The 72,089-nt window shown below is 36.9% G+C and overlaps 2 protein-coding genes and 4 long non-coding RNA genes across 10 annotated transcripts; 3 read left to right on the forward strand and 3 right to left on the reverse strand.

Annotated features, from left to right (window-relative positions):
• Positions 1 to 5,352: 5,352 nt before the first annotated feature.
• Positions 5,353 to 7,121, reverse strand: LOC131682978 (uncharacterized). Its single transcript, XM_058964807.1, has 4 exons — positions 6,942 to 7,121; positions 6,593 to 6,756; positions 6,261 to 6,537; positions 5,353 to 6,070 (listed from the first exon to the last, which is right to left on the reverse strand). Exons 1-4 carry the CDS (start codon positions 7,095 to 7,097, stop codon positions 5,420 to 5,422), a joined length of 1,248 nt encoding a protein of 415 aa, XP_058820790.1. The 5' UTR covers positions 7,098 to 7,121; the 3' UTR covers positions 5,353 to 5,419.
• Positions 7,122 to 8,723: 1,602 nt separating this feature from the next.
• On the reverse strand, positions 8,724 to 23,361 carry LOC131682982 (uncharacterized). 4 transcript variants are annotated; one of them, XR_009304296.1, is made up of 5 exons: positions 23,260 to 23,361; positions 22,777 to 22,856; positions 22,525 to 22,709; positions 9,503 to 10,357; positions 8,724 to 9,447 (listed from the first exon to the last, which is right to left on the reverse strand). It is a non-coding gene; the product is annotated as an uncharacterized LOC131682982 (long non-coding RNA). The 4 variants fall into 4 exon arrangements; XR_009304295.1 differs by having other exon boundaries at positions 8,725 to 9,447; positions 22,525 to 22,694; XR_009304294.1 differs by lacking the exon at positions 23,260 to 23,361 and having other exon boundaries at positions 8,725 to 9,447; positions 22,777 to 23,126.
• Positions 23,362 to 24,440: 1,079 nt separating this feature from the next.
• Positions 24,441 to 35,975, forward strand: LOC131682987 (uncharacterized). 2 transcript variants are annotated; one of them, XR_009304302.1, is made up of 3 exons: positions 24,441 to 24,659; positions 35,430 to 35,590; positions 35,671 to 35,975. It is a non-coding gene; the product is annotated as an uncharacterized LOC131682987 (long non-coding RNA). The 2 variants fall into 2 exon arrangements; XR_009304303.1 differs by lacking the exon at positions 24,441 to 24,659 and adding an exon at positions 35,244 to 35,378.
• On the reverse strand, positions 33,045 to 34,122 carry LOC131682981 (DEAD-box helicase Dbp80-like). The gene is made up of 3 exons (XM_058964811.1): positions 33,991 to 34,122; positions 33,815 to 33,928; positions 33,045 to 33,755 (listed from the first exon to the last, which is right to left on the reverse strand). The coding sequence occupies exons 1-3, from the start codon at positions 34,118 to 34,120 to the stop codon at positions 33,724 to 33,726; spliced, it is 276 nt and encodes a 91-aa protein (XP_058820794.1). The 5' UTR covers positions 34,121 to 34,122; the 3' UTR covers positions 33,045 to 33,723.
• An 8,765-nt stretch (positions 35,976 to 44,740) lies between the features above and the next one.
• LOC131682985 (uncharacterized) lies at positions 44,741 to 47,889 on the forward strand. Its single transcript, XR_009304300.1, has 4 exons — positions 44,741 to 45,733; positions 46,037 to 46,917; positions 46,980 to 47,090; positions 47,150 to 47,889. It is a non-coding gene; the product is annotated as an uncharacterized LOC131682985 (long non-coding RNA).
• A 2,154-nt stretch (positions 47,890 to 50,043) lies between these two features.
• Positions 50,044 to 51,379, forward strand: LOC131682984 (uncharacterized). Its single transcript, XR_009304299.1, has 2 exons — positions 50,044 to 50,225; positions 50,287 to 51,379. It is a non-coding gene; the product is annotated as an uncharacterized LOC131682984 (long non-coding RNA).
• Positions 51,380 to 72,089: the final 20,710 nt, after the last annotated feature.

A 72,089-nucleotide genomic window follows, 5' to 3' on the forward strand; every position in this document is an offset into this window, starting at 1 on the left:
ACCCTCAAGAAACTTGTTAAATAAATTCAGCAAGCGCCTTTTTGCAGTGTCAGGCAGATTCTTCAGCAAGTTGAATTTGATTGGGGCGTTATTGTTGCATGATAAGAGAGCAAGTGAAAACTCCACCATCGAAAACGGTGTTTCGTTCGCGGTATCGTGAGGAGACGCGGCGCGGTACGTTTTCAGTACCGGGACAGAGTCTTGGCGAAAGCGAATATCCAACGGTTTGAATATTCCACGTTCTCGTTGTTACTGTTTCGGTTACGCATACGTCGAGCCGTACCCCAAAGAGTGCTCATCGCTGTTTCTCTCGTTAACCCGTCGACGAACCGGCGCCAATAACTGCGTTTTTTGGCTTTCATTAAACTCTTCATTCGCCTTTCTAGCGACGCGTACTGCTGATAGCTAGCGGGTAACCCGTCTTCCCGGAAGGCCTTATATGCAGTGGACTTCTCCGCGTACAGCTCTGAGCACTCTTTATCCCACCACAGTGTGGGAGACCGTCCATTTGTATTCGCAATGGGTACTGGTTTAGTCTGAGCTTGATTCGCACTGTCGAGAATCAAGCCAGCCAAAAACCTGTACTCTTCCTCCGGAGGAAGTTATTGAGTGGATTCGATTTTAACGGATATCGCGGTCGCGTAACTCTTCCAATCAATATTCCGTGTGAGGTCATATGAGACATTGATTGTTTCCGATGGTCTTGAACCGTTAGCAATTGAAATCACGATAGGCAAATGATCGCTACCGTGGGGATCAGGGATCACCTTCCACATGCAATCTAACTGTAGCGATGTCGAGCAAAGCGATAAATCCAACGCGCTTGCGCGTGCTGGTGGTGTAGGAATCCGCGTCATTTCTCCCGTGTTTAAGATGGTCATGTTGAAATTGTCGCAAAGATCTTGGATTAATGTTGATCTATTATCATCATGAAGACAACCCCATACCGTACCGTGCGAGTTAAAGTCTCCCAGAACTAGCCGCGGTGCCGGTAAGGATTCCGTGATATTACAAAGCGTTCGGTGCCCTACCGAGGCTCTAGGAGGAATGTAGATGGAAGCAATGCAAAGGTCTTTACCTTTGATTAAAACTTGACAAGCGACAATTTCAATGCCTGGTGTCGAAGGGAGGTTAATTCGGTTGAAAGAATAGCACTTTTTGATCCCCAAAAGTACTCCTCCATAGGGGTTTTCTCGATCCAGACGAATTATATTAAAGTCGTGGAAGTTGAGATTTATATCGGAAGTTAACCAAGTTTCACATAATGCGAAAGCATCACATTTTAAACTATTTAGTAAAAATTTAAAGGAATCGATTTTCGGGAGGATACTTCTGCTGTTCCACTGTAGAACAGTGATCGAATCGGTGACCTCGTTCGATGACTTAGCCATCGAAGGATACGATCGCTGCAAGGAGGGGCCATTTAGCAGTCAACTGCTTCAAAAATGTTTGCACTATAGGGAGAAAACGTATCAGAAGGCTTTTAAGAGGATCAGTAACATTGAAAGCTGTGAAAATTAAGTCCACTATGTCAGAAAATTTCATTAGTCCGCTACTGGACTGAGTATCTGTTTGAAAAAAGGGGACACTTGGGGTTTTTGGTGTCCCTGGAAGTGGTGGGTACTCCTTGTTAGAATTAATATTTCCAAGTCCTGGAGCAAATTGCTTCGGCTGTAGTGCATCACTTCCGTTGGATTTTTTTATTGTAGTTGGCGCACTCTGAGGGGCGACACCTTGGCACCCTTACGAGGCAATTTAGAGGAGGCTAGATTTCTCCTCTTCCTGGATTCCCCTGGGTTAACCAATGATGTTCCCTCTTGTGGGTCGTCAGTTTCTTGCTCAACGCCAGCCAAAATAGCAAAGGAATTTTCGGAAGGGACAGATGGCGAAGCATTCTTTAACATTTCTGCATAAGAATGCCTCGAGCGATCCTTAAGGGAGCGCTTAATTTTATCCCCGCGCTGCTTGTACGCCGGGCATGACTTAAGAGCATGCGGAGGGCCCCTCAGTAAAAACACTTCTCAGTTTTCCACCGCAAGCGTCATCCTCATGCTCTCCCTCGCATTTGCCGCACCGTTTTTTATTGCCACAATAAAACAGTTGCCGCGGTACAAACAGGCGAACGGGTAGGCGAACCTTATCCAGGAGGACATAGTTGGGAAGAGCAGACCCGGAGAAAGTCACCCGAATCGAGTCTGACGGAGAATAAGTTGTCTTATCATTTTCAGTTTTTGCGGAATACAATTGCTTGCATTCCAAAATCTTCACCTTTTGAAGTGAAGGGTCCTTAAAGCAGCCAACCCCGTACTTCAACAGGTCTTCGCACTTTAGACCCGGTTCGGCGACGATTCCATCGATCTCCACTGCCCTACAAGGCACATACACCCTGAATTGCTTCGTAAAACGCTCGCTGCGAGCAATCTGGTTTGCCTGGTCGAGGTCATTTACTATAACGCGTATCTTATTAGCTCGAACACGTGTTATCTGAGCTACGGACGGATAGTTAGCAGTCAGCTCCCGTGATATTTCTAGAATATTGGCGATTTCGTGTTGGGCCGGAAATACACCACCCAGGGTCCGTTTGAACTGGCTGGGTATGTTTTAATACGGGGAGGACTGGGGGAATCAGGGGAGGGAGTAATTTCGGGTTTATCCGGTATATCCATGGGAATATCATTCCCATCCAATGTTCCTTCGCCCTCGGCCATTAAGGCACGAGGATAGCACGTGGTGTAAACGAGAGATGAAACTTGTATTCTGGGGAAAGGGAAAAGTAGAGACCGATCGGGGAAAGGGAAATGAAAGAAAGAAAAATAATACTTAGCTTATATAGCGGCGTGTCCGGCTATTCTGGTATTCACTTCACCAGCCTGGGCACCGGCGAACAAAGACTGCCTCAAACAATGGTTGACCTTCACTGACAATATATATTCTTGATCACTTTATGCACAGCACCAGAAAACGAACTGCTTCGATCGAGAGCTCGGAGAGAGTTGATCCCGAAACCGTTGTTCGCTGCTCATCACGCCATTTCCTCTGTAAGGCAGTCATGATCTGCGTCACCACTCTGTCGACCGCGTTCCATGTGATCATGTCGGTTATTATTTTGTGGGGGACATTATTCCGGGCACCGTGTCATAGCGTCCCAAGAGTGGTGCGTCATAACGTCCGGAACATTAGGACGCATCAGGCTGCGTCATAACATCCGAAAACGGATGTGCGTCATAATGTCCCGGACGTTATGACGCACAATCATTTACGGATCTTATAACGCACCTCTTGTGCGTCATAATGTCCCGGACGTTATGATGCACATTCAATTTCGGATCTAATGTCGCAATCGATAACCTGGACACTGTGACGCACTTATGGATTCGGATATTGTGACGCATAAAAACTGCGTCATAATGTCCAGGCCATATCGTCCCAAAATAATGTGCGTCATAACGTCCGGGACATTGTGTGACAAGGTGTGCGCCATATAACCCGAAAAGAAATGTGCGTTATAAAGTCCGGGAACTTATGACGCACACCCGTTTCCGGATATTATGACGCAGCCTGGTGTGTCATATTGTCCCAGACATTATGACGCGTCCTTCTGTGGGACCTTATGACTTGGGAAGCTATGACATAGTACCTGTGCGTCAAAATATCCGAAACAATGAGTGCGTCATATTATTCCGGACATTATGACGCAATTCCTCTGCGTAATAACATCCCAATATCAGTGTGTCTCATAAGATCCCGGACATTCTGACACAGGACTACTATCGGACGTTGCGATACAAAAATAACTTAGGATGTTATGACGCATTCTTGCTTTCGGATATTATGACACACTCTCGTACGTCATAATGTCCCGGACGTTATGACGCTCACATAACGTCCAGGACGTTATGACCTGGGACATCATGACGCAGCACCTGTGCGTCATAATATCCAACACTATGAGTGCGTTACAGTGTCCAACATGTCCATTGCGACATAAAATCCGAAAATGACAGTGCGTCATAACAACCGGGGCATTATGACGCACAACGGGTACGTCATAACATCCGAAAACGGATATGTGTCATAAGGTCCCTGACTTTATGATGCACACTTATTTTCGGATCCTATGACGCACCCCTTGTTGACCTCCCCTGGTATGAAAGTCGGCCTTGTAAGAACACCAGCTTATCTACATCACTTAGCGCTGGACCCTCCCCAGAGGTAGCCCGAGCTAATAAAGGATCGGTTTACAAACCACGCCCGGATCTTCACAGATGCGTCCAAGCTAGTCGATCGAGTTGGGGAGGGGATCCGGGGGATAGGTACAGACTTCGCCTTCTGCCTCCCTCCAATCTGTTCCGTTTTCTCAGCAGAATCCGTAGCGATTAGCTTTGCGCTAGCCAACAAAACAGATGGCATCCCGACCGTCGGTAATCACCGCCCTGGAAACTGGTACATCCCGCCACCCGTACATACAGGCTATCGGGAGCTACTGCGATTCGCTGACTATTCGGTGGTTTCCTGGTCATTGTGCGATCAGCTGAAATGAAGAAGCCGATGCATTAGCAGCGTGCGGGAGACGTGCCGTCAAACTGCTTACCAAACTGGTACCCTCCTCGGATATAGTCACGCAATTTCGGAGTAAAACAAGAGAACATTTCACATTTTACTGGAGGAACCAACATGGTCACCCCCAGGAGGTTAAAGGGGAGCTGGCATGCTGGATTGACCACTCCAAAAGACTCGAGCAGAAAGCCCTCTCCCGATTGCGAACTGGTCACCAACTGACATCGTCATCATACGCCTTGATCGCACAACAGTGGAAGGGACATTTTTCCAGTTTAGAAGGGAGGCTGCGAGAATCGAATTGACTATAACCTCTGACAAGACAAGGAACATGGTGATCACTGGTAGAGTGAGGCAGTCCGAACGATGTTAACTTCGAAATAAAAAGACGTGTTGCGGTTGCGAATAGGGCTTTCTATAATTTACGAGGTCTACTAAAGTATCGTCGCCCGATTACGATTCTACATCAAAAATTCATTCATGAATACGAGACTCACGGAAACTTAACCAGGAACAATTCAATAATGTTTCATAAGCCGATCAACAATACAAGATAAGCGCCTCAGCACTGCGCAAGATCAATGATTGGGACTGGAACACCCCAATGTGTTATTGAACGAACAAGCGAGTAGAGAAGGCACACACCGTTACAACGTTGCTTACCCCACTTAAGATTATATACAATATTCTTTCTATTGAATGGGATTTGTTCTGTAGTCAAATCTATAACGAAAAAGAATTTTCTGGATTTAACAAAATTTCTTTGAAATTAATTCATTGTGTTTAAGAAATGTATGCAGTATATGATTTATTTATTATTTATATTGACTAAGCTAATACACCCCTTATTGTGCACAATTCCTCAAATGCAATGAGCACGATCGCTTTGGAATGGTAGTACATCGATTTCAGCAAAGAAGTTTGTGAGCATTTTCCGTATGTTGCTTGCTATTTCGTTCGGACGTCCACGTCTTGGTAAATTAATTTGATCCAGTTGATTCAAACGACGCCACTCTCCTTCAATAAAAACTCCGTTCTCAATTCGATCAACGTGATCAAAATGAGATGATTTCAGAAGAAAATTGTGGAGTGCACAACAAGCACCCACAATAACTTTAACTTTGTCCGGATAGCATAGAAATTCGGACCTCAGACAGCCCCACCTCATTGTTAGTAAGCCAAAGGCATTTTCAATCGTTCTGCGAGCTCGAGAAAGTCTGTAGTTGAAAATTTTTTGTTCATTGGAGAACGCACTTCCTGTACCATATGGCTTCATTATCCGAGAAGAAAGTGGGAATGCATCATCTCCAACGAAGAAAAATGGAATTTCTATCCCATTCACACTGGCATCAGGTGGTAATTCCAACAAACCGCAATCCTCCAGAATATCCTGGCCAAATTTAGTTCTTCCAAAAACATTCATATCGCCATCTGCACCAGGAGATCCAACATCTATAAAAGTGAAACGATAATCTGCATCACATGCTGCCAAGAGTATGATGCTGTGGTAACGCTGCAATTAAGACTCGAATAACGTACTAAAACGCTATGAAATCGTGAATTACCGGCACTGTGTCACAACATCTGAAAGAGGTTGCAACACTCAGGACATAATGACGAACAAGACAGCGTTGCAAGTCCTTGACGCACACTCGCATATGTTAAAATCTAGAACTTTGTGACACAGTGCCTAAAATACTTACTTTGTAATTGTAATACAATGACCCTGCGTTTGGGGGACATTTAATGCGGATGTGCTTGCCGTCGATGGCTCCGACGCAATTCGGCATGTTCCATTTACTACGGAAGTTATTTGCCACACCCAACCAGTTCTTTGCTGAGAATTCCATGAATTCAGTTCCTGCTAGTTCCTCGTAAATTGCCTGACAAGTCTCCCGCAAGATTTTCGAACTTTCAGTGGAACTAATGCGATAGTTACTTGCTCCATACTTCTCGAAGAAAGGTCCACCGGCAAGGTATCTACAAATATTAATCATATCATCTCACCGATATTGATTTCTGAAATGAAACATACTCAACGGTATACGCCAGTTTATGTTTTGCGCTAATGCAATCAGCCCGAGTCCATCTTTTTGGTTCAAGTTTATGTCGTATTCGACGATACAGTTCGTCAAATTGCTCTGCGTTCATATGAAAGTTGCTGGTGAACTCGTCTGTCCAATAACGCATATCGTCGAACTGATAATTATAGCAAGGAAATGAAAATATTTATTTAGTAAATTACCCACCTGTTATTTGAAAAAAGCACACGATGAGGGGTGATTTTGAGAAACATCCCTCAGAATACTTAGGATATCCCTAAGAATACATACTGTACCCAACAGGGTATCGTAAGCTAATAAATTTACAATTACAATACTTACATCCTTTGTGAACCTTCCTTTTTCTAGCCGCATTTTGAGGTAAGGATTCACCCAAAATCTTCTGCTCCGCTTGTTCTTGCGGTTTCTGATTTTTGACAATATTCCAATCGACAGAACGGAAAGTCCCATAAACATAACATCAGATTCGGAATCCATAGTTGTTCACTAATCAAATATTGTTTATTAATTCAATAAGAATTCCGAGCTGTAAACCCAGGAGCGGATTTTTTTTTGACAGTTGAGAGCTGTGGAGACTTTTCGGCGGAAAATTTTCCGTGATCAAAATCCCGCACAAAATCCCGTGCCAAAATCCGCGATCAATTTCCCGAGGTGTACAGTAGCCTTTAGAGTGATCTGCCCCTAGGGTTTTACACCAACCGACATAACCGAATGAGCCGGATGAACTTCGTTTAACAATTCTCGGTGATTTGTTTACATGGGAGTTACATGAGTTTCAATGTAACAGATGGGCACCCGTTGTACTCGAACTCACGCAACTGACAAAGTAAATAAACCACCAAGAACTGTCAAACATGAACGTCATTCATCATGAGTTCATTCGTGTGGTCATCCTGTAGAACTCAATTCGGGACAAATAAACCGCAAAGTGTAGATCCCTTCAGAAGATTGAAGAGAAAACTCTCATTAAATATTAAAAATTGTACATAATGAGCAACGCTTCGTCAATATTTCCTGGGAAACTGGGTTTAGACAACTCGGAAACCGGCCTTGATAACTGAATGCTAATATGATTGTTACTCTAGAGGCAGATCACTTGTGATGCATTTTTAAAAATCAGCTAAATTAAATGCATTTCTTTCCATCAAGATATAAATTCGTAATGTATTTTGTGTTACGTGCAATGTATTTTGCGTTGCGTGTAAGACGTCAAAACCCTACAAAAAATTAGCCTTACATTCAACAAAACGTCGAACAAAGTGAATCAGCGTAGGACGTTTGTTAAGGCTAGTTTACAGTTCGGGAAATGGATCACGGGATTTCGCACGGGATTTGCGTCGGGATTTGATCAGGGAAAATTTCCCGCTGAGATCTCTCCAAACTGTCAAACCAAAAACTCTGCTGCTTCTTAAAAATACAAACAGTATCCAACTTGCAGCAAATTGCAAACCTTCTAAAAAATACTATTTTCCCCGTCGGAAACAATTTATGTTGAATTGTTCCCGGCCGGATTTCTGTGTGGAGAGTTTTAAAATCCCGTGATGTTTCCCGCGGTTGGGTTTACACTTCAGGAAAACTGTCATTTTTGTGTAGACTCAATTCCCGTCACGGGATTTGAAATCCCGAGCTCCATTTAAAATACACAAGGACCCAAATCCCGTGACACGTTTTCCGAACTGTAAACTAGCCTTTAAACAAACTTTTCCACGAGGGAGTGCAAAGTTGATGCAAAAATGGAAATTAAATGCATTTTTTCTAATTTGATGCATATTTGTTATACATTTCTAGAGTGATCCGCCCCTACCCAGTAAATTTTGTAGAGCTCAATCGGCCCGATTATCAGGCCGATGATCGGGCCGACTAAGCCCGATAACGGGCCGATCAGAGCAGTATATCGGGTTTATATCCTGCAATTTTGCACCATTTGTATAAACCGCGTCAACCTTCGAATATGCCAACCGCATCGACGTAATCGGACCGACGTGAGCCCGATGTAGAACTATAGAAAATCGGGCGACCGTCGTGCTCATTAATTTCGTTTTCTTCTTCTTATTTTAACGTTTGGTTTTTCTTTTTTCAAATAAAAGCAAAAACAGCAATATTTTTTTGCTTTAAAATTTTTATTAGCGCCAGGACGTTATATTTCTTGTTAAACAACGTTAGCTTTAGTGGCGGATATTCCATCAGAGGCGGTTGAAACTCCGGAACAATTCTCGTAATCTGTGGCAAAGGAGCGGAATCAATTCTACTTAATTTTGCCGGTTTGCTCGATTCAATCATGCTAAATGGAACCGTCGCATTCAATGTTGCCGGTGTCGAGAAAGACATCCACATTTAATCGTGCCGGTCGGGGCGCTACGCGTTCCACTTTCGGAGTGTTCATCACCAGGCTCGAGGCTTTACTACATAATTTCTTCGTCTGCAGCTGCTGATTCGCCGACCCTCGACACGGGGGCGAAGCCGTGTATGTAATTTCCCGAGCTTGCTTTGTACCAGCTTCGCCTGAATCAACCTCCGATAGTTCCTTACATGGTTTCTTAATCCAATCGGCATCCAGTTCTGTCGAAGGCGCAATCACACTATTTTCCGCATCAATCTCATCCTCGTGTCTATGTGTTCGGATCATCTTCAGATGAGGTTCCGCCGGAATGAGCAACGCTCCCTCCCGTTCCACCTTGTGTCAGCCTGAAACACGGACTCCACCACATATGAAATTGACCCGGCTTCGAGTACAGGCTAGTCATCGATTGACTCTTATTTAACGGCGATTGCGTTTTGTCGTGGTACTTTACCAATCGGTTAACCAATCCTCCTCTCCGTGTAAATCCTGCAAAATTAAACGAATTAGAACCTATAAAGGACGTGCAGACTTGCGAACTCACTTAGGATCACTCAATCGATCCACACTGGACCCGGACGTCATTCAGCTGCTTCTAAAATTTGTCCTGCTATTTTGCAACGGAGAGGTAGGCTTCTTTTCCCAACTCCAACCTGTCCTACCGGACTACCGTAAAGATTCCCCCGGATACCGCTGCTGTCCAGCTGTGTCGACTCTGCCATCGGACTACTCAGCTTTCTGCTCAAATTTCCACTGCTCAGTTCCCCTCGGGCACCGCCGCTGCCAGCGATCCCTCCACTAGCAAAGGCGAACGACGTGTATCGGCTGCCGTTGTGGTTCATTTCCTGCAAAGAAAAAAAAAGTTTGGTAATTGGAGGTCCAAGAATCAGAAATGTAAATACACCACACAAACTAAACACGAAATAATTATGCAACCATAAGATTATTAGTGGTTCAATTGGACCTCAAGCTCCGGAGTAACACTTGCATTTTTCGACCACTACCAATCGTCCTATAGCTCGGTGCTGGTCGTATCCTTCCGAGTTTTGTACAATTTCCATAATGCAAGGATATAAAAAGACGACGGTTTGTGCTATTCAAGGAAGTCAGATTGCCAGGTGATACAGACTATTACTATACTGAAAGTTTTTCTATCCGACAAAGTTTATCGTTACCATTAATTTGAAATATTTAGACGATCGCAAAACTTTGAAACTCGGGAAGCATTTGGACTCGAACGAGTTTGCATGACACTGGTTTCTGGGCAGGTTAATGTGTCTGGATTAGTGTCCAGGGTGGACTATCATGGAGATCAGGTGTAAACAATACTATCAAAAAAGTCCTGAATAAGTGTCACGAAAACAAATAAATTACCGAATGCCATGATCAAGTTCAACACCTGAAAAAAAAACGAATCTGTGAATAAATTTGAATAGATTATACGAATAATACGGTGCACTGTTTTGGCTGTTTATCTAAGGGATCAGATTGGATTGACCTAAATTATCGGGGTCTGATGGGGTGGTAGTCTGAGGGGACTGGTGGAGAGGGATCTGAGGGGGTTTAACGAGTTGGGGTTAGGACATGGCGGTGCGATATGTGGGGGAGTAACCCTTCACCACACACTCCAGTTAAAATCCAGAGTACATTTTTCTCGAGAGTACTGGAGCAGCAGAGCTATAGTCTCGACAGGACTCCCAACAATACAATTGAAAACAAGACGGGAAATGTTACCCCCTAAACTGCTTAAGGCCAATTACAGTGGGCCGTGATTCTGAATGTGATATTCATTTTATGGTTCAGATATGTGCGAGCGTAGGGAGTTCGCGATTACGTGTATCATAGTGAAGGGTTTAGGCGTTTGTACATTAACGTTTTCGATCGCGTGTGAGTTTCTATGTCGCGTGTGCTAACGTGTATGTAACTTCGCGTGTATAAATTATATTTTATGACCGTGTGCCTTTCGCATATTCGCATGTGTTCTTGGATGATCGCGGACCGTGAATCAGATACGTAATTTTTGGTGTACGGCTCAGATGCAAGAAGAAAGTGAGTTTCCATATCACCAGAGTTCACTAGTGTCGCCATGGAACGTGTTGTCTAGTGGATATGAACTACCAAAAATAAAAGTCGCAAGGACAGAACATGCTTCGTAAAACCCGCTTCAAATGTATTAGAATGTAAAATTCTGATATAAACTTCAAGCATAAAAATCGAACTGAGGTTCTCCCCTGTAAGAGTCGGATTAAATAACCTTTAGTATAAAAACCGGAAAACTATAACCGATTCTTACAAAGTAGTTTTTTAGCCGACTTTTTATCTTGAACGTCGCGATATACGGATACTCCTGCATACGAATTATTTAATTTTAACCGGTTTTTAAACTGGAGGTTCATCCTTGTCGAGTTTTGCGGTTGACAACTTTTTTGGCGTTTCTTATGCTGAAGGATCTCAGTCCGATTCCTACGCTTGAAGTTTATTTCTGATCTTTACATTCTAATAGCGGGTTTAATGAAACATTTTCTGTCCTTGTGAGTTTTATTTTCCGTTGTTCATATGGGCGTTATTTTTTGCATGTAACTAAATGTGTGAAGTTAAGGGACCCACGTAGACCGAAATTTGAGATTTTTTGAACCTAGCATCCCCCTCCCCCTAGTAGACTCAGTAGACTTTTGCCAACCCCCTCCTCCTCTAAAGGCTATGTAGACTTTTCGATATTTTTATTTGTGGAAAATATGAAAATAGCAAGAAGCACATTATAACGTTCAAATAAAAATTTAAATTAGTAACAATTTAAGGAAATATAAAATCAAAATATTTTTCTCCAAAATACAAGACTTGTATGTCGAATTTTATAAATTTCTTACAGTTTTGAGAAAGGTTTCCGTTTTAGTTTCACTATACTATAAGTTGGACTTATAAGAACACCGTGTAGTATGTAATTTAATACAAGTGTGAATTTAAAAGTGCTTTCAAATATTTGTATAGCGAAATACTTCTTTTCTAAGTAAGTCACACAAGAATGTTTCAAAAGATATATTGCTATAACTAATTAAAGTTTAGCTGAAATGCTACTTTTACCAACAGTGCGTGATTGCTAAGCTAGCAAGTACTTTTTGAGCATTAGTGGAGCGCAAAATGTGATAAACTTTAGATAACAATTTGAAATTGTACTGTCGATGTTAAGTATTATCTAGACTGAAATATTTAACTAAACATGCACGCAAAATTTCAATTTTCGTAGCAAATTTCAATATTTCTAAGAATGGGATAATCTGAATTGTCTTATTCGATTAAGGGGACGAAACTGTCCTAATCTTTCCGAAAATATTTATTTTTCTTATGTAATCAATAGTCATATCACCTAAGTAAGTATTATCGCTAAGTATTAAATCTTAACTCCGAATATTTATATAGTAGAATCGGATTGCACGGATTTGCGCCGGGTCAAAACGTAAAATTTAACGGGTGTTTCAAGATTTTGAAATTAGTGTAAACGATTGCAAAAGAAATTTCAAGCTGATTAACTCGAGTGAACGCTTTGTTGAAATAGTTTAACTACACAGCTTGAGTCACCAAAATTATTAAATTAAAAATTTAAAAAATCAGACCACCTATTGTCAAAAATCGGGCGTTTCTTGTTATCATGGTGGTTTTAATGCTTAACTTTGACCATTTTTGAACTTTGCTGGTTCATACGTTTAATGGTCCATGCGTGTCTGCTAGTGGTGTCTGAGATGATAATTCACGACTGGAGTTTACAGTCAAAACCTTCTACGGAGAGGAATTTTGGGAGATCGTCTTTAGAACTGTAATTTTGTGTTATTCCTAGATTTTTTTCATGAGATTAAAACTATATCTAAATATACGCAAGAAAGGTTGTTGCTTTGTCCAATTACATGGGTTTTGGGTTGAGTGGTTGCCTAAAGAGAAGTTACCTCAATAGTGTACTAGCTTCGAAGTGTCTGCATAAATGCATCTAGCTGAATCGACTAGTATGTTGAACACAATTCGCTTTAAATCCCATTAGTAATACGAAAATCACAAAAAAAATAAAGATCTACGCAGATTTTTGCAAATAGACCCCCCGTCTCCCCTCTCGTAGACAAACGTAGATTTTTGTCCACCCTATGAGTTCACGTTTATGAACGGCCGCTAAGTTGCTAGGACGGAGGATAAAGATTTCCGGACGAGACCGATTCATGCTCGCGCGAACACGGCCGTTTGTGTGTTCGCGTTTGTAACATCATAAATACTAACACGTTCATCTTATTACCGGGATATTCTCAAGTTTGCACGATCGCGAACGTAGATGTGCGTATATTATCGTGAAGGGCGTAAGCGTTCGTATGTTAATGTGTTTGTCGCATGTGCTCGCATGCATAAATTCTTTTTTTTTCGAGAGTTGTCCTATTGGAGCTGTAGAGCTAGACTCTCGTAAGGGCTCCCCGTCAAAATTACATGCTACAATTTGCAGACGAGACAGGCAATGTTACAGTTACAGTTTGTGGCGTGCGATCACATAGCAAATTGTGATTCAAACCGATACTCCGATGAAAGCAAAAAAGGTAAAAATTTCGCTAAAATGTCTCTCAAACAACTTAAATTTGCTGTTCTAGGTCACCGACGGCCAATTAAACTTTCGTTGACTACATTGACCACCATAGACGGTTCCGGAAGTGCCCGGGAAAAGCGGCCATCTTTCAAAATTTACGAACTCACACCAGTTTCCCGGAAATGATTAAGCCGATTTTCACAAACTTAGTCCCAAATGATAGCTATAATATCCCCATAGATGTCTATAACATTTCGTACGGATCGCTTATATGGTTCCGGAAATATAGACTAAATCGTCCGGTCACATATGAAATTCCCATATAAGCCGGAACTCAAATTTTTTTTCAAAGGAATTCGTATTTTTGATGCCAAACATCTTTAAAATGCATGAAATCGACTTTTTGGGACGTTGCCGATTTCGCACCTTTTTTCAGTTCAATATTACCGTGGCTGTTGATGGTAAGTCTAGTTTACACTTGTATAACGATGGAGCTATTCCAACAGGGTTGCTATGATTAGGCAAATATGTGCCAAATCAATCAAGTCCGAAAAATTCTGAAAGTCTAAATTCCAAAGTTCTAACATCCTAATATTCTAGAATTCTAATATTGTACTATTCTTATACAGTGAAACCCGTTTTTATCAGCCCCTTGGTGAAATTTAGACTGGCAAAACGAGGACATTGACATGTGTTTCCAATCTGTATGTTACACATCCTTGATCTCACTTGAGTACTATTGCTCTACATTTTCATTATTTTCTCTACTCAGTAATCTCTAGCTAATTGAATGTTGTTCAAAAGTGAAAAAGGGAAAGGGGGTAAATATTAAACTTATTAAAAAAAGGGAAAAAAAATTCTGAAACCACAAAATTCTAAAATTCTAAAGAAATTAAGAACTAAAAACTAAAGTTCTAAAGTTGTAAAGTTCTAATATTCTGAAATTCTGAAATTCTAAAATTTGAAGATCTAAAAATTTAAAAATTCAAAAATTCTAAAATTTGAAAATTCTAAAATTCCAAATTTCTAAGATTCTAAAATTCTAAAATTCCAAAATTCCAAAATTCTAAGATTCTAAAATTCTAAAATTCTAAAATTCTAAAATTCTAAAATTCTAAAATTCTAAAATTCTAAAATTCTAAAATTCTAAGATTCTAAGATTCTAAAATTCTAAAATTCTAAAATTCTAAAATTCTAAAATTCTAAAATTCTAAAATTCTAAAATTCTAAAATTCTAAAATTCTAAAATTCTAATATTCTAAAATTCTAAAATTCTGAGATTCTAAAATTCAAAAATTCTAAAATTCTAAAACTCTAAAATTCTGAAATTCTGAAATTCTAAAATTCTGCAATTCTACAATTCTACAATTCTAAAATTCTAAAATTCTAAAATTCTAAAATTCTAAAATTCTAAAATTCTAAAATTCTAAAATTCTAAAATTCTAAAATTCTAAAATTCTAAAATTCTAAAATTCTAAAATTCTAAAATTCTAAAATTCTAAAATTCTAAAATTCTAAAATTCTAAAATTCTAAAATTCTAAAATTCCAAAATTCTAAAATTCTAAAATTCTAAAATTCTAAAATTCTAAAATTCTAAAATTCTAAAATTCTAAAATTCTAAAATTCTAAAATTCTAAAATTCTAAAATTCTAAAATTCTAAAATTCTAAAATTCTAAAATTCTAAAATTCTAAAATTCTAAAATTCTAAAATTCTAAAATTCTAAAATTCTAAAATTCTAAAATTCTAAAATTCTAAAATTCTAAAATTCTAAAATTCTAAAATTCTAAAATTCTAAAATTCTAAAATTCTAAAATTCTAAAATTCTAAAATTCTAAAATTCTAAAATTCTAAAATTCTAAAATTCTAAAATTCTAAAATTCTAAAATTCTAAAATTCTAAAATTCTAAAATTCTAAAATTCTAAAATTCTAAAATTCTAAAATTCTAAAATTCTAAAATTCTAAAATTCTAAAATTCTAAAATTCTAAAATTCTAAAATTCTAAAATTCTAAAATTCTAAAATTCTAAAATTCTAAAATTCTAAAATTCTAAAATTCTAAAATTCTAAAATTCTAAAATTCTAAAATTCTAAAATTCTAAAATTCTAAAATTCTAAAATTCTAAAATTCTAAAATTCTAAAATTCTAAAATTCTAAAATTCTAAAATTCTAAAATTCTAAAATTCTAAAATTCTAAAATTCTAAAATTCTAAAATTCTAAAATTCTAAAATTCCAAAATTCTAAAATTCTAAAATTCTAAAATTCTAAAATTCTAAAATTCTAAAATTCTAAAATTCTAAAATTCTAAAATTCTAAAATTCTAAAATTCTAAAATTCTAAAATTCTAAAATTCTAAACTTCTAAACTTCTAAAATTCTAAAATTCTAAAATTCTAAAATTCTAAAATTCTAAAATTCTAAAATTCTAAAATTCTAAAATTCTAAAATTCTAAAATTCTAAAATTCTAAAATTCTAAAATTCTAAAATTCTAAAATTCTAAAATTCTAAAATTCTAAAATTCTAAAATTCTAAAATTCTAAAATTCTAAAATTCTAAAATTCTAAAATTCTAAAATTCTAAAATTCTAAAATTCTAAAATTCTAAAATTCTAAAATTCTAAAATTCTAAAATTCTAAAATTCTAAAATTCTAAAATTCTGAAATTCTAAAATTCTAAAATTCTAAAATTCTAAAATTCTAAAATTCTAAAATTCTAAAATTCTAAAATTCTAAAATTCTAAAATTCTAAAATTCTAAAATTCCAAAATTCTAAAATTCTAAAATTCTAAAATTCTAAAATTCTAAAATTCTAAAATTCTAAAATTCTAAAATTCTAAAATTCTAAAATTCTAAAATTCTAAAATTCTAAAATTCTAAAATTCTAAAATTCTAAAATTCTAAAATTCTAAAATTCTAAAATTCTAAAATTCTAAAATTCTAAAATTCTAAAATTCTAAAATTCTAAAATTCTAAAATTCTAAAATTCTAAAATTCTAAAATTCTAAAATTCTAAAATTCTAAAATTCTAAAATTCTAAAATTCTAAAATTCTAAAATTCTAAAATTCTAAAATTCTAAAATTCTAAAATTCTAAAATTCTAAAATTCTAAAATTCTAAAATTCTAAAATTCTAAAATTCTAAAATTCTAAAATTCTAAAATTCTAAAATTCTAAAATTCTAAAATTCTAAAATTCTAAAATTCTAAAATTCTAAAATTCTAAAATTCTAAAATTCTAAGATTCTAAAATTCTGAAATTCTAAGATACTAAGATTCTAAGATTCTAAAATTCCAAGATTCTAAAATTCTAAAATTCTAAAATTCTAAAATTCTAAAATTCTAAAATTCTAAAATTCTAAAATTCTAAAATTCTAAAATTCTAAAATTCTAAAATTCTAAAATTCTAAAATTCTAAAATTCTAAAATTCTAAAATTCTAAAATTCTAAAATTCTAAAATTCTAAAATTCTAAAATTCTAAAATTCTAAAATTCTAAAATTCTAAAATTCTAAAATTCTAAAATTCTAAAATTCTAAAATTCTAAAATTCTAAAATTCTAAAATTCTAAAATTCTAAAATTCTAAAATTCTAAAATTCTAAAATTCTAAAATTCTAAAATTCTAAAATTCTAAAATTCTAAAATTCTAAAATTCTAAAATTCTAAAATTCTAAAATTCTAAAATTCTAAAATTCTAAAATTCTAAAATTCTAAAATTCTAAAATTCTAAAATTCTAAAATTCTAAAATTCTAAAATTCTAAAATTCTAAAATTCTAAAATTCTAAAATTCTAAAATTCTAAAATTCTAAAATTCTAAAATTCTAAAATTCTAAAATTCTAAAATTCTAAAATTCTAAAATTCTAAAATTCTAAAATTCTAAAATTCTAAAATTCTAAAATTCTAAAATTCTAAAATTCTAAAATTCTAAAATTCTAAAATTCTAAAATTCTAAAATTCTAAAATTCTAAAATTCTAAAATTCTAAAATTCTAAAATTCTAAAATTCTAAAATTCTAAAATTCTAAAATTCTAAAATTCTAAAATTCTAAAATTCTAAAATTCTAAAATTCTAAAATTCTAAAATTCTAAAATTCTAAAATTCTAAAATTCTAAAATTCTAAAATTCTAAAATTCTAAAATTCTAAAATTCTAAAATTCTAAGATTCTAAGATTCTAAAATTCTAAAATTCTAAAATTCTAAAATTCTAAAATTCTAAAATTCTAAAATTCTAAAATTCTAAAATTCTAAAATTCTAAAATTCTAAAATTCTAAAATTCTAAAATTCTAAAATTCTAAAATTCTAAAATTCTAAAATTCTAAAATTCTAAAATTCTAAAATTCTAAAATTCTAAAATTCTAAAATTCTAAAATTCTAAAATTCTAAAATTCTAAAATTCTAAAATTCTAAAATTCTAAAATTCTAAAATTCTAAAATTCTAAAATTCTAAAATTCTAAGATTCTAAGATTCTAAGATTCTAAAATTCTAAAATTCTAAAATTCTAAAATTCTAAAATTCTAAAATTCTAAAATTCTAAAATTCTAAAATTCTAAAATTCTAAAATTCTAAAATTCTAAAATTCTAAAATTCTAAAATTCTAAAATTCTAAAATTCTGAAATTCTGAAATTCTGAAATTCTAAAATTCTAAAATTCTAAAGTTCTAAAATTCTAAAGTTCTAAAATTCTAAAATTCTAAAATTCTAAAATTCTAAAATTCTAAAATTCTAAAATTCTAAAATTCTAAAATTCTAAAATTCTAAAATTCTAAAATTCTAAAATTCTAAAATTCTAAAATTCTAAAATTCTAAAATTCTAAAATTCTAAAATTCTAAGATTCTAAGATTCTAAGATTCTAAAATTCTAAAATTCTAAAATTCTAAAATTCTAAAATTCTAAAATTCTAAAATTCTAAAATTCTAAAATTCTAAAATTCTAAAATTCTAAAATTCTAAAATTCTAAAATTCTAAAATTCTAAAATTCTAAAATTCTAAAATTCTAAAATTCTAAAATTCTAAAATTCTAAAATTCTAAAATTCTAAAATTCTAAAATTCTAAAATTCTAAAATTCTAAAATTCTAAAATTCTAAAATTCTAAAATTCTAAAATTCTAAAATTCTAAAATTCTAAAATTCTAAAATTCTAAAATTCTAAAATTCTAAAATTCTAAAATTCTAAAATTCTAAAATTCTAAAATTCTAAAATTCTAAAATTCTAAAATTCTAAAGTTCTAAAATTCTAAAATTCTAAAATTCTAAAATTCTAAAATTCTAAAATTCTAAAATTCTAAAATTCTAAAATTCTAAAATTCTAAAATTCTAAAATTCTAAAATTCTAAAATTCTAAAATTCTAAAATTCTAAAATTCTGAAATTCTGAAATTCTAAAATTCTAAAATTCTAAAATTCTAAAGTTCTAAAATTCTAAAATTCTAAAATTCTAAAATTCTAAAATTCTAAAATTCTAAAATTCTAAAATTCTAAAATTCTAAAATTCTAAAATTCTAAAATTCTAAAATTCTAAAATTCTAAAATTCTAAAATTCTAAAATTCTAAAATTCTAAAATTCTAAAATTCTAAAATTCTAAAATTCTAAAATTCTAAAATTCTAAAATTCTAAAATTCTAAGATTCTAAGATTCTAAGATTCTAAAATTCTAAAATTCTAAAATTCTAAAATTCTAAAATTCTAAAATTCTAAAATTCTAAAATTCTAAAATTCTAAAATTCTAAAATTCTAAAATTCTAAAATTCTAAAATTCTAAAATTCTGAAATTCTGAAATTCTAAAATTCTAAAATTCTAAAATTCTAAAATTCTAAAGTTCTAAAATTCTAAAGTTCTAAAATTCTAAAATTCTAAAATTCTAAAATTCTAAAATTCTAAAATTCTAAAATTCTAAAATTCTAAAATTCTAAAATTCTAAAATTCTAAAATTCTAAAATTCTAAAATTCTAAAATTCTAAAATTCTAAAATTCTAAGATTCTAAGATTCTAAGATTCTAAAATTCTAAAATTCTAAAATTCTAAAATTCTAAAATTCTAAAATTCTAAAATTCTAAAATTCTAAAATTCTAAAATTCTAAAATTCTAAAATTCTAAAATTCTAAAATTCTAAAATTCTAAAATTCTAAAATTCTAAAATTCTAAAATTCTAAAATTCTAAAATTCTAAAATTCTAAAATTCTAAAATTCTAAAATTCTAAAATTCTAAAATTCTAAAATTCTAAAATTCTAAAATTCTAAAATTCTAAAATTCTAAAATTCTAAAATTCTAAAATTCTAAAATTCTAAAATTCTAAAATTCTAAAATTCTAAAATTCTAAAATTCTAAAATTCTAAAATTCTAAAATTCTAAAATTCTAAAATTCTAAAATTCTAAAGTTCTAAAATTCTAAGATTCTAAAATTCTAAAATTCTAAAATTCTAAAATTCTAAAATTCTAAAATTCTAAAATTCTAAAATTCTAAAATTCTAAAATTCTGAAATTCTGAAATTCTAAAATTCTAAAATTCTAAAATTCTAAAATTCTAAAGTTCTAAAATTCTAAAATTCTAAAATTCTAAAATTCTAAAATTCTAAAATTCTAAAATTCTAAAATTCTAAAATTCTAAAATTCTAAAATTCTAAAATTCTAAAATTCTAAGATTCTAAGATTCTAAGATTCTAAAATTCTAAAATTCTAAAATTCTAAAATTCTAAAATTCTAAAATTCTAAAATTCTAAAATTCTAAAATTCTAAAATTCTAAAATTCTAAAATTCTAAAATTCTAAAATTCTAAAATTCTAAAATTCTAAAATTCTAAAATTCTAAGATTCTAAAATTCTAAAATTCTGAAATTCTAAAATTCTAAGATACTAAGATTCTAAAATTCCAAGATTCTAAAATTCTAAAGTTCTAAAATTCAAGAATTCTAAAATTCTAATTGGACTGACGATTCACGTACCTTTTATAAATCCGTACGACTATCAGATGAAGGTTTCAGTTCTCTGATGTGGCGACCTACTGCGTGTTGCGCAGTAGCTAAGCAATATCAGAGAACTAAAACGCCCAAGAAAACACAAAGACCCCTTCAGAAAAAAAATTGTATGGAGACATAATTTTTTTTTAAATATTTGTATCGGCCTTATGTCGAGGGTTTTTTACTGTTCAGGTATTTAATCCATCCTTGAAAACACCAGTAACCTAAACCAAACGGAACAAAAAAGCAGCTAAAATAAAAATAATAAAATAAAGAAATGAAGGCTCTAGGATAATAGGACCGAAATGTTCGATAACATTTCGTTGCAGTTCGGAAATTATCAAAAAGGATAATTTTCAAACTTTGAATCAAGGAATCCAGTCTTCCGACAGCATGAAGTAACAAGTTACTTTACGCTTGTCCGGACATGCCGTAGACTCAGGTGATTCGCATTTCTAATGCCAAAAGACACTGACTCCTACGGTAGCAGACAAAAAGTTAAGTCGCCGGTGAGCTCTAAGCTTGCATATATGATCCTCTTCCACGCTTTTCTAAACTTTCTCCCTTCAACTCCTTGCTCTCCCTTGAGTACTATGGTTCTAAATATTGAAAAATATATTTCACCTTCCAGTCCCTTGCTAATTGAATGCCGTAACAACTGTTGTTCCTACTAACCTTGCTCGTATGGTTATTGTACTCTCGAAAGTAAGGCTTTTGGCGAAGCTAGTTTAATGCGACTATGCCGCATAGCCGAGGTGGCCTTGTTACTTGTCATCGGAATCACAAGCAAACCTGTGATCTACTCGTTTGCCCGGTATACTCAAACATAGGGGCTATCCTAAGGACAGCACGCGAAGGAAACGATGTGGCATAGCCACATTAGGCAGCGACAATATTTTATTTTTTTCAATGAGTACTATTCTATTGTTACTAAATAAGACATTGTTAATACCTAATGTGGCTACGCCACATCGATTGTTTCTTCGTGTTAAACTAGGGATACTCCCTATGCTTGAGTATACCGGCCAAACGAGTGGATCACAGGTTTGCTTGCGATTCTGATGACAAGTAAAAAGGCCACGTCGTCCGTCGGATCCTTCGCGCTTCGGATCCTTGGACTATGCGACAGAGCCGCATTAAGCAAGCTTCGCCAAAACTCTTACTTTTGGGAGCACAATAATAGGTAGGTACAACTTATTTTTAAACTTTTTAATGAATTATTAAAATTTTCGCTTCCCCCTCTTTTTTATGAATCTTCAACTACACTAGCATATTCACGAAAGAAAAACATGCTTTCCACTTACAAGGGAAGAAGTACCTAAAGTAAACAATTACCTACTAAATCTTCTAAACTAGACAATTACCGAAAATAAACATGCAAATACGGCAAATACAGATGCACTCAAATGCATATGTAGATTCACTTGCAGAACATAGATGCACACTGAAAGAAATCCAAACGTTAATTCTATTTGCTTCAAACCGCTTAAAATTCATATGAAGAAGAAATGCTATTGTTATGACGCGCACACATACCTTCTATGTGTCAACTGTATAAACTATGTATGCACACACATAAGTTATATGTGCATATTATTATAGAATGGGGTTTTATGTGCCTAATAGTTATGAAATGTGAATGTAAGATTAATATTTCTTGTGAATACACACATTAGGTTTATGTGCCAGCAAATAGTGTCTATATGCCTCCGTTAATTGCAAAAATCTATGTGTAAAATCAATAGGCATAACGTTTACTTTTTTTTGAGTGCAGGTACATATTGCGCACATACAGATATGCAAAACAAATTACACAATTCGTTCTCGTTTCTCAGTTGAACGTTCTGGCCATGTATAAAAATACATAATACGTAAATCTTAAAACATATACTAATATAGATTCGATCTTCGGTGGCACTTGAATGTGTATAATCAGCAAGTTCCGATGGCTGTACATAACCTCGTAAAACAAGCAAGCAAGGGCAATTGCAGATCACGGTTTTGTGCATAGACAAGCCTTAAGCAAGATGAATGACAAATAATTATAGCTACTTAACTTTTTTCCCGCATGGTGTCCTGTGGAATATCCTCCGATGATACGTTCGTTAGCTTCTCGAAAAATGTGAATTTATCCCGCTGATACTTTTGTTTTGCCATCCAGCGGTCTGTTTATGTACGCTTTAATGTAGTAAGGCTTAACAATAGCAAATGCAACTCCGCCCCGAATCTATAAAGTTGAAAACTGATAAGAGACTTAACTTGCTTTGCGATGATTGGAAAAACACTTATGAAATTACAAAGACAATTACCTTCGCAGTCTCCATCGAAACAAAAACGTATATTGTTGGTTTTGTGCAATATTTTACCAACTACAATGAATTTTCACACGCTGAAAAACTATTTTCTTTAGTCTTAGTGAAAAACGAGCGTACTTGGTGAAAAACGAGAAAAAAGACAAACACCCGAAGACCTGACCGAACTGAATCATGAATGCTACTTTGTATTTTTTGTTTATAATGAGGTTATGTAGAAATGAAGCGCATATTCGAAAGATGCATGAACGAGATGGCAAAGAAGCTCATCGTGCTATCTTTTTCGTTCTAATGGAGTAGATAGAACCATCAAAATTTTCGAGACCGATTCGCACGACAACAATTGCACTGGGTAGTTGTTACTTCTTGTTACAAATGATTTTGATAATTATAAAATACGCGTCAGACAACTTATTTAATTTCAAATAATCGGATATCTTCTGTAAAAATCATAACCATGTAAACTGATTCAATACTCACAGTAATTTATTGAATAACATAAAAAAAACACTATGCTATATTTCACCCTAAAGCTTAGTATGCACCTCTTGCGAAATGAGGTCGCGAAATATTTTTCCAGTAGATACAGAACACTAGATTAGGATTGTCGCTGGTGTTCCCATTGTTTTCGCCTCGGAACATGTTTGTTTTGCTTCCGGTATATATCTGTCAAAGTATCGAAAGTCTCTCTCGTAAAAATCTTTGGTCCGCACTTTTGGTACACGCAGGGAAATATGGCCTGTTTGTAACCACAAACCGTTTAGTTGAGCTTCAAATTAGTAGAATGCAGAGTTTGCCTATTTGTCATTTCAGTATCGTTTATTCTGCTGTGATTTTTATGCATTCAAGACCGAAAACGTCCAATGCATAAAATTTGCAGCAGAATGCGAGAGGCAAACAGAAAAATGATGTGATATCTGATATGAAACCAATTTCTATGTGGCATACTATTATAATATGATTAATTTTCACATGATATCTACGCGTGACAGGTAATTTTTATGTGCTACCTCAAATTGCAAAAAATTATGTGTGAAATCAATATATTCAATATAACGAATTTTCTCGGTGTAAATTTTCGACTGTTCTTGTTATGAAATGAACGAGTTTGTATATACCGCACAAAGAAATAAAAATTTATCAAAATACAGTACCGATTTAGACAATTTGAGCATTCTAATTAGTGAAAACACATTAGCCAAGAATGGCCATTCTTTTGCTGGCTAAAAGAAACAAAAATGATTAGTCGCTATGAAACAACGATAGAGGATTATTTATTTGCTTTTTTTTTATTTTGGCCATTTGACAGGTACATCCCGGAATCAAAACAATGATATTCCTACCACTGATGCCAGCGACAATCCTAATCTAGTGTTCTGTATCTACTATTTTTCCTTCTTCTCTAGGATAGGATCCGCCAGCTCTGTCCCCTGTTTTTGAACCAATTCTGAACCAATGTACTGGATACTAAGGTGTGGCAATGCTGTATTGCTCTCTCGCTCAATTTCTGTAAATTTATTACGTAATAATGTTCAACTCCATATATTTTCCATATATCTGCTGTCCACGTGCTTTACAGAGATTGAGCGAGAGAGCAATAGCATTGCCACACCTTAGTATCAACCACATTGATTCTGAACCAGCTCGTGATTGGATGAAAGTGACATAGGCAAACCTTCGGCTTGGAAACTAAAAGTACTAAAGGGCTGCTTGGAAGTGTTGTCATATTGTGATATCAAACATAAAACGACGATTGTTAACTGTGTTGATTTTTTTGTTTTCTGTTCCCGAGAGATCCGGTAGCGCGGTTATCGTGGATTCTGTTCTGTGTGCGGAATAATGCAAAAATGCCGCTTTTCGAAATCAACAGGCTGTGTAGCGTAAGTATGACAATATTTTGAACTTCATGTAAAAATTGTCTTTGTTCCAGTACCGAGTAAATTGGAAGTACTGAGCAAACAGGGAGAAAGTTATCCCGGAAGTCGCTTCTTGTTCTTCCTTTGGTATTATCGATACAGTTGAATTTTACAGTTTTCAACGAGGGGAACGACACGCCGTGATTTGTTGATGAAATAAACTTATAATTTAAAATTCTGATTAGATTTATAAAAATTGGTATTGGTTAGATCAAAATGGATTCGAATTTCCGTCATTACTTGATAATGGTTTGGAATGGCCGAGGATAGTTTGAAATGTGTCACAAAAAATAGATTGAATTGCTCGAATTTCTCGTTTTGACAGTTTCAGTGCTCGATAAAATCAAAACAAAACAATGCCAGCAGCATAACTACAGGAACAAATCAAAACAGAAACATAAATTTTGTTGCCAGAATTATTGAAAGTTTCGAAAATAGAGCATGCAGTTGCCAGTTACATCAAATTGATCGGAATTCGAGCAAAATTGGATTGAGATTGGATAAATTTGTTGAATTTTTTTCAAATATTTTAGCAATACTCGGTGTGATAGAAAATTGTTTAAATTTTCTAAAATTGCCGAAAAAATGAAAATTCATGCAAAATCGAACGGAATATAACAATTATTCTGAAGTGACGTTCCCCTCGGTTTTCAACTGAATCGATCATCGGTGTAAATAGGAGCGTGTATTTTCTACTGCTGTTTTCTCCGAAACGATCACATGTAGTACTGGAACAAACCTATACATTGCTCCAAAACAAAAATTAAACCTTGCAGAAAAGTAGTTTTAGAATATTTAAAATAAATCCGAACAGAGATTATTCTTGTGACAGAGGTTGCTTGACTCAGAAAGCAACTTACAAAAATGAAGAGGCATGAAGATATTTTTCATAATGTCCAACAACGAATATAAATTATTTTGTTTTTCTGTATTTCGATAGAAAAAAACGTTACGATCGTTTAAATGCGGATATAAAGACTAAATCTTTGATTTTTCCAGAAGCATGAAATTGGTACATAATATAGAATATTTCTCGACAAACATATGATTACGGCCTAAAAGCCAACTATCAAAATCCACTTTGAATTGAAATTCCGGACAAACCGTTACTAGCCGAACATAGTTCACAGCAGTTTTTGAAAGAGAAAACTTTTCTCTTTCGTTTACTACCAACATCTGGGATTGGCGTGTAACGGTTTGTCCGGAATTTCCATTCAAAGATTATTTTGACAGTTGGCTTTTAGGCCGTAATCATATGTTTGTCGAGATTTTAATCAGAACAAATATACGACCGAAACAAAACATATATTTTGGCAACATTGGTCGAGTGGGGTATGTCGTTTTCAACAGGGATTAGTAAAATATAAGACTATCAGCACCGGTGCGTAAGCAAATGCGTGTGTATTTTGATTACGCTAAGCGATAATAATATATTTGAACCCCCGTTTTCGCACCGGTCGTTGGTAAATAGGTTGCCAAAATAATAATCTGTTTTCACACCGGTAGTTGTTATTATAGTTACGTTACATTTTTTTGAAATCATGCAATAAAGTATTTTTTTAAAAAAAAAAATTAATTATATGGATTTAATTCAGTGAAAAAATATAGCTAGAAAGAAAATACATTTATTTATTGAATTCAATAAAATCATTTCAGTAACAAATATCGTTCTCTTTTCCAAAAATTATATTATTGAAATGATTTCAACATTATTCGAACTGGAAATGTTTATTGAAATTAAAAGTTAATTATTGTTTGAATGCAAAAAATGTTCGTACCATTAATTTTGCCGATTGAAGCAATAAACATTGTATAATTGAATTCAATAAGACATTTTTTGTTCAAATATGTTAAAATTTTCTATGTAATAATAATTATGAGAATTCATAGAATTCTATGAACTAATGTTTGCCCGGCAGTTATTGTCTAAAGCACATACTACGACGGTTCCGAATCAGGAGTGCAATGAAGAAGATCTCATCCTAGATATTACGGTGAATGAAGCTTTTCGACCATTCAACAATTGTTTTGCGGAACCAGTTTTCACGAACGATTGGTTTCGAAGACTTTCGTTTTTTGTATTTCGAAGCCTTTGAAGAGGAGACAATACTATAATAAAAAGCCAGAGAAAGCTGGGTTTTACTAAATTATGTGAAAGCCATCTGACATACGTCCTTCGGACACTACAGTAAAATATATTCGCATGAGAGAAAATTTGCGCCTTAATCTATGTGAGAATCCTGCTATACCCCAGATAATAGATGTTTAGACAGATTTTTACATAAATTTTTAGCCCAAATGTCCGTCATCTGTGGTAATATTGCAGAGTATAGTTGGGTAAATATATCTGCGTTTTAAGAATTTTCAAAGGCGATTTTGAATCGCAGAGTAGTGGGCTTATTCAGGAATACTTGGTACGCTGGACTGTACCCACTCGAAATGGAAACATTACTGTACAACTTGGGCAGAATAGTATACAGTAAAACAAAAATAATGAAGTGGTAGCATTTTATGCGTGGCTTCAATAATGATATTAACTTGCTGAAGTAAACTGCGTTGTTTTCCGAGGTTCATACACGAGGTTGATTACGTTGATATAGTCATCACATCTCGTCTAACTTAGAACTAGAATCAGGAATCAGTAGTGGTTGGCTCAAATGGCACGTTCCCAATATAGATCCGAGCTTTGTGCTTAAAAGTCAATTATCAAAATTCACGTTGAGGGGGAGTTCCAAACCAATATTCACCAAACACATCTAGTGCTCGTGAACAAAAGGAGTATTGCCATCTCTTTCGTGACAGCTATGAACTGCGCTAAGCCAACAATAGTTTCTCCGGACATCAGCAAGCAACAACTAGCCGCTAGCCGGCGCTACTATCGGCCAACAGACTTTTAGTAATCGGTATACGGACTTTTCGTACACCCAGTAAAGTTCAATCGGAAATGAGCCGGAATTCTGGCTGGTTTTAGTCCATATTCCGGCTCCATTGATAAAACCGATTATAACTAAAATGTGTCACTAAAGCCGGAACGCAAATTAGAACCAGCCAACATTCCGGCTGAGCTTAACTTGTAGTATTCCGGCGCCAATAACACAACCATTTCCAATTAGAATCGGTTGTATCACTGGAAATGAAATACTAACTACAACTACATCTACTTCAAGAAATAAACATTAAGTGCGTACCCTGGGGCAAATTGATACACACGAATTTGTGGCAAATTGATACAGTGTATCAATTTAATCCAACATTTTGTCATCGATACGGTAATTCCAAAGATGGAATCAAATTATCACATACTGTTTAAAATTATAAATTTGGTTCCAATTTATCAGTATGGCAAATTACAACACGGAATCTTGCTTTCAAATAATGGTCCTGCGGGGTAGTGCAAAATTCCTAACCAGAGTTTAATATGGTAAACACTTTTAACACAAACAATTTGAAATTCTACTAGAGCTTCGCCTGTTAAATGCATCGCTTTTTGCGATGCGATGAGCTGAAGCGACAGTAGGTAGCATAAGGTAATGTAATGTTCAGATGTGCTCCTTTGAATATGGTCGATGTACTTCTCAAATCAGTCTGTTAGGTCTGTTTGTCTGTGCATAGACCGAGCCAAAGGATCCTCCGGCGTTTATCATGGCCTGACACAGGTCATATTCATAGGAAGATTAAACAGTCGAACGTTCGAACATTTTTGAGCGTGACGTTTGCTGCTTACCAAATTGGTCGTCAAATCCACATCCATGTATCAACAGTTTGGATAAAATTCTCGGAGTAAGTCAAAAACTATTGAAACGAATTAACAAAAGTAATTATCCTTGAATCATAGAATATTTCTACATTGTTCGACGTGGAATTCTTCTAGTAAATTTGTAATAAAATTTCTTGCAACAATCAATTTTATTGTCCAACAATAAATTAGTTAATTAACATTTCGTGTTACTGTTTCTATGAGCAATATAAGAAATGTTTGAATGTATTAAAATATCAATTTTTATAATGTACTACCGTCCAACCCCGCCATCTGCTTTTTCACAAAATTAGTGAATTTTGAAATTTTATGGAGAAAGGTTAAAATTTATTGATTTTGTATTGTAATGTCATATTAGACTGTAGTATAAATTATTGCTAAACTACTGTTTTGGTACAATGAAAAAAATGGCTTTTAGTCAACACATTATTATGGTAGTGCATTCACGTTCATACATTTCACTATACACCACAACATCATATTATCCCCCGAAAATATGATGAACCACCGCCTGAAACTAGATGGTGATGATGTAACAGGTGTGATCTGTGTCCGTCCAAGTTCTTTTTAGGTATTCTTTTCTGAACCAAGCGCTGCAGAGTGTGTGGCAAACCATTATGGTCGTTATCTTCCACTTACTATTGGACCTGAATTAAAGACTTTTGCACAATAAAAATTCACGCATTGCCTTTCTTTTTGAATCTTACTTTCCACAGTTCCATTTGTTCGCAGTGTTTCCTCATACATTCTATGCAGATTTTTAGTTTTTTTGATTTGACCCATCAATATGATCCTGGGACACATCATGACAGCTTGACATAATGCTATATCTACCAGTTCAATCCAAGTTGGTTCGATGCACTTATTTTTACTTTCACGCAGTAAATATACAGCATGATCATAAATATGTGTTATTGAATTCAAACAAATACTGTTCATTGCATCAAACGACAAAATAATTGGTGTGAATCAAGGTTTGAAAATATATTTTCATTAAAACAACAATAAACTTTTAATTTCAATAATTCTGTTGTAATTTCAGTAAACTTTAAATAAGTGTTATTTAATTCAATCATCGCGAGACCCTATTTTTTACATTTTCCTTTGCTTTGTTTCCTTTCTACGAATAGCAACGTTGCCGTCAGTTGGAAGAAGTTATCAAATATACGCACTTGCTATAAACCGAAACGATAAGTTTCCATTTCCCAACCTGTTTACGAACCGCCAGTGCGGTGTCGTGTTATGATGGCGGTTAGCAAATCGCTTTTACCCACGCTCCGGTGCTGTTAGTCTAAGAAGAAGCCAGCTGGCGGATCCTATCCTAACTTCTTCCGTGCGGAATTTTGACATTTGCTTGCGAAAACTAGTCTGTGTGATTGCTGTTAGATGTCGCTTTTGATAACTGAAAAACGACATCAGCTGTTGTTTGTTTATTTCTTTTTTATATTTCTGCTGTCATTTGAATGTTTTAAATGGTGTATTTTATTAATTCATCACTGATGTGTATGTAATCGGTGATAATTGTAAACCTATTTGCCATTCATACGGAAACGAAAAACTACCTAAAATTAAGTTTCTTTGACTCAATCTCGTGATATCGTGGGGGAACTTTAGGTAAACCGTGTTGAAGGTAGTTTCCATTTAACCACGGCAAAAATTACAACTCATTGATAGGTTTTTTATACTCAAATTTAAGTTGAATTTACCTAATTTTGAGTATACCCCAAACAACTCAAAAGTACCTTCCTCCACGGAAGACCTCGACTGAGTCGAATCTCTCGTTTTGTTTTTGACAACACTAATAAGTGCGAAAGCGAGGCACAACTCAAAAGTAAGTTAAAAGAACTTATGCTGCAGGTTGTTTTATTTAACCGTGCATGAAGCTATCAGGGAAGTGACGTACAGGGTGGCCAGACCTACCGATTTATCGGTAGTCCTACCGATTTTGGTCTTCCCTACCGATTCACAGACGACCAAGGCAAAACTACCGATATTTTGTTATTCCTACCGAAAACTACCGATTTTTATTAATTTTGGACACATCCTACTCAACATTCATTTTTTGGGTTGGATTTGGTCTGAGATCTGTGTAGTCAGTATTTTACAATTCTATGTCAATACTACGTTTTGGGACAACAACCCGGCCTTCCGATAACTACCGATAAACTTTCAGTGACCCTACCGATATTAAGGAATTCTATCTGGCCACCCTGGTGACGTACTCAGCGTGAATCATGTTTCGATCATGATTAATCATAATGCTTATTTGTGACGGTTCCGGATGTTTCAGCGAAGTTCAGTCTGACCAATTTAGACAGCACAATTCCTGGAATCGGAAATTTAAATCATTGGCTGGCCATTTTCTATCTAAATTGGCTGCTTCTACCGTTTCCAGAAGACCCAGGGAAATGATCGAAATTCGTTAAACCAAATTTATTGCAATTATCCGAATCGTAAGTCTAAATCGGCATGTGACCATTAAAAAGCATACAAGTCTCGGGGAAATTACCTTTCGAAACACGTTTCGGAATCTGGAATGGATTCCTGCTCAAATATAACAACCAACTCCGACCCAATCTGTTTCAGGTCGAACTAAACCCTAGGCTTTAAACTTTGGGTGACGTTAAAAATCGATTATGATAACAATGGCTACTACTAAAAAGTCTCAGCGAATGCTACCAATAATCAGTACAGATACAAACCTATTTTTGGTATAACAATTGTGAGAATCGTAATTCAAATTTATTGCCATAAGTAATTCGTGGTAATTATTATTGCATGAAACACTAGAAAAGGCTAGAGAAAAAGTTTAAGGAATCTCGGGGAAGTGTTTCATGGTCTGAATCGTCATTCCAAATCACTGGATTATATTATATAACTAAATTGGTCACTTAACGAAACCGAAGGTCAAACGAATCGTTAACCAATCGGATCAACAACTGCTGTACTTCAAGAATACCGTATATGCTATAGCACGTTTACTTAATTACCTGGCTGCTATTTATATGCTAGAAGGTGGGTGCCGGTATTCGTGAATGATCACGTTTGCGACCGGGTTTGTATTATCGCGAAGTTCTCAAGCATTGCTATGTGATGCGCGCATTTATGTGACGTGTCTAGTAGTGCATTCATAATCATTGAGTATTGTATATCAAATATAAAACATTGATCATTAAATACTAAATATCACGCATTGAATATGAATATTAAACATTGAATATTATATTTTATATATTAAATATCAAACGTTAAATATTCAGTAATAAATATTAAATATAAAATATTAAATGTTAAATATTACAATATATGCGAACGGAGGTCTTAGTGGAATGTACGTAATGTTTCAAAGGTTTCTTCCATTTAATTCCACTATGTTTTGCAAAACATAGTGGAATTATATGGAAGAAAACCCTTGAAACATTAAATATTACATACACTAAAGACCCGATTTTATCAGCCCCCGATTTTGTCACCCTCATATGAAACTTGATAGTTGGTAGTTTGATGGGCTCTAGCAGTCGAACCAAGTTGAATTCGAGTAAATCCTTTCTTGGGCATATTTTTCTTATCTTAGGGATCCAAAATATGCAAAAATAAAAATCTGATTTTTTTTAAATTTTGCGCTGTCAGACCCGCTAATCCGCTTCGTGGGCCCTCTTGAACCTTGCGAGAAAATTCATTTAGCAGCTTTTTTGAATGATTTAAACACTTCTCTCCTCTAACCTGCCGTCTTGTTGGTTCGTTGCATCAAACCATCTTTCCCTCAAACTTTGTAATAATTTTAAGAAAAAGAACATTTTCTTACGAGAGTTTCCATAAAAAATATTCTGGTTAGAACCAGGCATGATTTGCAACGTATTAAGCATTTGTTAGCCTTGAATGCACTGATTCAACGTTGAAATCAGCGAGAATGTTGTGAGTTCCCTCCGGGTCCTAAAGAGGAAATAATTTTGCCTTAGGAAAAAAGATATCGGTTCAGTCTAGCGTATGAAATTTCATACCATGAAATACCAGGAGAATTTTCGCAATTGTTTCACCAATTTCTTCCATTTTTTCGCACTGAGTCACATCTTTCACACTTCTCATGGCCATTCGTTCTCAATCCGAAACAAGAATCAGTGATTTGAAAGAGAAATTTAATAATATGTGTTGTTCATATTTTGGTTTGAAATTTGGTAAACTTTTACATTCGAAAACACAATCGAATTTTATAAAAAAGGATTATTGAGCATACACATTATAAAGTAAAGATTATTAATTAACGTTCACAGACGACCAGAAACTCGAACACGCCTTTATTGTATAACAAGTATGATCCAGAAATGTGTTGTTTTTGCGTATGAAATTTCATTCGCTGGGTCATAATGGGTTAAGGGAAATTTAACCTAAATACTCAGAAAGGATTGTGAGACTACATCTACACTGATAAAATATAAATGAATAATAAATAAATACATAGAGCAATTAATACACCAATGAATAATTAAATTGGTAAATAAATTAATGAATAAATTCAAGCAAAAAATTTATTAAGTCGTAAGTAGCATAGAACGTAAGGAAACCAACTCTACCAAACATTTAAAAAGGGCTTATCTGCAAAACGTAAACATTGAGAAAATTGTCAAAGGTCAGATTTATTATAATCCTATTTGGAAAATCGATACTATTTTATTTCTTTTGATTGCGCATATTTCTACTACTTGTATACCTCACACAAAAAATGCTGTTCAAGTCTGATATTACACCGAAAGTTAGACGAATTAACTCAATTCTAATTTGATGGTCAGATTGACCCCACTGAACATCATAAAATCAAATTGGCCCTGTATGTAAATTATGGAAAAGACTATATTGCTAGTTAGACACTTTCCAATCAGTTAGATCCATTCATAATCAGTTTGGTCATAAAAATCAATTAGGCCCTTTTAAAAAATTGTAAAATCGCTACCAAAATTCTTCATAATCAACTGATGCGTTGTGTACATGCTCGGGTAGATATTTGTTAATGGAAAACATGAAAATTCAATTTGCTACATTTTGCAGTTAGGCCCTTTTCAATTGTTGGGATAGAACTGGGTAGAGCTAAATAAAATTATAAATTCAGAATCGAAACAAGTATGACCCAAAAAAGCTCCTACGCCGTTCACCAGCAGCTGGTCGAAAACACTTTACGATCCGATCTTTTCAATTTCGTCCGAGATCTCCGCGACTAGCAACTGAATCTTTTTCCGGAAATGTTTTTCGATTGATCTGCAAATTATCATGCTTCGATCACTGTCCACTAGGATGATGGTGATTCCGTTCTGTTAAAGAAGCGGAAAGAAGTACAATCTATAGGATAACAAGAATGAGTCACACTTACCGAATCTACCGGTACGTCTAATTCGATGTAGATACGTTTCGCAATCGGCTCGTCCCTGCTGATCCATCGGCATGTCGAAGTTGACGACAATGGTCACCTGTTCGACTTCGATACCTAAGGCGAAAGAATCTCTCTTTAACCTGGTGCTGTAACCAGAATCAAGTGGCGGAACTTACCCCTGGACAAAACATTCGTTATAATCTGTACCTTCTCTAGTCCATTTCGGAATCGATCCAGAGCGTCCAACCGTTGTTCCACCGTTTGATCACCGGACAGTACCGCTACCGAGTGACCATCTTGGGACATCCTGCCGGCCAACCAACCGGCCGTTTGCGTAGCTGTTTCGATCGATTAACAGTTTCGAAAGTAAGTTTACTTGGAGTTTACAACTGTCCTATACATCATATGACAGAAAATGATCGTTTGTCCGACGGTAATCTCACAATTTCTCGTCCTGGTTGCGGCACTTGACGTAGTACTGTTTGATGTTATCGAGTGATTCTTGCTCCCGCGCCAGCCGAATGACGATCGGATTGGGTACGATGTACTCGGCGAACTCCATCACCTCACGCTCGTAGGTGGCCAAGAAGAACAGCGACCACAAAACCCGTCTCGTCCAGTACAAAAAGGGAAAACTTCTAGGTCGTACGTCCTGAACTTTTTACCCCAGTCCATAAGCTTGCCGGGTGTTCCGATGATGATATGATTAGTCAGCTCGCCCCTTTGACGATCTCCTCACCGCGAACGGCGTAAGGAAGTTTGATTTCCGGACGAAACTTTGGTATTTTGGCAGCTACTTCCCCCTTCTGAATTGCCAGCTCATACGTGGGGGAAATGCAAACCACCTGCAGAGAGTTTTTTAACTGATGGACTAAACTGAGCATTGCCAGCACTGGGTCTGGGCGATTATATTCCGTGGCGGAACGGCCAACAGAGTAGGTAGAGCCGTCTTTTGAATCTTATATGATAGGATGCTTCCTTTTTTATCCCCAATTCGTTACTGCCGATTGCCGCGATGATTTGGTACCTCTAACTATTGAAAAAATCAAAAATAGTGCAAGCTGCTCATTTAACCCCATATTCTGAATACCTATCTTGCCTTGTTTCCCCGTATGTTTACACCATTTCGATGAATTTCCTGTGGGGAATACTAAAAGGATGCCAGATCTGCATATATATATATATATATATATATATATATATATATATATATATATATATATATATATATATATATATATATATATATATATATATATATATATATATATATATATATATATATATATATATATATATATATATATATATATATATATATATATATATATCCGAAAACATCTCTAAATAATCGTAGTACACAAAATTAGCGCATTTAAGATTTTAGAATGTCAGAAAAAAAAACAATTCAATAATCACAAATAGGCAGGGCCATATCGTAGTCTTTTGGCATCATTGGTGGACTCCCAGTTTCGAACAATAATTTAGTGCATACCCTGAAATGACACTTATGTTATAAAGCAGATTAAGATTTCTCCACTGCCCTCCCCCCACCAAATGGCCCGTAAGCTGCAAATGGGTTCAGTTGAAAACGTAATCTTTTCCTCATTTTCAGGTAAAACACCGTCTTGTTCGTAGACTGTTGGAGTCAATCTACCAGCTACTGCCGAAAAAAGCAACCTAGTAAATATTTAAGGCGATTCGAGCTATTGGACATTCCGCTTAAAATGTTACTGCAAAATTCGCTATACTGCTTAAGTGAAATATACAGTGATGGTGAGTGTTCTCATAGATTTTTGGTTCAAGGACATTAACTAACTAGTTTGTGTTATTACCGGATGATGGCGATGATGAAGTGGAAGTTCTCGCAGGAAAGCAGGTATCAGTTGCGACTCAAAATAGCAAAATAGCAGAGGGTGTCGAACTGGATTCAGCAGGAACTGTAGCGATACGAGCCATATCTCGTTGCCAGAAATCCCGGTCCTAGCAACATAAACGAGAAGACTGTCAGGGCAATTTGTATGTTTGCTAACTACCTACACGAATCAGCCAGCATTTCCACTATAAACCACCTATGAAGTAAAAACTATGAAGCCTCCTCTAGAACATTTCTCATGGAGATAACTGATTGGGCATTTACTGGATCCACAAAAATAATCTTCGCTAGTTATTCCATATATTAGAAATAAATAATTTGCTTTTAAATTTATGCGTTTCAAATTACTTCGTGAAATTCTAATTGTAAATAAAAATCCTCAACATTTAATAATTCTTCATATAAATGTTAACATATATCCAGTTACTTTCTATCTGTAAGATCTATGAAATTAAATTGATAATCCTGTTCAAAATATTATTTACTCACATCATAACTACGTGATTCATCATTTAATCATAATCAGATAGTAATGGTGGGTAGCTATGTGCGAATCTCATAATTTTTACGTGAAAAGTATTATGGATAAAAACTATATGTTTTCACATAAACGTAATGTGCAGAATTTTTTGAGTATATGCTTGTCTTCTACATGATTCATTGAAGAAGCAAGGAATTTCTAGCCAAACATTTGAAAAAGGCCTACTGCCAAATGCAAACAAATCGAATTTTGATGTTCTCTTTTAAAATCCTGGGACAGAACCTGTGGATAGATGTTTTCTTTTTCTTTTTTCTGTTCATTTTATCTCTTGTCTTGCATAGCCACTCTTCCTTCCTTACATATTTTAAATGGACTGGCTACATTTGACAGTCCCCCTGACTGCATTTGACGGTTCCCTTTGGCTGCATTTCACAACTCCCCCTGGCTACAATTGACATTAGGTTTTTTCGTATCTACACGTTCCGTCCCAGGTAAAAACTATCTATCTGGCCATGTACATAAACATAACGCAACAATGGATTATGAAGAATTCTGATAATGATTTTATAACAAATTATAAAAGAGCCCGGCTGATATAAAAGTCCTAACTAGCAATACACTTATTATAAAATGATTATAAAGGATTATTGTAACTGATTCCAAAAGGATTATAAAGGCAGTGAAATACGTACTCAATGAATTAAGGGGTGTGTCTGATGTAAACAATATGCGCAACCAAACTAAATAAAACAGTATTCAATTTTTATTATAATTATAATTATAATGAATTCGACCAAAACTTCTTTTGCCTTTTTCTCATTTTCAAATGTTTGGGTAGAATTTAGATTATTTTATCGTTGTTGCGATCAATTTCGTTTGGTTTGTTTTGTTCACAATGTTAGTCGCAGAGCATTTTGGTGATCTATGGCAATTGATGACCTTTACACCCCATACTAGGTCCGCTCCTGTTGCAGCTGTTTCGCCCTGTCCGGCACCGAGTCAACCGATGGTCCAACCTGCGCCGCACTCGTCTGTCGCTATGTCAATGGCAGGGACTTGGATTAAAGGCCAAAATTTCAGCTACGGTTGGTGGTGTTGCTGCAATCGGTTTGCCTTCGGCCACGTTGGATATTCGGCTAACGGGAATATTCAGCGATTCCGATTCGAAGGAAGCAGCGCCAGTAGCAGACTGCTTCGGTTCAGCAATACGCTTCGGTATCGGACGAAGCTAACACTCCGACAGAACGAAGGTTTCAACGAGGGGCTCAGGCATAAGTAGCAGAGTCCTTGCACTTCCTGCTTGTCGAGTGAACAATTCCGACGAAACCACTGCCGCTCTCGCCAAGTTTGATCACCGTAATAAGTGCGACGTCAGCGGTATAGTGCCAGGATTAGTCGAGAACAGTGCCAGGATTGACTTGCCAAGAGCTACAGGATTAAATAGCAATGCGTTTTTAAAGTGACCATAGTATAAGCTAGAGGCTTTAGCCAGATGATTTATTCAGCAGAATAAGATAGCAAAATTACCCAAAACATAAGACCTGGCTGCCGAAGTGAATCCACACACATCATCACCTACAGAGGCAAGCAATATTGGAACGCAGCGAAATTCCTCACAATGAATTGATCTCGTTAGGTGAAATTCCAGGAAGTACAATTTTCACAGCACAATTTAGTCGACCGAAATTGTAGTCCTCAGTCGAGAGAGAGACTGATAGAGTAGCAGCAGCTAGGAATTTTCTTTCGAAAGCTAGCAGCGGTTTCGCGTATCCTGCGCTAAGTAGAGAGCGTTAAGACAGATCTCCGAAACATGTCAAGTGCTATCAGATGAGAAAAAACGTCGCATCTATGACCAGTACGACAAGGACGGTCTGCTGACCAACGGTTCCGTCTGGTACCACCATAACACACGGCATCGGAGACACATATATATTCACAACATACTAATTACTTATCCTTCTGAAAAAGTAAATAAATTGACTATGCAATTTATCATTCGCAGCCTAGTTATTTCCTGCCAATTTGAACAAGACAGCAGTTGCAGAAAGCTTTATTGCGGTGCAAAAATGATGGCAACTCGGGATATAATATAAATTTACATATAATTTCTCCTCCCTGATATTTTACCTAAAAATGAGTAATCAATCGGATCATCTTGTTAGGACTTAACTCACGAGCAAACAAACAAATGTGTACAAATCCTTATCCATCATCCAGAAAGCAATCGTTTTATAGCCCAATGCTTGATCTTACGATTCAGCATATGCCACCGAGCATCCAGCGCCGATTGGTCAATGTATGAACCAGGGGTGACATTACGCATCTCGAAACGAAAGGTTTATTGTATTCAAGCTTGTGTGAAAAGGTCGATTCGAATTGGTTGCATAATGTGGCACCAGGTTCCCATTGTTCTATTTTTTTTTTTTTTTTTTTTTATTTCAATTATAGAGGTTTTAACCTTAAGGTCATTCGCCTCTTCGGGTTAGAAAAATCTCTTAGGAAAAATTTCTAACCCTATGTGCGGGGTCGGGACCCGAACCCAGGTGCGCTGCGTACAAGGCAATCGATTTACCAATACGCTACGCCCACTCCCCTCCCATTGTTCTAATCCTCATCCCTCTTGAGTTGATAGTCTTTCAAAGAGCATCGAAAGTATTCAAGTAATGTAAATTTTAAAAGTCCATGTACACAAGTCTTAGGTAAACAAGCACACTGAACTGTCAGAAAAGTGAGGTTATACATTTTCATGCAATGCTCTATGTTTTTGACAGGTATCAGAGTTTTTAATAGTAGAGTTGCGTAAAGAGGATTGGCAACATTGGACCAATCATTGGTCTTTTTTATATTTTGGCAACCTTTTATTTTTAGTTAAATTTCAAATGACTTCACCCGAACGCTTCAGTTAAAAGTTAACTTTGTGCATTTAAAAATTTAAAATTAAGTGTTTACTATTATTTTGTAAAAATCAGTACGATAAATAACATCGTATAAAGAATTTAATCTTTTTCCGGTTCTCAACTGATCCGCAACTAAGAACGAAATGCATTGATTTTTACCGCTTGCCGTCTGATTGGGGTGTGACAAAAAACAGTCGAAATTGCAGCTTAAGATAAATTTGAATAAGTACATATGTATAAATGGAATGCATACACAAATTTGTCAAAATTTTAGCTGCACTTTAACTATGAGAAATACCTTCATATTTCCACTGTCGGTAGAAGATTATTAACACTACCCAGAGCTGTTCCGGTGTTTGAAATAGTACCAAATTTGAATATCAGTGAACACATATTTTTCAATAATTGTCGTTAAGCGAAAAATTCCTGGTTTTAAATAATGTTAATATTACATCATTGAATTTTTTCTCATAATTATAATCACATAATAACGATACTCCCCACGCATTCGAGCATTGTTATTCTTCGTGTCCGATAGGTAGACGTTTTGAGTGTTCAATAGGTAGATTTGCTTCAGCCTTTGCGCAACTGTTCTTTATAAACTGTGACAGGTATATGAATGAATCATTTTAGCATCAGTGATGCCAGGTCTATTTAAACAATAGCCTGCAGTGAAAATATAAAAGTCTGCAGATTGCTACAAAAATCTTCAATAAATTTGACATAGAAATGTAGTATGTATATATTTTAAATGATCAATAATGTTGAAGGCTTGTGTATAAATTGGCTGACATAGGCTTTGTTCTGTTAATATTTGTAATCTGTAAAACATCTGCAGCGAAAATGCAAAATCTGCAGATTTACTAATATATATATATATATATATATATATATATATATATATATATATATATATATATATATATATATATATATATATATATATATATATATATATATATATATATATATATATATATATATATATATATATATATATATATATATATATATATATATATATATATATATATATATATATATATATATATATTAGTAAATCTGCAGATTTTGCATTTTCACTGCAGATGTTTTACAGATTACAAATATTAACAGAACAAAGCCTATGTCAGCCAATTTATACACAAGCCTTCAACATTATTGATCATTTAAAATATATACATACTACATTTCTATGTCAAATTTATTGAAGATTTTTGTAGCAATCTGCAGACTTTTATATTTTCACTGCAGGCTATTGTTTAAATAGACCTGGCATCACTGATGCTAAAATGATTCATTCATATACCTGTCACAGTTTATAAAGAACAGTTGCGCAAAGGCTGAAGCAAATCTACCTATTGAACACTCAAAACGTCTACCTATCGGACACGAAGAATAACAATGCTCGAATGCGTGGGGAGTATCGTTATTATGTGATTATAATTATGAGAAAAAATTCAATGATGTAATATTAACATTATTTAAAACCAGGAATTTTTCGCTTAACGACAATTATTGAAAAATATGTGTTCACTGATATTCAAATTTGGTACTATTTCAAACACCGGAACAGCTCTGGGTAGTGTTAATAATCTTCTACCGACAGTGGAAATATGAAGGTATTTCTCATAGTTAAAGTGCAGCTAAAATTTTGACAAATTTGTGTATGCGTTCCACTTATACATATGTACTTATTCAAATTTATCTTAAGCTGCAATTTCGACTGTTTTTTGTCACACCCCAATCAGACGGCAAGCGGTAAAAATCAATGCATTTCGTTCTTAGTTGCGGATCAGTTGAGAACCGGAAAAAGATTAAATTCTTTATACGATGTTATTTATCGTACTGATTTTTACAAAATAATAGTAAACACTTAATTTTAAATTTTTAAATGCACAAAGTTAACTTTTAACTGAAGCGTTCGGGTGAAGTCATTTGAAATTTAACTAAAAATAAAAGGTTGCCAAAATATAAAAAAGACCAATGATTGGTCCAATGTTGCCAATCCTCTTTACGCAACTCTACTATTAAAAACTCTGATACCTGTCAAAAACATAGAGCATTGCATGAAAATGTATAACCTCACTTTTCTGACAGTTCAGTGTGCTTGTTTACCTAAGACTTGTTTACATGGACTTTTAAAATTTACATTACTTGAATACTTTCGATGCTCTTTGAAAGACTATCAACTCAAGAGGGATGAGGATTAGAACAATGGGAACCTGGTGCCACATTATGCAACCAATTCGAATCGACCTTTTCACACAAGCTTGAATACAATAAACCTTTCGTTTCGAGATGCGTAATGTCACCCCTGGTTCATACATTGACCAATCGGCGCTGGATGCCCGGTGGCATATGCTGAATCGTAAGATCAAGCATTGGGCTATAAAACGATTGCTTTCTGGATGATGGATAAGGATTTGTACACATTTGTTTGTTTGCTCGTGAGTTAAGTCCTAACAAGATGATCCGATTGATTACTCATTTTTAGGTAGAATATCAGGGAGGAGAAATTATATGTAAATTTATATTATATCCCGAGTTGCCATCATTTTTGCACCGCAATAAAGCTTTCTGCAACTGCTGTCTTGTTCAAATTGGCAGGAAATAACTAGGCTGCGAATGATAAATTGCATAGTCAATTTATTTACTTTTTCAGAAGGATAAGTAATTAGTATGTTGTGAATATATATGTGTCTCCGATGCCGTGTGTTATGGTGGTACCAGACGGAACCGTTGGTCAGCAGACCGTCCTTGTCGTACTGGTCATAGATGCGACGTTTTTTCTCATCTGATAGCACTTGACATGTTTCGGAGATCTGTCTTAACGCTCTCTACTTAGCGCAGGATACGCGAAACCGCTGCTAGCTTTCGAAAGAAAATTCCTAGCTGCTGCTACTCTATCAGTCTCTCTCTCGACTGAGGACTACAATTTCGGTCGACTAAATTGTGCTGTGAAAATTGTACTTCCTGGAATTTCACCTAACGAGATCAATTCATTGTGAGGAATTTCGCTGCGTTCCAATATTGCTTGCCTCTGTAGGTGATGATGTGTGTGGATTCACTTCGGCAGCCAGGTCTTATGTTTTGGGTAATTTTGCTATCTTATTCTGCTGAATAAATCATCTGGCTAAAGCCTCTAGCTTATACTATGGTCACTTTAAAAACGCATTGCTATTTAATCCTGTAGCTCTTGGCAAGTCAATCCTGGCACTGTTCTCGACTAATCCTGGCACTATACCGCTGACGTCGCACTTATTACGGTGATCAAACTTGGCGAGAGCGGCAGTGGTTTCGTCGGAATTGTTCACTCGACAAGCAGGAAGTGCAAGGACTCTGCTACTTATGCCTGAGCCCCTCGTTGAAACCTTCGTTCTGTCGGAGTGTTAGCTTCGTCCGATACCGAAGCGTATTGCTGAACCGAAGCAGTCTGCTACTGGCGCTGCTTCCTTCGAATCGGAATCGCTGAATATTCCCGTTAGCCGAATATCCAACGTGGCCGAAGGCAAACCGATTGCAGCAACACCACCAACCGTAGCTGAAATTTTGGCCTTTAATCCAAGTCCCTGCCATTGACATAGCGACAGACGAGTGCGGCGCAGGTTGGACCATCGGTTGACTCGGTGCCGGACAGGGCGAAACAGCTGCAACAGGAGCGGACCTAGTATGGGGTGTAAAGGTCATCAATTGCCATAGATCACCAAAATGCTCTGCGACTAACATTGTGAACAAAACAAACCGAACGAAATTGATCGCAACAACGATAAAATAATCTAAATTCTACCCAAACATTTGAAAATGAGAAAAAGGCAAAAGAAGTTTTGGTCGAATTCATTATAATTATAATTATAATAAAAATTGAATACTGTTTTATTTAGTTTGGTTGCGCATATTGTTTACATCAGACACACCCCTTAATTCATTGAGTACGTATTTCACTGCCTTTATAATCCTTTTGGAATCAGTTACAATAATCCTTTATAATCATTTTATAATAAGTGTATTGCTAGTTAGGACTTTTATATCAGCCGGGCTCTTTTATAATTTGTTATAAAATCATTATCAGAATTCTTCATAATCCATTGTTGCGTTATGTTTATGTACATGGCCAGATAGATAGTTTTTACCTGGGACGGAACGTGTAGATACGAAAAAACCTAATGTCAATTGTAGCCAGGGGGAGTTGTGAAATGCAGCCAAAGGGAACCGTCAAATGCAGTCAGGGGGACTGTCAAATGTAGCCAGTCCATTTAAAATATGTAAGGAAGGAAGAGTGGCTATGCAAGACAAGAGATAAAATGAACAGAAAAAAGAAAAAGAAAACATCTATCCACAGGTTCTGTCCCAGGATTTTAATAGAGAACATCAAAATTCGATTTGTTTGCATTTGGCAGTAGGCCTTTTTCAAATGTTTGGCTAGAAATTCCTTGCTTCTTCAATGAATCATGTAGAAGACAAGCATATACTCAAAAAATTCTGCACGTTACGTTTATGTGAAAACATATATAGTTTTTATCCATAACACTTTTCACGTAAAAATTATGAGATTCGCGCATAGCTACCCACCATTACTATCTGATTATGATTAAATGATGAATCACGTAGTTATGATGTGAGTAAATAATATTTTGAACAGGATTATCAATTTAATTTCATAGATCTTACAGATAGAAAGTAACTGGATATATGTTAACATTTATATGAAGAATTATTAAATGTTGAGGATTTTTATTTACAATTAGAATTTCACGAAGTAATTTGAAACGCATAAATTTAAAAGCAAATTATTTATTTCTAATATATGGAATAACTAGCGAAGATTATTTTTGTGGATCCAGTAAATGCCCAATCAGTTATCTCCATGAGAAATGTTCTAGAGGAGGCTTCATAGTTTTTACTTCATAGGTGGTTTATAGTGGAAATGCTGGCTGATTCGTGTAGGTAGTTAGCAAACATACAAATTGCCCTGACAGTCTTCTCGTTTATGTTGCTAGGACCGGGATTTCTGGCAACGAGATATGGCTCGTATCGCTACAGTTCCTGCTGAATCCAGTTCGACACCCTCTGCTATTTTGCTATTTTGAGTCGCAACTGATACCTGCTTTCCTGCGAGAACTTCCACTTCATCATCGCCATCATCCGGTAATAACACAAACTAGTTACTATGCTATATTTCACCCTAAGGAGGAAAATTTGGTAAAAACCAAAATTTCTCACTAGGGTGAAAATTTGTTGGTAAAAACCAGTCTTTGTACAGGAGGGCACAAATCCTTATTTCATACTATGTTGCGTTTCGGCTTCGCCTCTTCAGAAACCGACACTAACGTATTGTCGGAATAGATTAGCGCCGGCTTGACGCAAATCCCTTAAAACTAAAACACACTATGTGTTTCAATCAAACGACTGATCAAACGTGATGTCCCGTTCGAGCAGAAGTTCTGTTTATGCCGATGAGACACAAGTGAAGCCGAAACTTGTCTTGGCTTAGCAGGCCTATGCGAAAGCACTATGCTATATTTCACCCTAAGGAGGAAAATTTGGTAAAAACCAAAATTTCTCACTAGGGTGAAAATTTGTTGGTAAAAACCAGTCTTTGTACAGGAGGGCACAAATCCTTATTTCATACTACGTTGCGTTTCGGCTTCGCCTCTTCAGAAACCGACACTAACGTATTGTCGGAATAGATTAGCGCCGGCTTGACGCAAATCCCTTAAAACTAAAACACACTATGTGTTTCAATCAAACGACTGATCAAACGTGATGTCCCGTTCGAGCAGAAGTTCTGTTTATGCCGATGAGACACAAGTGAAGCCGAAACTTGTCTTGGCTTAGCAGGCCTATGCGAAAGCACTATGCTATATTTCACCCTAAAGCTAAGTATGCACCTCTTGCGAAATGAAATTTCCTATACAAAACCTATGCATAAAAAACGTCGCGAAATGCTCGCGAAAAATTTTTTCATTTCCATTTCGTAAGCGGTACGCAGCTCTCGCGAAAACGATACCGAAATTTCCAATTAGCCGAGACACGGTTCGACAAACGATAAGTTTCATATTACTTCCGCGAGATTGCGCTGCTTTCTATGCGCTGTCACTACGGCAAGCTTTTTCCTTGCGAAATAATGATCAGTGGTATTATTCCGCTCGGAGGCTTGCGAAATTTTGACAGAATGCGATAAAAAAATACAAAAAAAAACAAGATTTGTGAATTTTTTGTATTTTTTCATCACAAGCTGTCAACATGTATAGAATTTGCTTTTGCGATGCAATCGGTCGAAACGATGGCAAGTGCTGCTGATAACTGAGTCAAAAAGGCAGAGGATCAGGAAATTTATGCTCTCGTAAGTGCCTAACCTGTTTTTGGAGCGATCATTGTTTCATAGGATTTGTATTTTTCTTTTCAATACAAAAGGTAGCGATCCGAGTATCCCCAAGGATAAGAAACCGGAGCCGGCGGTTGGCAGTCCGGAAAAAGAGGATGCGAAAAAACCTAGTCCATCGGCAGTAGAACCAGCGACGGTTACTCCCGTAGAAACGGCTGAACCTGCAGTTTTGAGTTCGTTAATTATGGAAATTCTGACTGGCTGCTCCTGAAGAAAGACAAGCTGCTAGTGGAAATAGAAAAACAGCTTCCTACACGGAAGATGCAGATGCATTCAAGTAAGTCGAAATCGAGAAATTTTTTATTAGGACATAATTAACATTGAGAGATTATCTTTGTTTACTTTCTCTTTCGTTAATTACGACGTCACTATAACATTGTACAAATTTTCCAGTACATATCGAAAGCCGATGCTTTTTACTAGAATATTATGCAAAGAGTTGAGTACTAAATACTAAAACGACCGAGTAATTAACAGAAAAAGACCCCAAAGAAAATCTCATTGTAGCTTACGTCCTATCCTAAATTTTCTCCAGAAATATCTAGTATCAGCTTTAAAATATCCATGATTCATCTTTTAGCCCGGAGGATGCAAAAAAACTTTCGAAGCTTTGCACATGAAGCCGGAACTGCTTCAGGGAGTCTATGCTATGGATTCCAACGCCCCTTCCAAGATTCAGGAAACGGCTCTACCTACTCTGTTGGCCGATCCGCCCAGCACATGATCGCCCAGTCAGTCAGAAACAAGAAAAACCGCTGCTTTCGCGCGGACAATGCTCAGTCGAGTCGATCCGTTAAAAAAACTATCCGCAGGTGATTTGCCTTTCCCTTACGTATGAACTGGCAAATCAGAAGGGGGTAGCAGTTGCCAAAATTACAAAGTTATGTCCGGAAATCAAATTTAGTTACCTCATCCGCGGCGAGGAGATTGTCAAAGGGGCGAAGCTGATTAATCATATCATCATCGAAACACCCGGTAAGCTGATGGACTGGAATATAAAATTCAGGCGTTCGACCTTGAGAAATTGCCGTTTGTGTACTAAACGAAGCGGGCGTTATGATCGCTGTTCTTGGCCACGTACGAGCGGGAGGTAATGGAGTTCGCCGAGTACATCTTACCCGATCCGATCGTGATTCAGCTAGCGCGGGAGCAAGAATCACTAGATAACATCAAACAGCACTACAATAAGTACCGCAACCAGGACGAGAAATATCAAGCAATTTCGATCATCTTTGGCGTGATTACCATCGGATATGCGATCATTTTCTGTCGTGTGAGTATAGGACAGTTGTGATTGGCATTGTTAATCGATGGAAACAGACACGCAAAACGGCCGATAGGATGGTCATTCGGTAGCGGTACTGTCCGGTGATTTAACGGTGGAGCAATGGTTTGCCGGTCTGAATCGATTCCGAGCCGGACTAAAGAAGGTATTGATTACAACGAACGTTTTGTCTTGGGGTAAGTTCCACCACTTGATTCTGTCTGCAGCACCAGGTTACGGAGAGATTTTTTCGCTCTAGGTATCGATGTCGAACAGGTGACCATTGTAAACTTCATCCTGTCGATGGATCAGTAGAGACGAGCCGATTGCGAAACGTATCTGCATCGAATTGGACGCACCGGTAAATTCTGTAAGTGCGACTCATTCTTGTGATTCTATAGATTGTATTTCTTCCCTCTTCTTTAACAGGCATCGCCATCAACCTGGTGGGCAGTGATCGAAGCATGATGATTTGCAGATCATTCGAAAAACACTTCCAGAAAAAGATTCAGCTGCTAGACGCGGAGAATTCGGACGTTATTGAAAAGATCGGATCGTAGTCTTTTCGACCAGCTACTGGTGAAAGGCGCTGGAGCTTTTTTGGTTCATTATTGTTCCGATTGTGAATCTATAACTTTATTTAGCTCTATCAGTTGATTTCCTTAGGATTTAATTCAAGGATCGGTAACGCGAGGATTGTGAAGTGCATGTTTAATTGTTATAACTTGGAGTTAAGTGAACCACAGATAACAGACGTTTAAGCTCGATTTGAATCGTGTATAAAAGCCCGCTACTGAAATTCCGAATAAATTAGACGTCTGAAACACGTTTGGCAAACGTTTGCAGATGACGCAGTGATCAATACAATGCAGTTAGAGTGCAGCTGTTAAACACGTGTAGCAAACAGTTGCGCAGATGGCAATAGTGAAACACGGATTTCCAACGTTTATCAATTTGAAAGTTTACACAGGTTTTTGAAGAAATTTTGTTCTAGCCTAAACGTCTGTTATCTGTGGGTAAACTCTTGAAGAAAACGACTTTGTTTTTTTATTTTGTCGTTGGACGGCCAGTAGAGTAAAGTGGCAAGAATTTTTCCAAAACACCTTGAAGAAGAAGATGAAAAATATTTTGTTCAATACCATGTAAATAAATATTTCAAGAAGATAGAACAGACAGCTATAAAACAGCAAAAAAATCTAAAAGAAATTATATGTGCTTCGAAGCGATTTTCATCGTTGGCGCCGTTTCCGTCGTCGTTATCCTCAGTAAGTTGTTCCTTCTTAACATCGAGTTCCACCAATTGCGATAGATCGTCTTGTGTCATCTCCTTTTGATAGCCCAAGAACGAATCACTCTTATCCTGTTCCTGCTCATGCTCCTTTCCACGATCCTCGAGTGTATCGAAACGACCGGCGATGACAACAAACACTTTACACTTGGTGCACTTCCATGCAATTCGCCCTCGCTGATCAACCGATCCGATGGGTACCGGTAGCAACTGTGCACGACAAACAGCTGACCCCGCTTGCCCGGAATCAGTTTGTAAGCAATCTGTTCGGCTTGCTTTTGCGTCCAACATCTAACCTTCAATGATGGTTTTATTTTCGCAGTCGTCCTGCGTGAAAAAATTCAACCCTGATTATTTTTCTCACGTGTAAAGTTAAAACGACTTACCCCTCAGGCGCATGGTTATGTGCCCATTTGCTATTTATTTAGTTATTCATTTACTAATTTGTATATTTTTACATTTGTTCTTTCATTGTTGTGGGTGAATGGAGAACAGTGAGTCTAGTTATGTAAGGAATGCAAACTAGGCTTGATGGAACCTTGCCAGTCCTGGATATCACACACATTTGGAGCAACATCAGATGTTTTTCAAGCCGTTCTCAACTCCTATACGGCAGTTTTCACGCCGCCACCCGCGTAACGGCTTGGTAAGGCGAAACTGGTGTCGAAGGGGGTCAATTAAGCTTATCTGACGTATTCTTGATGGTCACATCATTAGCGTTCCTGCCTTAGAATCGACAGATAGCCTTAGTTGATTATAGGATTAGGGTATATTTATAAATTTATGTTTAACGTCTTTTTTTTTGCTTCAGATAGTTGATATTCGAGCTTGTAGAACCATTTGGGCGTACCATATATGAGCTCCGACGGAAATTGAGGATGAAATAGATCTCTTCTATGAGACAGTCGTCCGACGGTGTCGAAATGCCGCAAGAGATGAGCAGCGGTAAACTAGTTATTCAAGATGGGAATGAGACACTTAATTACCACCATTGAAATGAAAGCACTAACAAACATCTAATTTCAGGAATTGCACGAGATGCTGGGCCTGTGACCTTCGACTGGTATGGTCCATTCTCATTGGTTGTCGATTCGTTTGACCTTGGGTATGAGGCTTGTTCAGGGAAGGAGTGCATGAATGGCACCTAAGGGATACTTAATTATTCAGGACTTGTTCTTATGATTATTTAACTCGATCAAGCACACCGGCTCTCAGAAATGATAAGCAGCCCTTTCGGGTCGGTGTGGTCTGTTCGAGTCGAACCAGGTGGATATTCGGTTCGAGCATACTTTATTGGGACTAGTGGACAAATATGTCTTGTCCTTTATGGGCAGAGATTCTTTTTGTGAAACCCTAAAATACCTTATCTCGTCTAGCTACTCAGCATAATGATAATAGAAAAAATTGAGGATTTGCCTGGTTCATAATGTAATGAATACGTATACGTATATTGACTAGAACAGGGATAATCGAATTCTGTTATAAGATAGAGATGAAATAGCACAGTTGTAGGAAAAAGTATTCGCGAATAAGGACTAATACTGCTAGTATATTTACCGATTCAAATAATAGTCGATTGATCCGCTTCGGACCTAGGAGACAAAAGGGAGATTAGGAAGAGACAGAATCGGATTCAATGTGAAATTTGCCAATATGACGTAGACCCCAAGGCGATGGTGAGATGATTTTCCATAGGATTACAGAGACTAGATGACGCGACGTTAACCGCTTTCAACTTGTGTCTGTATGAATCTAAGTTTGTATGTATGGATGTGTATAGGAGCAATGTATCCCTGAGCAACATGGAAGGACAGCCTCTGAGCCGCCAAAAGGCTCATGGGACACCGGGTGCGCGGTCATAGGTGTAACCATAAAGCACTGCACACACCAACGACACGACCTGAAACTTGATGAAAAATTGTGAAAAAAAAATGATCCGATTCATTTACTGCCAGTTACCAGTATATTGAGTGACCCCTTGATTCGAACGAAAAAAATATTTCTTCAGCAACACTTCTTTGTTTATTGATTTTCAGTTGCTATATAGCAACCATGGTATGTATACAAAATCAACTGCCTAGTTACAGGAAAAACTGGAAAAAAAGTAATTGACATCGTAAGCACTCTCGTTCTTCTTACGAGGAACCTGCAACGGTTGTAGAAACAAGAAGCGGCTATTCTTCAAAGGATACATCACCTGAGATTGAGCACAAGAAGGTAATGAGGTCAAATTTCTGTATTGTATACATTAATTAAACCAATGTAATTCTGATTCTAGTTTAGAGACTCCAGCGATAGAGGTCCGATTTTGATGCGCTTTACTGCCTAACGGGTGTACTCCAATCCAAACAAACCAAATCTGAGAGCGTAAATGCAAAATTCCCAACCAAAGCTTAATAAACTGAAAAAATAAGTTGCGCTGAACAACACTCTCAACAATAATAGTGCAGTGCTTTAACGAGTGAGCTCACGCAGCGGAGCCAGTGTGATGCGGTTCCGCCGCTTATCCGAGGCCAAGGATCCGAAGCGGCGTAAAACCGCTGAGGTTAAGTTGGACGAGGCGTTGATCAACCCGTCGCCGGAGCCACAAGCCCACCTGTGACCCTCTCGCTGCCCGGCCCACTCAAACACTTAAAACCGACTGAGTGGCTGCGAAATCGGACAGCACACCAAAAAGCGATGCGGCGCAGCCACACTAGTCAACCGAACACTGATTAATGGGTTGATCAACGCCTCGTCCAACGTAACCTCAGCGGCCCCACGCCGCTTTGGATCCCTGTCCTTGGATATGCAGCCAAGCCGCACCACAGTCACTCCGCTGAACAAGCCCGCTTGTTAAAGCACTGCACTGTCATTGTTATGAGTGTCACCAAGGACAACTCATTTTTTCAGTTTATCAAACTCTGGTCAAAAATTCCACACTTCCGCTCTCAGACTTGGTCCATTTAAGTCAAACTACACCTCTTTGGCAAAAAACCGCATTAAAATCGGACCTCCACCACCAAAGTCCCCAAACTAGACAATTGCCCAGAAAAAGAAAAATGAAGGAAGATGGAAAACGTTGCTCTCGTTCCGTTGGCCGAGGAAGCAGTCCTGTTGCTAGGCATTGTGGAAATCGGTTGAAATGGCAGTTCCTCGTCGCCCCAAACGTATCGAATGCGGCGTTGAGTTGGAGTAAGAATTGCAAAGGGCTGCTTGTCTGCCGCAACTTAACGAACAGTTAAACGAGTGATCCCAGTGGGTACTGACGTCTAATTTTCTCTCAGTGGGTCGCAAAAGACAGCGACACTGAAGTAGCAGCAATTTGCAAGGGCAAAATTGTATCTCCTTGAACTACAGATGAAAAATATAAGCGGTTTAGCAACAGTGGATGTTGTAACTAGTCTATTTTATACTTTTCGAAAATTCCGCAGTGTATGCACGATTAATCTGTTAAGTAAAATTTTTCGTTGTTGGGACTCATTCATTCGAGCCCGAACCAGAAAGCCATTTTTTATCTCATTGTAAGTTGCATATTAAGGTTGGACAGAGAAAGGGTAAAATTCGCAAACGAAAAAAGCAGTTTTTTTCCACACCGTATGTCAGATCTTCATAAAAATCAATCAGCAGTACTGTAACAACATTCTACATACGCTGATTGATTTTTATGAAGATCTGACATACGGTGTGGAAAAAAACTGCTTTTTTCGTTTGCGAATTTTGCGCATTCTCTGTCCAACCTTAATGATTACGAATATTCGAGTAACACCATTATTGTATAAGATAGTGAATTCAATTGTCGCTGCATATACCATCTAAGTGTGTCGAACCTTCCAAGCGATATCTCACGTACCAGAGAACACTCGACTCGGGTGAGTTGAGATTCCCCATTGCGGTTAAATGGGCATCTCACGTCACCTGAAGTGACTCTTCAGAATTGGGTGGGAAAAGCCACGTAGAGTGAGGTGAGATTAGTCGTTTCACGTCACACGCCGCGCAGAATAGGGCCGACTGTAGTAAGTTGCCTCGATGGAGTGAGGTGAGCATCGGTCGGACAATGAAAAGGATATTGAAGCAAACTGACCTTCAGTAGTCACTTCACAAATCCTTAATACTCAATACACAAATGGAGTGAGACTAAAATTCATGCTCACAGCTCAATCGTTCGTTCAATCGTGATTAAATCACTCCAGTGATAACCTGTCGGATCAAAATGAGAGCCTTATACAACAGAGTAGATTTGCATATCAACTGTGTGGTGACTCTTTCAAAGTTCAGCTCATGATTTTCATTAATCTGAGGGCCACTTAGAACCAGACCCAGGAAGTTCTAACAAGGACGGTAAGATTGGTGATCCGCAAAATTTCTAGAAAATGCTGGAGCTTGGGTACGCAACACGTTTCACAAGACTTCAGTCAAGGAACCGAGAGTTACCTCTACCTGCAAAATATGCGGTAACGACGTCGTCGTAGCCCCATCACTTTAACCAGCGTGTGCCGCATCAGACAACGCTGGCGAGATCAGCGAAACCGAGGAAATAGGGCATCAAACACAGCACTAGTATCTGTCACCCATGCAAGCAGATATTACAAAAGGGATAGATTTTAGTGACCAGTTCGACAAGAGCGGCCCTATTCTGCACGTCGTGTGACGTGAGACGACTAATCTCACCTCACTCTACGTGACTTTTCTCACCCAATTCTGAAGAGTCACTTCGGGTGAACTGGGACGCCCATTTAACCGCAATAGGGAATCTCATCTCACCCGAGTCGACTCTCAGAATCGCGCGAGAAAAGTCACGGAAAGTGAGGTGAGATTAGTCGTCTCCCGTCACACGCCGCGCAGAATAGGGCCGGAGATTCATATTCATGCCGGGAGCGATAACTTTGTGCTGTTTAACTATTTCTAAATCAGGTGGACTTCCATGAACACGATAAAGCGCCATCGGGCTGGACGTGGACTTCTAATCATATTTTGTTTTTATAAGATACCAAAATCATCATTGTCTAAAACGCTTTATTTATACCTTTAATATGTTCAATATCAATTAATGTCGTGCTAACCAAATACCAAATTGAATTCGTTTTAACGTTTTTGCTGCACTATCCACCATACTAGGCAAGGGAAGATGTTTTGATTTTAGGGAGCGATTTGTTTAACAAAACAGGTATCGATCATTCGAGGGTGCTGAAAGTAGGATGAGTCGTCAATAGCTAGTTCTTAATTAATTAAATAACTTACCTCTGGAAAGCAGCGCTAATTTTGTAATTTATTGCCGAATATACTTTTCACATTTGCAGCCAACGTCAACGGTTTAATTATTTTGTTGATTTATTTTCGTCGGCGTAACCAGGGATTGCAACGGAGCATAATCGTTGTTAGGAAAAAATAACAGCTTCATTAGTGCTGCTAGTTTTGTATATTTTCTAACCATATATCAAATTTGACAGTACCAGTTACCTGAGTCACTGAGGGGTAGTCAGATTTGAGATACAGTTTTGGAATGCAAGTGTCTAGTCGTGTCGTTGGCACACACTGTCAAGTGCAACGGTAGGTGTACGCAGTTAATGCACATAGGTTGCAGAAACTGGTTGTTGAGACAGCCTGTGCAATCGCATCCTGATAAATAATAAATAACAATAACAATTTATTTGTTCCTTCATTATTTTTTTTATTTCTGGGAAAAATTTTCATGATGTCGTAACTAACAATGCTATTCATTTTGTTTCCTTGATGCGAATATGTAATATAATATATTCTGGTTGCAGTTGAAAATCGAAATAGTGAACTTGGATGTTCAGCAAAAACAGAATTTGAAACAAATACGCGAAATCAATAATTCGTGTATATTTTATAGTTAATATTTAATATTCAATATTTCACATTCTTTGTACCATGTTGGAACAGTGTATCAATTCATTTCAACATAGGACTATTTTTAACAGCTACGTGAGGTATTACAAATGTTAAACGAGCCGACAAGTTAATTCTAGAGATAAAGTCGATTGAGCAATGCAATTAGTGTTGTAGCACTTGTAGATTGTTGTAGTTAATCAAAAAGCGAGATAAAATTCATAAAGTAGATTCCTGAATACTTAAACGATATTCAAATAGAATTAAATTATTTTATGTTTCATCCCGTCTGCTATGCCGGAATAAAATAAGGGTAATGAGCAAAAAGAAACCTATTTGATATTGGTATTTTGCACCACAGATAAGCGTCTGCTTGTGTCTGAGTGTATATGGAATCTGAATAAAACTGAAGCATTGCAACCGAATTATTTGGGAGCATTTGGTTGTGCATTCTGCATGACAAAAAGATTCATCTTCTGCAGTCATATTTGCAAAGTCCGACAACGCAACATCAGTGAAATATGCAAGAGCTCCGGCAATGCTTCTGTATTTGGTTGACTATCTATCGGATCCTCCTTCTAATGTCACACGTTAATAAAATTCGTAAACACGTCATTACTCTTCTAGTGATCTTCAAAGCTTATAGGTATAGATATTCCTGAGTTTTTACGAGTTACCAACAGTTACACGGGGGTAATTAACTTGGTCATCAGCGACAAATGAAGAAAAAAGATTCATTTTTTTCTTTTACTTTCGTCACTGTAACGTGACAGGCTAAGGCCAGGGATGGCCCATCTCGCCAAAAGATTCATTCAAAACATTCGGAAATGATAGCAAAAACATGGAGAAGAAATAAACAAACAACAGCTGATAGAGCTTTTCAGCTGTCTAAAGCGACATCTAACGGCAAACGCATAGACTAGTTTTCGCGAGCAAATGTCAAAATTCCGCACGGAAGAAGGAAAAATATTTCGCGACCTCATTTCGCAAGAGGTGCATACTAAGCTTAAGGAGGAAAATTTGGTAAAAACCAAAATTTCTCACTAGGGTGAAAATTTGTTGGTAAAAACCAGTCTTTGTACAGGAGGGCACAAATCCTTATTTCATACTATGTTGCGTTTCGGCTTCGCCTCTTCAGAAACCGACACTAACGTATTGTCGGAATAGATTAGCGCCGGCTTGACGCAAATCCCTTAAAACTAAAACACACTATGTGTTTCAATCAAACGACTGATCAAACGTGATGTCCCGTTCGAGCCGAAACGCAACATAGTATGAAATAAGGATTTGTGCCCTCCTGTACAAAGACTGGTTTTTACCAACAAATTTTCACCCTAGTGAGAAATTTTGGTTTTTACCAAATTTTCCTCCTTAGGGTGAAATATAGCATAGTGCTTTCGCATAGGCCTGCTAAGCCAAGACAAGTTTCGGCTTCACTTGTGTCTCATCGGCATAAACAGAACTTCTGCTCGAACGGGACATCACGTTTGATCAGTCGTTTGATTGAAACACATAGTGTGTTTTAGTTTTAAGGGATTTGCGTCAAGCCGGCGCTAATCTATTCCGACAATACGTTAGTGTCGGTTTCTGAAGAGGCGAAGCCGAAACGCAACATAGTATGAAATAAGGATTTGTGCCCTCCTGTACAAAGACTGGTTTTTACCAACAAATTTTCACCCTAGTGAGAAATTTTGGTTTTTACCAAATTTTCCTCCTTAGGGTGAAATATAGCATAGTGCTTTCGCATAGGCCTGCTAAGCCAAGACAAGTTTCGGCTTCACTTGTGTCTCATCGGCATAAACAGAACTTCTGCTCGAACGGGACATCACGTTTGATACGTCGTTTGATTGAAACACATAGTGTGTTTTAGTTTTAAGGGATTTGCGTCAAGCCGGCGCTAATCTATTCCGACAATACGTTAGTGTCGGTTTCTGAAGAGGCGAAGCCGAAACGCAACATAGTATGAAATAAGGATTTGTGCCCTCCTGTACAAAGACTGGTTTTTACCAACAAATTTTCACCCTAGTGAGAAATTTTGGTTTTTACCAAATTTTCCTCCTTAGGGTGAAATATAGCATAGTGCTTTCGCATAGGCCTGCTAAGCCAAGACAAGTTTCGGCTTCACTTGTGTCTCATCGGCATAAACAGAACTTCTGCTCGAACGGGACATCACGTTTGATCAGTCGTTTGATTGAAACACATAGTGTGTTTTAGTTTTAAGGGATTTGCGTCAAGCCGGCGCTAATCTATTCCGACAATACGTTAGTGTCGGTTTCTGAAGAGGCGAAGCCGAAACGCAACGTAGTATGAAATAAGGATTTGTGCCCTCCTGTACAAAGACTGGTTTTTACCAACAAATTTTCACCCTAGTGAGAAATTTTGGTTTTTACCAAATTTTCCTCCTTAGGGTGAAATATAGCATAGTGCTTTCGCATAGGCCTGCTAAGCCAAGACAAGTTTCGGCTTCACTTGTGTCTCATCGGCATAAACAGAACTTCTGCTCGAACGGGACATCACGTTTGATCAGTCGTTTGATTGAAACACATAGTGTGTTTTAGTTTTAAGGGATTTGCGTCAAGCCGGCGCTAATCTATTCCGACAATACGTTAGTGTCGGTTTCTGAAGAGGCGAAGCCGAAACGCAACATAGTATGAAATAAGGATTTGTGCCCTCCTGTACAAAGACTGGTTTTTACCAACAAATTTTCACCCTAGTGAGAAATTTTGGTTTTTACCAAATTTTCCTCCTTAGGGTGAAATATAGCATAGTGCTTTCGCATAGGCCTGCTAAGCCAAGACAAGTTTCGGCTTCACTTGTGTCTCATCGGCATAAACAGAACTTCTGCTCGAACGGGACATCACGTTTGATCAGTCGTTTGATTGAAACACATAGTGTGTTTTAGTTTTAAGGGATTTGCGTCAAGCCGGCGCTAATCTATTCCGACAATACGTTAGTGTCGGTTTCTGAAGAGGCGAAGCCGAAACGCAACATAGTATGAACAAACTAGTTAGTTAATGTCCTTGAACCAAAAATCTATGAGAACACTCACCATCACTGTATATTTCACTTAAGCAGTATAGCGAATTTTGCAGTAACATTTTAAGCGGAATGTCCAATAGCTCGAATCGCCTTAAATATTTACTAGGTTGCTTTTTTCGGCAGTAGCTGGTAGATTGACTCCAACAGTCTACGAACAAGACGGTGTTTTGCCTGAAAATGAGGAAAAGATTACGTTTTCAACTGAACCCATTTGCAGCTTACGGGCCATTTGGTGGGGGGAGGGCAGTGGAGAAATCTTAATCTGCTTTATAACATAAGTGTCATTTCAGGGTATGCACTAAATTATTGTTCGAAACTGGGAGTCCACCAATGATGCCAAAAGACTACGATATGGCCCTGCCTATTTGTGATTATTGAATTGTTTTTTTTTTCTGACATTCTAAAATCTTAAATGCGCTAATTTTGTGTACTACGATTATTTAGAGATGTTTTCGGAAGGCTGTTTTAAGACATTGTGTATTTAAAGATCATGCCTACTTACTCACCTCGTCTCTCAAGATGTCGTCAATCTAATATACCAACAAGAAGTTCTGGATTGGCAGCTTAGAATACCTGTGAGTAATAAAAATATTATCAATTATCATTGCGCTGATAAATTCTCCCGATGTCCTTTACATCATCCACCTGTTTGTAGTTTTGTTGCTATGAATGCCATCCTAAAACCTAAAGATGTTGAAATAGAGAACCACCGCTTCGATTCCGATCAGCAGATGTAAATGTACCAATGCTTCGATAAATTGGCTGGAAGAAATTCGTACACAAAACATGACATCCAAATACTTATGGCACGAATGTTAGACATGTCAAGCTAAAGTCCTTAACCAGTGCCTACAAAACTACATAGTTGAAGTTCATTAAGACGAATTAGAAATAGCATCAACCTCACCTTCTCGCAAATCTGCGACTCTGGTATGTCCATTTGCACTAGCGGCCGAGGTGTACGTGGAGTATTTCTCAAAACCGCTCCGGTTACTTTTATAACCCGTCTCGCAAAATAAGAACCCAGCGAACTAATCGTATGCGAAACACTCTGTGTGTGAAATTGAGTTAACAGATGAACTATAATATAAATATTGTACTAAAAATCATCGGTGGGGAGCACACGACTAACTTTTTATGCATTACAGGGCAATGTTTCGCATTTCTGATAGGTTGGATCTGTCCAAAAGGGATGGACGGCATCCGCTTGCCCTTTCATCAGTGCTGAAGGTGCATGCTTTTTTGCTACCGCCAGGTAGCTCGCAACTGCTACTCAATAATCTCACTTCACTCAAGAGTTTCTGCAGAATACACTACAAACAGTGGATCATCTTCATTGTCGACAAGTATTCCATCAGTGTGGCACAAGATACACGGATCCAATCCGTTCAAATATGTCGCCAACGTCATTCGTCGAAAAATTGTTACTTAGCGTTCTTCCACTTCGGTCGCATCCGGATGGCTCTGTGTAAACAATGTCATCAATCAGAATAATTCGTCCACTTCCAACGGCCATTCATTCGAACAATGTGGGATATTTTTGGAAGCTCACTACAGATTCTGATGAGCAGCCAATTTACTCATTAATAGACGGCTCTACACGAAATACATCTGCAACAGGCCATAGAATGATAAGAGCATAAGTAACGATTTCAGTTTTCGTGGTCAGCTCTGTAAAAAACAATTAATGTAATGAGGTGTACACAAAATGTAATTAAAAGAAATATTCTTGGTAGTATCATACCAGATTTTCACGATGTACAAAATTCCAAAATAGCAGCGTAACATTCAGTTAATGAAAACACTGAACCAAAAATAAACAGCTCATGCCGCCTTTTCGAACACTGTTTTTCATAATGGAAAATCTTTTAAAGTTTACTGGCAGAAACATGTAAGCAAGCCAATTAAATGATATTTAATATAACATTTACCTGTATGTGTACATATAAATTTTCTATTACACTATCATGTAACATTTATTCGTTTCACTCGTGGACACAATAAGGATAAAAGTTACTTAAACTATCCTGTAAATTGTATCTGATTCTATAGTACATGCTGCAAAATTTTTAAATTCTTTTCATTTAGTACATTAAATAAAAACAATGGTTGTTGTCAGATGAATTTGAAATCATGTAAAAGTGATTAGAATGCATAAATCGTACATCTACGTGACATTTCAGATAACATCAACATGAAGATTTTTTTGAGATAAAAATGTTAAATTTAACGGAACAATGTATGATGCTGACATCAATTAAAAAATACAGCTGTGCGACCTTGTTGGGAAAGTGTTAACATTTGGCAACGAACCAAACCAAGTTTCTCATACTATGATCGAATCAACAAAAATTCCAAGATCATGTAAACAATCTCTTTGAGCTTTCAAAAAAGTGAGGTTAAACATTACCATGCAATGTTCTCCACCGAGAGGTTCACTTTAGTTTGTTTACATAACCAATTAGGTTTTGCACCAACCGACATAACCCCACAAAATGAGCCGAATGAACTTCATTTGACAATTCTCGGTGGTTTGTTTACATAGAAGTTACGTGAGTTCGAATGTGATAGATGAACACCCGTTGCACTCGAACTCACGCAACTGACGAAGTAAACAAACCACCGAGAATTGTCAAACGTGAACTTCATTCACCATGAGTTCATTCGTGTCGTCATCTTGTAGAACTCAATGAACTTTGTACCGCGACTCACCACTTCATTTGCCGCGTTGCCAGGAAGCCAAGCAAAAATATACAAAACAGCGCTGCCCAAACACATCTTTTGAATCCCACCATTCTTGCAAAAGTGAAAAAAATACTCAACATTCTTGCATTTTTCAAATTTAAAAAAATCATTAAAAAATCACGATAGCTCTAAAAAGTCTCATTTCAGCGGAAATATTCTTAAAAATGTGTAGTCTTTTGAATAAAAATAAGAAAAAAGGGGGTTAGGTCAGACGAGAAAGGTCTATTGTTGAAATAATTCTGAAGAATCTATTGGATCAAACATGGAAAATAGTTGGACCAACAAAATTTTTTTGTTGATTTTATCATAACAACAATCGAAACAACAAACAACTTTGTTGAATCAATGAGCTCATTTTGTTGAATAAAACTAATAAAATATTTGGATCAATGCATGTCAAATGTTCAATACAAAAATATTTTTGTTAAATCAAATAATATCTTTTAATGTTTTAAACATAACAAATATTTGAATCAATGCATAGCAAATATTGAAGCAGAACCAATTTTATTGTATATAAAATATGCCTATTCTTTAATAGGTACCAAAGACCAACTGTCATGGTGACAAATTTAGAACAAACCAATACTCGCTGACAATAGATAACATCAGTACAAATGAACCTCACAAAGTAAACACTTGCCATTGACTTATTGGCCTTTCTCGAAAAACAGGCTACAAACGCATTAATTTTACGCAGTCAAATCATTCTGGAACCGCTTCGGAATCCTGAATGGATGCAGTATGGCCCAGTCAAACCCATTCCGGGATCGGTGAATGGATTCATTAGGAGTTCCAGCTCAAAGGCAACAACCGATTCCGACTCAGTCGTTTGTTGCATTTGAGCGGGAATCCATAAGGGATTCCAAACCTGTTCCGGAGTAGGCTTGCTTGGAATGAAATGAAATTTTATTACATGCAGCGTATACGATTCCAATCACCGTCCCTTTAGGTGGTACCTTTAGCCGTGCGCGTGGTTTATTCCACATATACGCTATAATGTAGTGCTTCAGAGTCTCGGCTTTTCCAAAAAGATTGCAGAAGGCGCGCGAATACGCTGTGTCTTCCTGTTGGACCAGAGATGGTGAAGTACAGGAAACTGCCCTCTCGAACGGGTATTATTTATCTCTGGTGCGGTGACGTGTTTTCAGTTCTGCGATTGTCGTTTTTAAGCCACACAGGGTGTTTTGTTTGAGTCCTGGAATAGAGGAAGGCACCATAAAACGCACCGTGTGCATTCGACTTAATTTATTCACTAACCTTTGTGCGACATCATGATTATTTTCAAGCTGCACTTGCGCCCTTCGAGTCCGGAAAATCTGAGCATTATAAGAATTTACCGAAATCTGAATTCCCTGATTTGAAAATAGCGAATTTCTCCAGCATTGACGCACGTGGAAAAAGTTTTCTTCTTCGTAGCAACTTTTATTTTTAATTTGTTTCAATTCAACAAGGACTGTTGATGTAATGCATTCAGTTCTTTTGAATCAATTAGCTGCATGCTTTTGTTAGAATCACTGATTTGTTTGGAACAAACAATAATTTTGTCGATCTTCGAAAAGCACAGATAACAAAACTTGTAAGATTGATTCAAAAGATATTTTGGTTGATCTAACCAAAAAATTAAGTTTGGTTTAATAAATTGTTTGGTTCACAATAAAGAATTTTTATCGATTAAAAATGAAGAAATAATTTATAGAATTAAACATGCACAATTCTTTTGCGTGAATTAAGTCGAATGCACCGTTTTTATGGTGCCTTCCTCTATTCCAGAACTCAAACAAAACACCCTGTGTGGCTTAAAAACGACAATCGCAGAACTGAAAACACGTCACCGCACCAGATATAAATAATACCCGTTCGAGAGGGCAGTTTCCTGTACTTCACCATCTCTGGTCCAACAGGAAGACACAGCGTATTCGTGCGCCTTCTGCAATCTTTTTTTAAAATCCGAGACTCTGAAGCACTATATTATAGCGCATATCTGGAATAAACCACGCGCACGGCCAAAGGTACTACATAAAGGGACGGTGACTGGAATCGTATGCGCTGCATGTAATAAAATTTCATTTCATTCCAAGCAAACCTACACCGGAACAGGTTTGGAATCCCTTACGGATTCTCGCTCAAAAGCAACAAACGATTGAGTCGGAATCGGTTGTTGCCTTTGAGCTGGAACTCATAATGAATCCATTCAGAATTCCTAGCCGATCCCGGAATGGGTTTGACTGGGCCATTCAGGATTCCGAAGCGGTTCCAGAATGATTTGACTGCGTAAAATTAATGCGTTTGTAGCCTGTTTTTAGAAAAAGGCCAATAAGTCAATGGCAAGTATTTACTTTGTGAGGTTCATTTGTACTGATGTTATCTGTTGTCAGCGAGTAATGGTTTGTTCTAAATTTGACAGTTGGCCTTTGGTTCCTATTAAAGAATAGGCATATTTTATATACAATAAAATTGGTTTTGGTTCAATATTTGCTGGCATTGATTCAAATATTTGTTAGGTTTCAAACAATAAAAGATATTATTTGATTTAACAAAAATGTTTTTTGTATTGAACATTTTACATGCATTGATCCAAATATTTTATTAGTTTTATTCAACAAAATGAGCTCATTGATTCAACAAAGTTGTTTGTTGTTTCGATTGTTGTTATGATAAAATCAATAAAAAATTTTGTTGGTCCAACTATTTTCCATGTTTGATCCAATAAATTCTTCAGAATTATTTCAACAATTGTTTATATAAACATGTATTTTTTTATTGAACACAGAACAACTTGGTAAATTTATTATTTCAACCCTCATATTATTTGACATTAAAAATTATTTTTCTGCGTGTTTATTCACTAACCTTTGTGCGACATCATGATTATTTTCAAGCTGCACTTGCGCCCTTCGAGTCCGGAAAATCTGAGCACTATAAGAATTTACCGAAATCTGAATTCCCTGATTTAAAAATAGCGAATTTCTCCAGCATTGACGCACGTGGAAAAAGTTTTCTTCTTCGTAGCAACTTTTATTATTTATTTGTTTCAATTCAACAAGGACTGTTGATGTAATGCATTTAGTCCTTTTGAATCAATTAGCTGCATGCTTTTGTTAGAATCACTGATTTGTTTGGAACAAACAATAATTTTGTCGATCTTCGAAAAGCACAGATAACAAAACTTGTAAGATTGATTCAAAAGATATTTTGGTTGATCTAACCAAAAACTTAAGTTTGGTTTAATAAATTGTTTGGTTCACAATAAAGAATTTTTATCGATTAAAAATGAAGAAATAATTTATAGAATCAAACATGCACAATTCTTTTGCGTGTAGTCATGAATGGTTGCCATGGTTCTAAACACTAAATCGACACGCAAACCAATTTTTTATTTTTACCATTTTTTGTTAACCATTTTTTGTTAACGACCTATTGAGTCAATTTGTCAACAGTTGTTACGGCATGTCTAATGCATAAACAGCAGAAGAAACGAGAGGCAGATAGAAAAGCATGCTATCGATGCATAAATAAAATTCTGCGTGTATAGCTCCGTGCAGCATGCTAGCTATCACCGTGCTCTCACTAATCGATGCTCGTGCTAGTTGCTAGCTCTAGCTCATCTAAAACCAGCACAAGCTCTAGCTAAATGAATTTAGCTGTGACACATTAAGAGCCAGTGCACAGGAATAGGACTCAGAGCAGCACCGATCTTGTGCATACCTGGTTATAATACATTAATTCGTTAGTCCTTTTAAAATGAGTGTATTTCTAGTTAAGCACTTTTCAATCAGTTGGCGCTTTTGAAATCAGGCACTTTTATAATCAAATCAAATCAAATGTTGCGTTATGTACGTGTTCGGGTAGATATTTGTTAATGGAAAACATGAAAATTCAATATGTTACATTTTGCAGTTAGGTTCTTTTCAAATGTTTGGCAAGAACTTGGTAGAGCTAAATCAAATTACTATATTTAAATTCAGAATCGAAACAAGTATGACCCAAAAAAGCTCCTGCGCCTTTCAGCTGGTCGAAAACACTATCCAAATCCAATCCCGATCTTTTCAATTTCGTCCGATTTCTCAACGTCTAGTAGCGGAATCTTTTTTCTGGAAGTGTTTTTCTATTGAGCTGCAAATCATCTTGCTTCGATCACTGTCCACTAGGTTGATGGTGATTCCTTTCCGTTACAGAAGCGGGAAAAATACAATTTATAAAACACAAGAATGTGTCACACCTACCGAATCTACCGGTGCGTCTAATTCGATGCAGATACGTATCGCAACCGGCTCATCCCTTCGGCAGGTTGAAATTAACAATAGTCACCTCTTCGACGTCGATACCTAAGGCGAAAGAATCTCTCCGTAACCTGGTGCTGTAGTCAGAATCAAGTGGTGGAACTTACCCTTGGACAAAACGTTCGTTATAATCAGTAGCTTCTCTAGTCCGGCACGGAATCGATCCAGAACGGCCAACCGTTGCTCCACCGTTACATCACCGGACAGCACCGTTATCGACTGACAATCCTGCGACATCTTGCCGGACCAACCGGCTGTTTTGCGTGCCTGTTTCGATCGATTGACGATGCCGAAAATAAGTTTACTTGGAGCTTATAACTGTTCTATACATCATATGACAGAAAATGATCGCTTGTCTGACGGTAATCACACCGTAGATGTTGACGGCACTTGACGTAATACTGTTTGATGTCGATTCGAGTGATTCTTGTTTCCGCGCCAGCCGAATGACAATCAGATAGGTTACGATATACTCGGCGAACTCCATCACCTCCCACTCGTACGTGGCCGAGAAGAACATCATCAGGCATGACGACGACAGCTTCTTCTGTATCCGGATGCACTGATCCTGGTTGCCCTGGGTAACGATCATAACGCCCGCTTCGTCCAATACAAAAACGGCAGTCTCTTAAGGTCGAACGCCTGAAACTTTATTCCCAGTCTATCAGCTTACCGGGTGTTCCGATAATGATATGATTAGTCTGCTTCACCTCTTTGACGATATTCTCACCGCGAACGGTGTAACGAAGTTTGATTTCCAGACAATCCTTTGTCATTTGGCAGCTACTTTCTCCTTCTGAATCTCCAGTTCATGCGTGGCGGAAAGGCAAATCACCTGCGGATAGTTTTTTAACAGATCGAATCGACCGAGCATTGCCAGCACTAAAGCAGCTATTTTGACATTAAAAATGTCTTACTCCACTATCTGGGGCTAGGTGTCATTCTAAAATCTAAACTATCTTTCATGTAACGAAACTATGTAAGGTTTGCACGCTTATAACTCCGACATTACTAGATGGATTTTAATCATTCATACACCACCCGATTCAGAAACACCTAACTTAAATATTGGTAATAATTTAATATCTCCCCAATAAAAGTAGACTTTTGGAAATTGGTAAATTTAAAAAGTTCACGAAAAACGGGAAACCATTGGTGAGGCAGATTTCTCAGACACAGCCGTCATTAGAGGGCACCTTAGTCGCTCAATCACACACGAAAAGTCATAAATAGAAGCGACGCATGCCCGTTTAAATCAGTTGTTGCTCTTATCCCATACGAGCAACATCGTCTCCGGGCGATGCAATAAGCGCTATTGATTTTCGACAACGTTGGCATTTGCACACACTCGCACCTAAGTGACTAAACCATATACGGTTAGCTTATAAATAGAGGTGACGCGTACACGTTTGAATCAGTTTTTGTTCTTATGTCGAACGGGTAAGATCATGGCTGCAGTGTCTGGGCACTACAATAAGCGGTAGACGCTATGCATTTTCGGCAGCGGTGGCCGTGTGCGGATTTTTCGGGTACCAGTACGGTGTCACAGAATGATTTGCAAAGTGGGTGGGTGGGGTGGTTTGGATTTAATTCAATACGGTGTGTGCTGCTTAACCCATTATGTCCTAGCGTATGAAATTTCATACCCAAAAACAACACATTTCAGGATCATACTTGTTATACAATAAAAGCGTTTTCAAACTTCTGGTCTTCTGTGAACGTTAATTAATAACCTATAATTTATAATGTGTATGCTCAATAATCTTTTTTTATAAAATTCCATTGTGTTTTCGAATGCCAAATTTGGACAAAATTCAACCCAAAATATGATCAATACTTATTATTAAATTTTTCTTCTAAATCACTAATTCTTGTTTCGGATTGAGGACGAATGGCCATGAGAGGTGTGAAAGATGTGCCTCAGTGCGAAAAAATGGAAGAAATTGGTGAAACAGTTGCGAAAATTCTGCTGGTAGTTCAAGGTATGAAATTTCATACGCTAGGCTGCACCGATATCTTTTTTCCTAAGGCAAAATTATTTCCTCTTTAGGACCCGGAGGGGATTCACAACTTTCTCGCTGATTTTGACGTTGAATCAGTGCATTCAAGGTTAACAAATGCTTAATACGTTACAAATCATGCCTGGCTCGAACCAGAATATTTTTTATGTAAATTCTTGTAAGAAAATGTTCTTTTTCTTAAAATAATTGCAAAGATTGAAGGAAAGATGGTTTAATGGAAGGAACCAATCATGCGACAAAACGGCACGAAAGAGGTGAAAAGTGTTAAAATCATTCAAAAAAGCCGCTAAATTAATGATCTCGCAAGGTTGAAGATATTATTCGATTTTATGCTAAATATAAGGACATTAGCCGAAATTTCTCTGTAATGATTTTTTGATACCCTATCAGCCCAGCGTATGAAATTTCATACGTTTGTTTTTCGCGCAACAAAACGTTTCAAAGGGGTTATTTTATTTTTCCCATACTTAATTCGGCATAATATGAGGGCTCACGAAGTATTTTATAAATTATCAAAAGTTTTAACATAGCTGGGTTATAATGGGTTAAGAGTGTTGCGTTTGAAAAAAATATATTTATTTTTATGCATGCGTGTGCGCTGTAACTTGTTAATCCATGTTTACGGTGCTTTGTAGCTGCGTAGGGTAAAGAGCCTATTGGTTTTCATGTTTCATATTTCGGTTATATTTTGATTATATGTTTTTATCAGTAAGGCATCTGACAACGTGCTTCTGTAGTTATTGCACTGTACAGCAGCGTAGTATTTTATATAGGAGAGTACACTCAGGTTTTCACGCGGTTTTTTGCGCTGTATTTTTGTACGCGGATTTTGAAATTTACGCGGTTTTCAGTTACGCGGCCTGTATCCCATGCGTAAAAAACCTGAGTGTAATTACATCGGAAACAATCACATACCCAGCAGAACTTTTTGTTTTCTAATTTCAAACACTTTTGTTTCGTACTGCACAAAACGGAAAATTTTAAAACAGAACTTTCCGTCCTAGCAGCAGTTTAAGCGGGTGTTCTTTTTCGATTAAAATTCAAGCCATGTCTTAATGTTTACACTACAGAGTTATAACACGTTATAATAATTAGCAACAAGAAAAATGTCACCAAGATAGCAAAAAGACACGTTTTAACTGGTAGTGCGAACGTTGTATAACAATGTAATTAATCAAATAATTTCATTTGTTCAATCACTAATCGATCAAGAAATACTTAACCTTAAGATTTAAATGGAAATTGACATTTCATATTTCATGGAGAATCTGTATATTTCCGTTGGCGGGCGTGGGCTTCCTCATCACAGTTCTCAATATGGAACTTTTCTTTTGAATATATTTTCTGGACAGACCAGCCTATTTTTACTAGATGGATCAGCCAAATAATGCCAATCACCTAGTGAGATACTTGATTAATTGTAATAATAGATTTCCGTTAAATGACCTTCAATAAATTATGTTTTAATGGGGAGGGTTTATAACAAATTGTAACATATGAAAACAGGTGAGTGAGCAAGTACGTGAGTCGATATGTGTGATAGATAAAATTCATTTGCACGCTCTTGAAAAAAGCTACATTTTTAATGTCATCGTGGTCGTGTCCTGTACACAACCCTTTAATTTTTTTCCTGTTCCCGATTAACTTGGCGATCATGTTCTGTGGCGGATCGGCCAATAGAGTAGGTAAAGCCGTATCGTGAATCTAGGAAGGGGCGTTGGAACCCATAGCATAGACTCCCTGAAGCAGTTCCTGCTTTTGTGCAAAGCTTCGAAAGTGTTAACCGAGTATAGCGGGGAAAAAGCATTCTTTCGCTTCACCTCCAGATCCAGCTTTGATTCTACCAGACCTTTGCGAATAATTTTCAGTAGTGAAATTGCATCCGCCAGGCTAAAAGATTAATCATAGGTAATTTTAATATTAGCTAAATATTTCAAAAGAAAATTTAGAATAGGACGAAAGTAACAATGAGATTCTCTTTGGGGTCTTTTCTAATTAGTCGGTCGTTTCAACATTTAGTATTCAACTCTTTGCCTAATATTCTAGTAAAAACCATTTGCTTTCGATATGTACTGGAAAATTAGTGCAAAGTGTTGTACTGCCCATAAACGCATAAGAGTCCCATGTGGATTTTTGTCGAAAATGAGTTATCCGGTGGATTGTATTCTGTATCACCACTGGATCACACTGCACAAATAAGTCAGGGTAACAATTTAGCACTGGGTGGAAATATACCCTTTTTTGCGTATACCCTCCGTAGAGTGTATTGTTTACGTAAAATTTTGCTCACCGCTGTTCGGTACCGTTCACATTTAGTTGTAAATTTGTTCATTTTCGCGTTTGTGAACGGTTTTATTCGTACAGATAGGTTAGATAATTTTTGTTTTATGTTTGTGAATTAGTAACATAGGGCTTAGGTAGGCTACCGCTCTCCTCTTGCAAAAATTCGTGTGTACTGGTTATGCTGCTCATCTTTGACAGCTGTGCGACAAGGCGGTTGGCGGTTTGTGATAGTCGAGTGCGGAAGGCGGCCATCGAGAGAGAAAGTGACGGACCACGGCTTCAAACAGACGTCGAGATAAGTGTTCTCTTTTTTTCGGGACAGTTCCCCGCCACTAGAAGAAAGAATTCAGTGCGCGCGTGCGACGGCGATAAAAAACCGTCGAATAGGGTTGGGAGTACCGGTTTTACCGTTACCGAAAACCGGTAAAACCGTCCATATATTAAATACCGAAATACCGGTTTTGCAAGAATAAAAAACCGGTATTTTCGATATTTTTTTAGCGAAAACTATTTAAATAATTTTTCATTGTTTTTTTATAATAGAGCTTTCGAAATACTTTAAAAATATTTTCACCTACTAATGTTAGAAGTAAAATCGCCTGTTTTGGGACACTTCAATGTTTTTGTATAAGCAGTGGAATGCAGCTCGATTGATCTTCAGCATATGGCTGTATTAAATTAGTGAATCAGTTTCCTTCCTTCGATCATTCTTGCTAATAGTAATAATGTTATTACGCGCGCGAATGTTAATTGCATAACAATCTGCATCATATTCAATCGTTTGTAGAGAGAGAAATCAACTCATATTTGTCGTTTCATTGGGTATAATAATACGATGAATATTATTTATATTTCGAAATCTTCAATTACACAGCTATTAGCATATTCAGCAGTCACATATCGCTTGAATCAACTAAACAACACTCACGACAGTCAGTTGTCCGGAGTTGAAGTTGCATTTTTAACAATCTAAGAATCTGTTATAAATTCTCGGTGGCTAGCAACCAGAGCAATGAATACATGATAACACTTCTCCAAGTTGCATTGACTTGTGCAATTATTTACCTCACCCCACTGACAAAATTCCTGCCCGTGGCAAACGTGGAGATACAGAGGTACACGGTCTCCATAACAAAATTTGTTACGCTAACATTTCGTTCCTTCCCAGATGGCTGTAAGGACGCGGCAGACATCGCCATTGGCATTATACCGTACAGAACTCTCGATTGATGATGGATAGCTACTCCCAGGTTCCATTCGCAAATTTTTTGTGAAATTATGCTTGTTCTATTCAATTAAGGACTAGCAATTACGAGTTGTACGGTCATCCTGCTCATGCTCAATTGGAAAAGGAAGCACATAAACGCTTTCTAGACGAGGTGGAATTGAAACTTAAGCGGTTTCATATACGAAGTAGGACTGTTAAAATGGGTATTTTGAATACTGGTGACAAAATAGACAGATTAACCTGACCTATTACAAATCTAAAACGATGCGCTGGAGCTCAAACATTTTTTGAACATTATTTTCAGTATATGTTAAGGCATTTGTATAAGTAGAAAGCAGCAATTTTAGGTCTGTTTTCGAAGTAATGGTTTGTCGAATCTCTTTTGTTTCTTTTTGTCTACTGCATTTAGCTAACCTGCTCTGCTTTTTGGTACAATAAGCGAGTTAGACAACATGACGACATGCACACTTTTCATGCTGCGATCATCAGTGGTTCTCAAGTAACGTCTGTTGAGCGATTACTTTGTTAATAAATTATGAATTGGCATCAAAGCAAGTTAAATGCGACTGCTTTGTAAATTCAATTTAATTTCGATTTTTTCTTTGTGATTACCGGTTTTTAGCGGTTTTACCGGTTTTTTCATTTTCAATGCCGAAAATTCCGGTTTCTCAAAATGCCTCGGTTTTCCCAACCCTACCGTCGAATAGTGCCGGCCCGTGGTTCGGGCACTAGTGAAGTGAGTGGTGTTGGTTCGCCGAAGTGGGACAGCTAACCGTAAAGGAGCATTCTCGCATCCCCGGCTAAAATCCAAGGAACCGTACACCGACCGTTCTCGCTATGGAGGATAAGTCGAACGAGCCAAGCTCTCCTCTATAGCTAATAGCCAAGGAGAACGAAGCAGGGCGGACAAAGGTTCCCCCTGGGAAGTTTACTGCGGTAACTTCCAGGATCGTTTACGGCGAGTAGACGATCCGGCGATTCGTCGCTAGGGAGGTTCCAACAAAGGAGCCAAGCTCACCTCCCTAGCTAAACGCTAAGGACCGCTGCCGGAGCAGCCAGCTGGGATACCAGTAGACAGACCAGGCCGTTGTTGTCCCGGCCGTACGGAGAAACTCGCCCGCCAGTCCGCCAGCAGTTACAAACGAAGCAGCGTAGTATGCAGTGAAGGGGATCGGTGGAATAAAAATTGGTAAATTTAATTTGTTTACTTTTTTTCTTGTGAAACGAAAATCCGAAATTCTGTAGGAGCACCTAGGCCGCCCTGAAAAGAAGGGTTCGCCGGGCAAACAAGCACCCGAGCAGTGGGCAAACCCCTACTTACATTTGGCGCACAGCGCAGAACACACTAAAAAAAATATTTTCCTATTTTGGAAAATACTTTTTTCTTCCGGAGTGTGGGGAATTGGGGCTTCTACTAAATCGAGGATTTTCGTAGAACAGTCGGTAAGGTTTCTTCCGCAATATTGTACCGCGGTCGTATTATTTATTTATTTATATTTTTGGTATATTTTTTCGATTTTTTGTATTTACCTTTTTTGTCCGAATTTGTGGATTGCGTTGTTTGTGTTCGGTCTGCCGGACGAGTAGTTTGAGGGTTGTTGTCATTTATTCGGTTGCAGCGGCCAAACGCCTTGAATTCTCAATCCGGTTTGAGACATTTTTGGAACAGCTTGATTTCCTGAAATTTTAAGGGAATCGTTAGTGGGCGAAAAATCGAAAATAATACCGTGTCAGTACTTACATGCTTTGTGTCTTGGTGATTTCTTCCAATATAGCGCAAGTTATGATGGCGTTGGAGAAATTCAACCAAGCGTGTGTGTTCATGCGCGTCGATCATTTGCATTTCGATGAGCTGGATTTTGAGTTGCTATCTCGAAGCATTGTTATCTCTCCTGATTCGGATCTTTCGGGTGTCCAGCGGCAGCGGCGTCTTCGGGGAATTTTGTCGCATGAGCGGTCGTCTCGGAGGGAATTGGTTCGCAATTTCCGGGGTGACGTGGGTGAAGAAAAGGAGATCTGCCTTGGTAAATTACTAACAATCAAGGAAGATCTCCAGTACCGGTGCCCAAACAAGGAGATTTACTGAACACGGTTGCTTCATTTGGAGTCTAGGCTCCAGGTTATCCGAAATTATGCGGCAGGGGAGGTCAACCAAGAAATTTCGGGGTTGCTGGAGGAAGTTCTAGCAGTTTATTCCAGTCATTTCAGTGACGAACAGGCAGCACTTCCTCCCGACAACCACGGAGGGGAGGATGGAGAGATTTTGGGAGATTTGCTGAGTACAGACGTACCTACAATTCCACAGGGATCCAATCCTTCCGATAACCAAGGATCTCTTTCTAAACAGCTCGTAGGGGACGACCTGTTGCGTGTCTTGTGCGAGATGAGGGACGAGATTCGACAATTGCGACAGCAATCCCACGATAATAGAGCCCTAGCGTCTCAGGGGTCTGATGCTTTTTCAAAAGGTACTGAAACGCTAATGGGTGGGATTGCTTCACTGACAACCATTTCGTCAGTTTTAAGAAAGACGGTTCAAGAAGTTGTCTCACTTCGTGAATCCGTCAGTGAACTTCGGGCACTAGTACATCAGAAGGAAAGTGCTCCCGAGATGGATCTGCAGACCGATCTGGAAGATTTGCGTTTGATG

The sequence above is a fragment of the Topomyia yanbarensis genome, chromosome 2 (assembly GCF_030247195.1).
Source record: "Topomyia yanbarensis strain Yona2022 chromosome 2, ASM3024719v1, whole genome shotgun sequence".
Classification (NCBI taxonomy): Eukaryota; Metazoa; Arthropoda; class Insecta; order Diptera; family Culicidae; genus Topomyia; species Topomyia yanbarensis.

Coding starts and splice junctions, on each gene's coding strand:
- LOC131682978 (XM_058964807.1), bottom strand. CDS start 7,097: ATGGATTCCGAATCTGATGTTATGTTTATGGGACTTTCCGTTCTGTCG. Junction 6,757..6,941: donor AAGGAAGGTTCACAAAGGAT/GTAAGTATTGTA, acceptor TATAATTATCAG/TTCGACGATATGCGTTATTG. Junction 6,538..6,592: donor AAACTGGCGTATACCGTTGA/GTATGTTTCATT, acceptor TAATATTTGTAG/ATACCTTGCCGGTGGACCTT.
- LOC131682981 (XM_058964811.1), bottom strand. CDS start 34,120: ATGTCCCAAGATGGTCACTCGGTAGCGGTACTGTCCGGTGATCAAACG. Junction 33,929..33,990: donor AACGAATGTTTTGTCCAGGG/GTAAGTTCCGCC, acceptor CTTTCGCCTTAG/GTATCGAAGTCGAACAGGTG. Junction 33,756..33,814: donor TAGACGTACCGGTAGATTCG/GTAAGTGTGACT, acceptor CTTCTTTAACAG/AACGGAATCACCATCATCCT.